This window comes from Musa acuminata, chromosome BXJ2-1, assembly GCF_036884655.1.
Source record: "Musa acuminata AAA Group cultivar baxijiao chromosome BXJ2-1, Cavendish_Baxijiao_AAA, whole genome shotgun sequence".
Classification (NCBI taxonomy): domain Eukaryota; kingdom Viridiplantae; phylum Streptophyta; class Magnoliopsida; order Zingiberales; family Musaceae; genus Musa; species Musa acuminata.
In genome coordinates, this window is record NC_088338.1 from 18,223,384 (window position 1) to 18,295,472 (window position 72,089).

The 72,089-nt window shown below is 37.3% G+C and overlaps 2 protein-coding genes across 9 annotated transcripts; one reads left to right on the forward strand and one right to left on the reverse strand.

Annotated features, from left to right (window-relative positions):
- The first annotated feature begins 23,229 nt into the window (after positions 1–23,229).
- On the forward strand, positions 23,230–26,218 carry LOC135599045 (uncharacterized). 3 transcript variants are annotated; one of them, XR_010481805.1, is made up of 5 exons: positions 23,230–23,482; positions 23,545–23,740; positions 23,846–23,932; positions 25,175–25,447; positions 25,894–26,218. XR_010481805.1 is itself a non-coding variant. In XM_065093713.1 (4 exons), exons 1-4 carry the CDS (start codon positions 23,265–23,267, stop codon positions 25,325–25,327), a joined length of 654 nt encoding a protein of 217 aa, XP_064949785.1. In that variant the 5' UTR covers positions 23,230–23,264; the 3' UTR covers positions 25,328–25,472. The 3 variants fall into 3 exon arrangements, 1 of the variants encoding a protein (XP_064949785.1); XR_010481806.1 differs by having other exon boundaries at positions 25,175–25,387; XM_065093713.1 differs by lacking the exon at positions 25,894–26,218 and having other exon boundaries at positions 25,175–25,472.
- A 130-nt stretch (positions 26,219–26,348) lies between these two features.
- Positions 26,349–29,468, reverse strand: LOC103999396 (transcription factor BC1-like). 6 transcript variants are annotated; one of them, XM_065093711.1, is made up of 9 exons: positions 29,205–29,468; positions 29,000–29,065; positions 27,731–28,135; positions 27,487–27,657; positions 27,347–27,412; positions 27,217–27,285; positions 27,020–27,091; positions 26,760–26,936; positions 26,349–26,683 (listed from the first exon to the last, which is right to left on the reverse strand). In XM_065093711.1, exons 3-9 carry the CDS (start codon positions 28,133–28,135, stop codon positions 26,648–26,650), a joined length of 996 nt encoding a protein of 331 aa, XP_064949783.1. In that variant the 5' UTR covers positions 29,000–29,065; positions 29,205–29,468; the 3' UTR covers positions 26,349–26,647. The 6 variants fall into 6 exon arrangements, with proteins under 6 accessions (XP_064949783.1, XP_064949782.1, XP_018678552.2 ...); XM_065093710.1 differs by having other exon boundaries at positions 28,850–29,065; XM_018823007.2 differs by adding an exon at positions 28,850–28,910 and having other exon boundaries at positions 29,000–29,468.
- Positions 29,469–72,089: the final 42,621 nt, after the last annotated feature.

A 72,089-nucleotide genomic window follows, 5' to 3' on the forward strand; every position in this document is an offset into this window, starting at 1 on the left:
TTGTTCCCCACTTGCAGGTCATTTCAAACTTAGTTCGAAACAATATCCTACAAGTGAGAAAGAAAAAGAAGAAATGTCCAGAGTGCCTTACTCATCTGCAGTAGGCAGTTTGATGTATGCTATGGTTTGTACTAGGCCAGATATAGCTCATGCAGTTGGAGTTGTCAACCGATTTCTCTCTAATCCTGGAAAGGAACATTGGGCAGCAGTGAAATGGATATTAAGATATCTAAGAGGTACTTCCAGGTTGTGTTTATGTTTTGGCAGTGATGAACCTGTGTTAGAAGGTTACACAAATGCAGACATGGCAGGTGATACTGATTCTAGGAAGTCTATTTCGGGATTCTTGATGACATTTGCAGGAGGAGCAGTCTCTTGGCAATCTAAGTTACAGAAGTGTGTTGCTCTATCAACCACAGAAGCAGAATACATAGTAGTTACTGAAGCCTGTAAGGAAACTTTATGGATGAAAAAGTTTCTACAGGAATTGGGCTTGAAACAGGAAGTATATACTGTTTACTGTGATAGTCAGAGCGCCATTCACCTCTCCAAGAATTCAACATACCATTCTAGATCCAAGCATATTGATGTGAAATATCACTGGATTCGTGATGTGCTTGAGTTGAAAGAATTACAGTTGGAAAAGGTGCATACCAATGATAATGGTTCAGATATGTTGACAAAGTCTTTGCCTAAGGAGAAGCTTGAAGCATGTAGGCGAAGAGCGGGCTTGGTACAACCCACCATATAAGCTGGAGGGGGAGAATTGTTGGGTCCAGCCCATATATGGGCTTAAACAATTAGGCCTATTGAGCCCAAATCAGCAAATAAAAGAAATTAAAAAGAGGAGAGAGAAGGTGAGGAATATAGGTGCCCAGTAAGATTGCAGCGTGCAGCGTGCAGAAGAAAGAGGAGAGAGAAATAGAGAGAGAAAGATTAGGTTTCTGAGTTTTCTGCTTGACGATCTATGGCCAAACGTTGTCAGTTTTGGCCCAAATTTTATGTGAAGAATCCTTGCAGCAAACTCTACAATCCTAACGGTGTTGATCTGCAATTTACCCTCTCTAAGGTATTTTCCTGTGATATTCACTTTGTGAGACCTAGAATTTTCTTTTGAGGAGATCCATCCTATATGATGAAAATATACTATTCTTGAGCCAAGATCTATGATCTTGATGTTATTCTGATCCTCTAGTTATTCTAGAGAAGACCTACTGTAAACCTGTTATCAGTATTATTGATAGTGGAAGTTTAAGGTGGACTACGGTCCCGTGGTTTTTCCCACATTAGGTTTTCCACGTTAAAAAGATTTGGTCTCACTATATGATTGATTTTTGTTCTATTGTTTATGTTGTGCTAGTTGATATTTTCATTTGGATATCAAGTTGGTATTTTGATGAGGAACCTATTTTGATACACAAAGAGGGAAAGAATTATTCCGCTTTAACAGGTTTCTTCCCAGTTTTGGCCCAAATTTTATGTGGAGAATCCTTGCAGCAAACTCTACAATCCTAACGGTGTTGATCTGCAGTTTACCCTCTCTAAGGTACTTTCCTGCGTTATCCACTTTGTGAGACCTAGAATTCTCTTTTGAGGAGATCCATCCTATATGATGAAGATATACTATTCTTGAGCCAAGATCTATGATCTTGATGTTATTCTGATCCTCTAGTTATTCTAGAGAAGACCTACTATAAACCTGTTATCAGTATTATTGATAGTGGAAGTTTAAGGTGGACTACGGTCCCGTGGTTTTTCCCACATTGGGTTTTCCACGTTAAAAAGATTTGGTCTCACTGTGTGATTGATTTTTGCTCTATTGTTTATGCTGTGCTGGTTGATATTTTCATTTGGATATCAAGTTGGTATTTTAATGAGGAACTTATTTTGATACACAAAGAGGGAAATAATTATTCCACTTTAACATGTTTCTTCCCAACAATTCTAAACATATTTAATTTGGTCTGCATGCATATCCCATCTACCACATATATCTAAGTCACCAGCTCTTATTGTTCCCTCAAATTAACTGTCAGTTTGGAAGTAAAAAATTATATTAAATTTTAATTGTGTATTGAAAGCTTTCTCTAAACTTCTCCAATCCCTAGATATAAACCTCGGATCCCTATCACAAATGATACTAACTGATGTTTTATGGTATTAGATTATCTCTTTAACATATAAGTCTATTGGTTTATTCAAAGAACAACTCTTGTTAACATGAAGAAAATTGATAGATTTAGTGAGTTAATTCATAATTATCCAAATTTCATTATTTCTCTTTAATCTGACATAATCTCATCATAAAAATATATGGTAACTTATTCTCATTTTTATTCAGGAATAAGTATCTTTTACAGTTTTTCTGTATGTGCTTAGTGCATTAACCTGCTGATAAACTAAACATTTGAAGATAAAACTCTACTAACCTTTCTTTATACTCAACCACCGATTACTCCTAATCGATTTATCAAAATAGAAGCAAGAAAAGAAAATACCACCTTGATGGAGGAGAAAGAACCTCTTTAACACAAGTAGTTCTATTATATGGCTAAGAGAGAACAAAAATAAACTGACAATTGCAGGCTAAAGATCCAACTGTAATAACATCTTGCAACTAAATGCAAACTAGTTCTAAAAGCAATCAACTAAACAATTTTCAAGAGAATATGAGAGAGATGAACTTTTCAGCATTATTGCTCTAAATATTTTATAGCAATTAGATAAGTATAAATGCTCATGAAGATTGTAAGGAATTGTAGGTGAGCTGCTTCGCCATTAGAACTCAAAAGGGTAATTAATGGTTGATAGTTCAGGAATGCTACATTAAATGAACTTGCTAACTGAGAAGCAAAATGAATCATTGGAAAATATGATAGAGATTGAGACACTGACATGGGGTTCGAGTCCAGTTCTTGGTGTATAGGAATGTGTGCACGGGTTGGCAGCATTACAGAAGGCTTGTCAAGACATAGTCGAAGAGAAGTGGAAGACGTGAGAAGGAGTTCGGGTTCGAGATCGTCGACCGCATCCAAGATATCTCCGTTGCCACTGGTAGGCCTCTCTCATCCCATCGATCTCAAAGAAGTGATGGAAAGGAAACTATTTCTTTTTTTTTTTTCTTACTCATAAAATTAAAATACACTATAAATATGCTTAGATCGTAAGAGCAACGATATAAACCTAACACAGATTAGATTCATAAAATATATTGACCTATAAGAAAATAAAATAAAAAAGTTGAAAGAAGTGAAGTCCGAAGGCATTTCTAGTTGGCAAATATTGAGAAAATGTCCCAAGATATAACCGGGATTCGTCCTCCTGCCCGTATGTGGAGGATTATAGAAACATTTCAGCTACATCTAAATCTAAGATAAAAATATAAAAAATGAATGAATGAATAATAGAAGGGCAAGAAGAAGAATAAATTAAAAATATTAAATCAAACCTATAACAAATCCAATTCATATGTTTGGATGATTTAGGCCCAATCATCCCTTCAACCAAATAACTTAATAGACTTAAAAGAAGACGATATTAATAAGGAGAACTACTGTTTGTGAGACTAAATGGAAGAAAAGTTGAAAGAAAAATATATAGAAGAATAAACGAAGAATGAAGAAGAATAAAATAAAAATATGAAATCAAACTTATATCAAATTCAATTCATATGTTTGGATGATTTAAGTCCGATCACCTCTTCTACTAAACATTTTAATTGACTTAAGAAAGATGATCTATGATCTAATAAGAAGGATTGTTTCCTTTAAGTACAATGTGAGATTAAAAGGGCGAAAAATTGAAAGAAGAATAAATAGAATAATGGACTGTTTTCCTTAAGGATAAGGACTGTTTAGAAAAATGGATTATTTCTTTTGCTTTCGATGTGAGATTTAAAGGTAAAAAATTGAAAGATGAATAGATAAAATGATTGACTGTTTTTCTTGAGGAGAATCATTGTTTAGAAAAATGGATTATTTCCTTTAGTGAGACTAAAAATTGAAAAGTTGAAAGATGAATATATAAAAACAAAAATAAGAAAAAGGAAGAAGAATAAAATAAAATAATTAAATTTAAACTTATATCAAACTAAATTGCTTAGATGATTTAGATCTAACCAATCTATAAAATTCAAAGGACTAATTTTAGATTAAAATAGCTATCTTTAATATTTTGATTCCGCTAACAAAAATATCACAGAAGGATTCTAGCAAATTATAAGAGGTAATCTATAACTAAACTAAATTTAACAATGATTATCTAAATAAAAAAAATAAAATTTCCTAGGATTAACAGTCTCAACAGTATTACAAAGGGAAAGAATAAATTTTGTGTTTTTCCACCCACCATAGATCCAATGATATTATCTTCGTTGCACCAGCAGCCGCTGCTGGGCACGGCCGCATCCCAAGTCACTGACGACTGCTGCGAGCTTTGACAACAAGCCATGGCTTCAACAAAAAAAGGCTCTTCCGTCCCCTCCATAGCATGCAACAATATCATCTTCGAGCTGCAGCCGGCCGCGGCTGCATCCCAACTCGGCCAAGAATGGTGGCTTGAACAACGAAAGGCTCTTCCACGCCGCCACACCGTGCAGGAATGTCCTCCTCACGACTTGCGTAGCTGCAGCTGGTCACGGGGGCCTCAGCAAGCGGGAACGACCATTGCGAGCTCCCCCAAGAAGTCGTCGTCATACCGACCAAGAACGAGCCGCCATCGTTGGTGCTCAAGATGCTGCAGTCAGCCTGCAAGCTCGGCCAAGAACTCATGGCGCCGCCACTCGTCACAAGTTGGCCAAAAGTGGGGACGACCATTGCGAGTTCCACCAAGAATGGTTCGCCCTCGTCTGTGCTCCAGCCTTATGCAGTCAGCTTATTTAGGTATTTACCATGTTTTAGATAGTTATATGCATATTATACATATTTTAAGAAGTAACATATGATCTAGGAGTTATAGGGTAGTTCCTACACCTAACTCAATCATGAGTGATATGGTGGAATGAGGTAGTTACCACTAGGTCCTATAAATAGGACCATAGTTCATGAAGCAAGATGGTGAGTGTGCACTTGGGAATATCTGGTAAATGTTTTATGTCTTTCCTCTTGTTTAAATACTACATCGATTTTATTGATCGAAAAGGTTTTTTTAATTACACGTAGTATTCTATTTTTATCGTTTTCTTGCTCATCCATCCCCAACATTTATGGTATTAAAGCTAAGTTTTAATCTAAACTAGGCATTATGACATTCAATGGCAATTTCATGTCTCAACCCCTTATTCCTATCTTCTCGAGCAAATGCTATAAATTTTGAAGTATCAAGATGAAGACTTTATTCAAGTCTCAAGATCTTTAGGACTTAATAAAGAATGTATATATAGATCCAGATGAAGAAATCAGGTTGAGGGAGAATAGAAAGAAGGACTCAACGACATTGTTCTTCATTCAACAAGCTATACATGAGACAATCTTCTCAAGAATTACAGTAGCAACAACATCAAAGAAAGCTTGGTTGATACTTCAAAATGAATTTCAAGGCTCATCAAGGGTGATTATGGTAAAACTTCAAACCTTTTGTCATGAGTTTAAAGTTTTGTTCATAAAAAGCAATGTATCGGTGTAAGATTTTCTTTCTCGAGTGACTGAAATTGTTAGTCAAATAAAAATCGTATGGTGAACATTTTCATAATCATATAATTGTTGCAAAAATTTTGAGAAGTTTAACTTCGAAATTTGATCATGTTGTTGCCGTAATTGAGGAGTTAAAAGATTTATATATATTTTCATTTGATGAACTAATGAGTTCCTTGCAAGCACATGAAGCAAGGTTGAACAGGTCACTTGAAAAAAATGAAGAAAAAATATTTCAGGTTAAGGGGGATCTTCTACTTCAAAAGAAGATAAAAAATCAATAAGAAGAGGATGTGATAGAGGAGGATTTCATGGTAAAGGAAATGGAAAACAAAGAGGAAGAGGACACTTTGATGGGCATGATGAATAAAGATAATCAAATTATGATTAAAAAAATTACAAGAGTAGAATTCAATGTCACTATTATAAAAAGTTTGGTCACATGAAGGCAGATTGTTGGAAAAGAGAAAAGCAAGCAAGCTATGTGGAGGAAAATGGGATGAACCAATGATATGCCAAACAATAAGGATTCCCTTGTAATCGATTATATCTAGTCAAGTTAGTTTAGAGTCTAATTGGTTTAGAATATAATTAAGCTAACTCAATTAGGGGCCAATTGGGCCCAAAATGAGGCTTTTTTGGGCCAAGAGAAAGGCCCATTCAGTGACCCAAAAGTTGGGTCAGGTGGTGGCACCGTCGATGGCTCAGTCTATGAGGCATAGTCTCTGAGACTATGTCAAGCGGTGGTATCACCAGACTGGATGGTGGTACCGTCCAGACACAGTCTCCTAAGCAGTGGTACTACCCAGTGTCAGTGCTGCAGGCGGTGGTACTGCCCAGCATAGGCGGTGGTACCGCTAGGACCCGAAAACCCGAGATGAGACCCTTTTTTTTACTTCAATTTTGAAGTCATTTGGGTCTATAAATACCCCATATATTCCTGCATGGAGTAGCAAGAATTAAGCATGAAATTAAGTTAAAAAAAGAGGAAACAAAAATTGGAAACTCTCTTAGGATTTAGAGTCCCTTCTTCCTAGTATTTAGAAAGTTATTCTAAAGAAAGAAGTGAGGTCTAAGAAAGAGAGGTTGTAAGGGTTGTTTCCTAAACCCATTGAAAAGGAAAAAAAGCGTAAAAGGGTAGTTGACCTTCGCCCATTGAAGGAAGATCATTAGTGGATGCTGATAGCCTCGACGGAAGAGGAATCAGTGGAGTGGATGTAGGTCACGACGATCGTACCACTATAAAAATCTATTTTGCACTTCTATTTGTGTAATTTACCTTACTACAAACTTCCTTACTTAATTTAATTTCTCATTACACTCTTACAAACGCTTTCAAAGTTTAATATCTTTCTGAAATGGGTTTGATCGAAATAAAGATTTTTGAACTGATAATATTTTTACCGCTGCACTAATTCACACCCTCCCCTCTTAGTACTGCTCTTGATCCTAACAGTTGGTATTAGAACCTCGTTATTTCTTATTTAGTTTAACACCCAAGAGAAATTACTCATTTTGGCTTTCAAGAGGGTCACTCTCTCGTTCGTCCTCCCATGTTCAATGGGATGGACTGCACATATTGGAAAACTTGAATGAGAGTTTTCTTGCTTTTGTTGAATGTTGATTTATGAAATATTATCGAAAGCGATTTTCAAAAGTCTTCTACTCCAATGAACGAATGGAATGATTTGGAGAAGAAAATTTTTTCTTTAAATGCTAGAGCTATGAATGCTCTATTTTATACCTTAGATAAAAATAAATTCAATTGGGTTTCTACTTGCGAAACAACTTTCGATATTTTGCACACTCTTAAAATCACACACGAAGGCACAAGTAGGGTTAAAGATTCTAAAGTTAATATTTTGATGTATGATTTTGAGTTATTTCGAATGGAACCAAGCGAGACTATTGGAGACATGTATATCCATTTTACGGATATCGTCAATAGTCTGAAAGCATTTAGTAAATATTTTTTAAATTTTGAACTCGTTAATAAAATATTGAGATCCCTTCCAAAGAGTTGGGACCCTAAAGTAATGGTCATTCAAGAGGTAAAGGATTTAAAAATTTTTCCTCTCGAAGAACTTATCAGGTCGTTGATGACCTACAAAATGAGTTGTATGGCTCATGAAGAGTTTGAGAACAATCTTCCAAATAACAGAAAGGATTTGACACTTAGAACAAATGGAGATCACTCGAGCGAAAGCTCAAGTGATGATGACTTTGAACTCTTGACTATAAAGCTTAAAAAATTCTTAAAACAAGAATCTAAGAACAAAAATAAACCTAAAAAAAAGAAGCTACAAAAGAAGAAGAAAACATTCAAAGATGGCTTGGGATGAATCAAATTTATCCGAAGATGAAGAACAATCCAATAAAGGTGACGTGACAAACTATGCCTTAACGGTGTTCGACGATGAGGTAACCAAAATCCCTTTACTTTATTTCAAAATTACATGATGCATTTCATGAGTAATTTTTAAATTTAAAAATAAATAAATAAAAATTTAAAATATATCATGCTTCTTTTTCTAGTTATTTAAAAAATTTAGCATGAAAATTACATGTTAAACTCCTAACACTAAGCATGAAAAACTAGATTTATTTAAAAAGAAAAAATGCTTTACAAACAAATTGATTTTGATTTTGACTGAAAATACTTTATGTTTAATAAAATCATATTTAATGATTTAATGATGCATAATGATATAAGACGTAATAAAAATGTTAAAAGTTTTGATGACATGTTTATTGATTTAATTATGCATGATGATTTGAAGTCTTGGTGATTTTTGTGATGAATCTTGTCTTTTGGTTTTAAACATTGATACATGTTTTTATTTGTCATAAATGAAAAAGGCATGTTTCTATGAAATAAATCACATAAAATAAGACACATAATATATATATATATATATATATATATATATATATTATCATTTGAATTAAAATGATAAATCAAATCTCTTGTTTAAAGAAGCCTTATGTTTAATGTGTTATATTTTTTGTCATGATAATTTTGATTGAAGATAATTTATATTTAATTAAATCATGTTTGATTTGAAATAATAATTTAAAATTATGCTTAATGAGTTTATATTTCAAAATTATGCATGATGATCTTTGTGATATATGGATTATTGATCTTGTCGTGATGAACTTTGATTTTAAACAATGATACATATTTTTGTTTGGCATAAAAACAAAGACATGCTTGTTGAAATCAAATTACTTAAATTGAAACAACTAAAGAGAGGAAAGTTTTTTTTCTTGAAAAATTCTTTTTCTCTAATCTTATTGATTTTTTGCTAAGAGATTGATAAAGTTATTTATGCCATTTTGAATCTCTTGAAAAGAATTTTGATGATTTGATGATTTTAATTTGAATGAGATTTATCCAAATCATGATCTTGATTTCTTGGAATTGCTTGAGATTTTTTTTAATCATGAACTCTTCTTTGTACTCATATAATTTTTTTCTTAGTATTTTATTTAAGGAGGAGATTTACTATATGAATAATGTCTTTTGGTATTCATATAATCTTATCTTTCATGATATGATATATATTTTTTCCTTGAATTCATGAAGTATATCTCATCATCAAATTTTTATTGATATCTTCCATGTGATGACTTGAATATTTACACCTTTGTTCTATTCTCCCATTTTTGCCTATAACAAAGGGGGAGAAAATAAATGACGAATGTTTGGTACCAACAATCATGAAGTGATAAATGCTTAAAAAATATTGATTTAATATTTGGTATCCTTTAGTATCATCCATGAGAGAAATGATGAATGTTTGGCATCATGATCAAAATATTGATTTAATGCATGAAGTGATAAATGCTTAAAAAAAATTTATGTCTTAGTATCATGTATGATATGCTCATAGTGATGATTAATTTATTTTTAGTATCATCCATGAAGCAAAGATGAAAAGTAATGGTTTGAAATTATACATGTTATATATTAAAAACTTGAAACCATGTTTTGGTATCATGCATACCCAAGTAATATTGATTTGAAAATTTATTGATTTAGTATCATGTCCAACGTGATAATAATGATGACTTGGCATGTCTTACAAGAACACTTTATGGTTAAGATTTATTTTCTTTATCCAAATCATGATCTTAATTTCTTAATATTTAATACATGAGATTTTTCTATGAATTAAGATCTTATTTTTGAACTCCCATATTTCTTTTTATTATTTACAAAAACGGAAAAGAATTACAATATTATATTCTTCCTTTCTATTTGACAATGGCATAGGGGGAGCAAATTTTGCTAGCTTACTAGCTAGCTTGCATACTTCAAGAAGAAGCAATAAGTTATTAGTTTGCACATCATAAAGAGAAGCAAAAAGCTTGTTCATCTCAAAAGAGAAGCAAAAGTACTATCTTGCCTATCTCAAGAAGCAAAACATGCTAACTTAAACATTTAGCAAATTTTACAAACTTGTGAAACTCAAAATTATTGCTAGCTTGCTTGATGATAAAACTTGAGATTATGTTTATAATACAATGATTTGAAACTTGCTAAATGCACTTCTCCTTGTTGATGACAAAGGGGGAGAAGATATGATGATAATGTATAATCATGCATGGGATGATATACTTGGATATTTTGATTATGCATGATTTTATGATGCATGCAATGATGTGATAAATTGGTTAATTCAATACTCATGTTGCATGCAATGTTGAAATACTATGATTTCAAATTTTCTATCACTATTGCATATTGATAGGGGGAGTTAAGGTTAACTCCGCCATTAATTAGTTGTCATCATAAAAAAGGGAGAGATTGTTGAATCTCGAATTTTGATGATAAAATCAATTGATGTGTTTGTCATCTAATGTGCATTTAAGTGACGTAGGACTAGCTTCGATCAGAAAAGGTAAATCAATTAAAGCAGGAGAAATCGAATGTTGAGCCAGAGCAAACATGTCAAAAGATTAGACGTCGGGCCGGAGGAATGGTCGACATATCGACAAAAGGCTTTGGGTCGTGAATTCGGGCATCGGGCCAAGAAGATTGGACATTACACTAAGAATATCGGATGTTGTGAGAAGACAATGTGCTGATTGGGCAATACATCGAAGGAGAGAACGATGCACCGAAGGATCAGATGAAGCACCGGATGAACCAATGACATGCCAAACAACAAGGATTTGCTTGTAATCGATTATGTCTAGATCGAGTTAGTTTAGTGTCTAATTGAGTCGGCTTAGAATGTAATTAAGCTAACTCAATTAGGGGCTGATTGGGCCCAAACTGGAACTATTTTAGGCTAAGAGAAAAGGCCCATTTAGTGACCCAAAAGTTGGATCAGGTGGTGGCACTACCAATCCAGGCGGTGGCATCGTCGGTGGCTCAATCTATGAGGCACAATCTCCAAGACTATGTTAGACAGTGGTACCGCCTAGTATCAAGTAGTGGTACCGCTAGTCTGGGTGGTGGTACTGTTTAGACATAGTCTCCTAGGTGGTGGTACCACCTAGTGTAAGTGTTGTAGGCGGTGGTACCGCCAAGACTTGGGAAACCCAGGATGAGACCTTTTTTTACTCTAATTTTGAAGTCATTTGGGATCTATAAATACCCCAGCTATTCCTATATGGAGTAGCAAGAATTAAGCATGAAATTGAGTTGAAAAAGGGGGAAAGAAAAATTAGAAACTCTCTTAGGATTTAGAGTCCCTTCTTCCTAGTATTTAGAAAGTTCTTCTAAAGAGAGAAGTGAGGTCTAAGAAAGAGAGGTTATAAGGGTTATCTCCTAAACCCATGAAAAGGAAAAAGAGTGTAAAAGGATAGTTGATCTTTGCCTATTGAAGGAAGATCATTAGTAGATGCCGGTGGCCTCGACGGAAGAGGAATCAGCGGAGTGGATATAGGTCATGACGATCGAACCATTATAAAAATCAGGTTTGTATTTCTATTTGTGCAATTTACCTTATTGCAAACTTCCTTACTTGCTTTACTTTCTCATACACTCTTACAAATGCTTTCAAAGTTTAATATCTCTTCGAAACGGGTTTGATCGAAACAAAGATTTTTGAACCGACGACGTTTTTACCGCTGCACTAATTCACCCCACCCCCCACCCCCCCTCCTCTTAGTGCCGCTCTTGATCCTAACACATCCAACTACCCAAGCCTCTTAGATTAGTGGATCTTTATCCAGTAATCTCTCATTGACTCTTATTGGATCTCATCCACAGGATCCAATAATTCAAGGGCTTTTTGGATATCTAATAAAATAGGAGCTTCGACAGATATCTCATATTCAAACCTCTACTCATCGCAACGCCTACCATATGTGTGTGACCCTCTAGGCCCAATATCGAGTTGGCCATGAGTCATACCTATCAGAACTCCTTCTGGCTCGGTGAATTATTATCTCTATAATAATTCACTCGACTCATCGACTGTGGATGTACTAGAACACTATGTCGTAGTCCCCAAACGATACAGGTGAATCCAATCTATTAGACCTGTCTATCCTTAGTTACCATGTACCTATAGTCCCTCATCCATATAATATCCTAGAGATTGTATACCGAGCATGGTGCTATTAGACCCATACGATTTTTACTCGAGTCTCGCTCTAATCGGATTCCTCCGGAAAACACTTTCTCTCTCAATCCGAATGACCATAACTAAGGATTTATTTGAGCAAAAACATATAAGATATTCCTCTCATGACACTGAGAGTAGATGATCCTCTATCGACACTCAATAGTCCTCGTAAGGTTGTCTACCACTCCCGATAACCAGTTGTGCTAGATCTGAAATCTCCAGACCTATAAGTCTGGTATCAAAGAATCGAGTACTCATACAGGACATCCTTGGTGTCTCAAGTCTAAGGACCAGATACACCATTGGGAATACAAAATCGTTGTCTGATAATAAGGCATCATCAACCATCTAGCATTCCGTAAGCGGATCAATCAATGAACTCATTCTCCAATAAGCACCTATACTGTATCCTTAGTGTCCCCACACGAGCAGCTATGAGACTAGCTGAATCTATCATATAGATGGGTATACAGCACACCAATCTATCTGATTATCTCGATGTCCCTCTCGAGTAACCTATGATCGGGATTATTTAGGATCTATATTTAAAAGCGAATCGGTCTCGTTATCATGATCTCATCATGATCCGATTCTTATTGCACAGATCTATGGACATCACAATATATTCAAGCAACAAGCAATATAAAGTGATAAAATATAAAAAATATAATAATAAATAAAAAGACCGTGAGTCAAGTTACATATGTCATCACTCGCGTGATTAGCTTGTAGGGCACCTATGACTTCAAATATAAGATATCCGTTGGAGCCCCTATCTTATTGGATATCTAATAAGCCCCTGAATTATTGAATCCCATGAATGAGATCTAATAAGAGCTAATAAGATATTATTAGGTAAAGACCCACTAATCTAAGAGGCTTGGGTAATTGGATAGAATCTAGTATCCAATAGGGCAGGATCCATTATGATTAATTGTGACCCTCTATTAATAGGAGGGAACTAAATACTCATAGGCTGGGGCTTCTTGGTGGTCACCTCTTATTCTCCTCTCCCCTTCTCTCATCAGATAATAGGCGTAGAGATTTGAGGAGTCTCGTCGCAACCCTGCTATATGGATCACTGCTAGAGAGGAGGACGCTTGACCTCCTTCATCCTCTCCAACAAATCTACAAGGATTCATGGATATATGATCTCCCTAGGCAATATAACTATCTCACATGTGATTTTCTGTGTTGCGGGTTTTACGCACCAATCTTTGCAAAACGATGAACACCTTTTGAGAAATTTAAGATTTTTGTTTTCTATTATTCCGCTATGCATGTTATGTCACCCCTAGATTTTCCAACACTTTTGACATAAGATTATCGAACTCTGCTATGTAGTCCTCCATACTAAGATCATTTTGCTTGAAATTATAGATTTTGAGAAAGATCTCTTTTCTATAGTTGTCAGATAAGTATTTTTTCTTCAACTCCCTTTTCATTTTCTCACATATCACGATCTTAGTCTTTCCCTTATGTTCTCTTTGCTTCTTCAAGTTTTCTCATCAAAAAGATGCATTCTTTCTTAGTTTGAGTGCCACAAGCTTTACCTTATTTTGTTATGGTGGTTCATGAAACTCAAACATTCTTTCCACCACATTAAGTCAATCAATAAAGTCATCAATATTGATTTTACTTTCAAACTTTAAAATATCCAACTTTGGGTTATATTTCTTTTGCCACTCGTATTGGTCTTTATACTTTGCTTGATATCTTCCAACTCCCTTTGTTGAGGAGGTGTATCATCATCAGAACTAAACTTTTGCACATCATTTTTGTTAGGATCGGGGTCGGCACTAAGAGGGGGGGTGAATTAGTGTAGCGATGAAATCACGTCAACTTTAAAAAAAAACTTCCGTACGATAAAACTGTTTACGTTGAAAACTGATTTTGGAAACTTAATTTGAAAGCGTACGTAAACGTATTAAAGGCAGTAAGCTATTAAAGAGGTTTATAGTATGTAAATGGCAGGAAGTAAATGCAAACAAGAGTTTTAGAGTGGTTCGGTCAACGTGACCTACATCCACTTTTGGCTTCCTCCTCTGACGAGGTCACCGACGTCCACTAGAGACCTTCCTTCAATAGGCGAAGGCCAATCACCTTTTACACCCCTCTTCTCCGTTTATCGGGTTTAGGAGACAACCCTTACAAGCGCTCACTTACTCCTCTCTCAAACTAGTCTAACACTTAGAAGAGGGAGAGGAGATCACATAAGATTTTAGCAGCGTTTCTTTCTTTTTAAACTCTTTATGCTTGTGTGCTTTAACCAAGGATGAGAGGGGTATTCATAGGCTTTAAGTTGATTCAAACTTGGAGCCTAAAACTTTCCCATCCCAGGTTCCCCAACCACGGGTAGTACCACCGCCCAGTGTCAATGTAATTGTTTGATAAAATGCTTATGTATGTCCGTGTCTTTTGGTATGTTTATGCTTTGTACAACATGTAGAGGGACGACCGAAGGCTTAATAGTCCCATTTTAGTTTGGTTGGTGGCCGCTTCAGGCTTGTAAATAAAGGTTGTGTCATGTGGACATGTGTGAGAGATTTTTGGTCTGACCATTTTACCCTTTGTTGTGCAACTGTTCAGAGCTTGTAAAGTATGTTTGTAATTTGCATTGTCTATGAAGTGTTTTCGGAGATGTTTGCTTATGGATCCCGAATGATGTGTTTTCTCTAACCCGTTCTCTCTTTTGTGGGTCCTAAGGGACAAGGGAGGCTTCGGGGATGCTGACCTTTGCGGACGAACATGCAAGGGTGACGCACGCCTTAGGTAAAACCAGCTAAGTCCGTGACATATGGTATCAGAGTGGGACAAGCACTCATAGAAACACTTAGCATGCAAACGTGAGGGACCTAGCGGGGCTGCGTTGAGGTCAGTCAGCACATGCACGACCGTTTAGGAAAAAATGGGCATGGAGATGTAGGGAAAAGGAGTCGCTCGGAGGAGCAGGCATCTGACATTGGCATTCAGAGGAATGGCCAACCCTTCACGCAAGAGGCACCACGAGAACAGGCAAGCTTGGAAGAATGTGGAGCGCACAAAGGGTGGGATGGCTGAGTTTGAGCTACGGCTCAACGTTGACAACCATACTTGATGGTGCTCAAGGCAGGCGAGGCGCCTGGTAAAGGATGAGACCATGCAAGTTGGAATGAGTTGCTCAACGACCAAAAGAGTTATGCAAAGCTCGCAGAGGTGAGGGGAATTGCTAGCTCGAAGAAGTTGGTACTCATGCATGGGCTTGTATTCGGACGATGGAATGTTCGTGGCCATCCCAAGGCGACCGAAAATCGGTGCCATGGAGCATTGAAACTTTCTCTTTGGCATGTGAAAGATACGTTCGTAGGAAGCTGAAGTGTGCAACGAGTTCAGTATGTTGCTAGGCCTTGAGTGGTGCAGCGGGGGCTGTATTGACGTAGAGTCACAATCTAGCAAGTGCGTTTGCAAGAGGCAGAACAATGCACAGTTTGTTCAGCAGATCGGAGTAGTCCAAGGGGATGGTGGTCTCCGAAACAAAAAGATATGTTGCTCCAATGGGACAGTTATCTAGGAGGGATAAGTCCTGGCTCTCTAGAGGGATAATCATATGGGACGGACCTCACAAGTTGAGGAGGAGTACCTCAACAAACAATAACTCCACGAAGCTCAATGGACCGAGCAAGCGGGGAGGAGTCATCGCATGATCTCGCTCGAGAGAATGCATTGGTGGATGCATTGCTAGATCAAGTGGGGGAGCGACCCGAAGCAACACAAATGAAGGCACACTTGGAGTCGATATGGAGATCAGACTCAAGGGAGGGCTGACCCGTGGAATGGTGGGCGCGAGGGCCACCATCGACTCAATGCAAAAAACGAGGAGCGGAGCAACTTGAGTGTAACTTGGCGAAGTACCCAAGCCGCATGAAGGGAGCCAGCATAGAAGTTGGAACATGGAGCAGAGGCACAGTGCTTTCCTTAGACAGAGGTCAAGGACATGAACTCTTACAGAGGCATGTTGTTCCATGGGTCCTTCATTCTGACAGAGCGGACTCATCTTGCATGGTGCCAAAGACGAAGGGAGCTTCTGGGCATATGCACCTTATCTCGGAAAAGCATTTGATAGAGGAACTAAGGTGACTCAATTTACGGAGGCGAAGTTGGGTTCAGAAGGCCTTAGCACGGGGCAAGAGGACGTAGAGGCGGGTACTCTTGAAGAATATGCCATAGTGTTGCAAATCAAGTTGCTAAATAGGAAACAGTGCGCAGCGGAGATTGTGTTAATAGGGGCAGAGGCCCAGGATCCAGACAATGGGGTACTAATTGCAACGAAGTCGGGGGACCTCGGGAGCTACTAGGCGATGGACTATCCTAGAGCGGTGCTTCATCTAGGTGTGACCCAAGAGTGGGTGGATGAAGGTCGATTGCCAAAGGAGCGAATAAAATCGAAGGTGGAAGAGACTCTGCGATGTACTAGCAGAGGCCACACATGAAGGGTTCACAATTCGAGTTCATCCCACAAGGATCAGAATGCAATAGAGATGTCACCAGGAGGCGACATGGTATAGCGGATCGTGGTGGAATAGTTCGTGGCAATGCGATACACACGACATAGTCCCGCGAGGGACTAGATCATACGGAGGTATAATCGGGAGCTACTGGAAGCTCCACTTCGGTGAACAACACGACGGTAAGAAGGGCTATGGATTCAAGGAGTGAAGGCCATGGTACTGCAGAGGCGGGTCTTCCGTGCGTGCATCGAATTTTGCATCGGATGAAAACCTTGGTCATCAGCATATGGGGGTTGGGTTCCACCAAAGGAAAAGTTCAAATGCAAGTACTAGTGAGTCCCATGGGAGGGACTTGATCATACAGAGGTATGATTGAAGCAGTTGGAGAGTTGGATTGCTCCAGAGCTCATATTCGCTTAAGGGAGCCCAGCAAGTCAGAGGACAAGGTCGAGTAAGCGAACGTTGCTACCAAGGAAGCTAAGGAGAACAGAATCGGTGCAAACCCTATAATGCGATGGTAGAGGCCATGCATGGGAGTTGCAGTCTGTCTTTCCATCGACCAAGAGGGAGCTGCTTGGAGAACACAGAGGTGTTGAAGCAGGGGGTCGAAAGGGGCGAAGAAGCGATGACGAGTCCAAAGGGACTTAGCTACCCAAAATCAAGCATCGTTAGAATGGAGGTGGACTCAGAGGAGTGCCACAGAGACATATCTACTGATCATGAAGAAAAGGGATGCAGATGCGAGGCGACGGATAGTAGGGCCATGGGCATGCAGCGCCATGGTACCGTAGAGGTGGGACTTCCGTGAAAGTCATTGATCCCTTGCTCTCATGGAGGGAGAGCGCTTGGTCGTGAAAGGGGCCGAGGAGGTGGAACATGCAGAAGTAATCTCCAAGTATTGAGACAAGGCTGAAGGGCAGAGGCCGAGGAACTTCGTAAGACCGGTGTCAATGAGCTTCTCATCAAGATAGCCGAAAGTGAAGGACTTCGGGTCATGCAAGAGTGCATAACCAAGGAACAAAGCAGGCAGTACATGGTTCTGTACCTTTGCTACTCAGTGGAGTAGGTGGCAGGGTTGATGGAGAAGGCGGTACAATCCCAGAGGCGACCAAACCTATGAGAGAATTACTCCAAGTTGGGGTGAAAACTTCTTGCATTCCAGAAGTTCGATGGCATTGAGAAGGTGAATCACAGTAACTAACTCAACACAAGGAGTGCAAACACTTCAAGTGCTTCAGAAGTGTGAGCAAAGAGTAGGTGAAGGCTAGTAACCAGCTCGATGCACGGAGTACAACCTCGAGGAGGCGGGCGAAGTCAAGTAACCTTTGCCTTCTCAACCCTTAAGAGAATGGGCGAAACCGAGTACTCCAATTCTCTTATCTATCCAGCAGAGGAGCTCTGCACAAGTTCAAAGACCCTTCAAAGATAATAGAAGATAATAGTTGTCAAATCCTCACCAACGGTGATCAGTGCTACTGAGAGTAGATTGTCCGCTTCATTTCCCAACGAAATGCCAATCGAAAGCGGAAGTGATGCGAACCTACTTGGATGTGACAACTAAGTAAAAGAAGAGTCAATGAACAAATTTTGTGGAGGAAGGACCCAAAACTTCAGAAGTTTACGAGACGATGCTCGTTAAAGCTCCAACAAGCATCCACCCAGTTCAAGCAACATGAGGCATTTGAGATACTAGCGCAGTAAGGATGGTCTTTTTCTTTATTTGGAGGATCCATAGGAATCAACAAGGATCAACACAACTCAGCCAACCCCACACCAGAGTCAGAGTCATTGGTGAGTTGAAGCAGCATGGCGGATCAAAGGTTCGACTACTCAAAAACAGTAACGGAGAGCAGTTGGGAGCCAAGAGGCGCATTGTAGCTGGAGTAGAAGATTGAAGACTCAGCAAAGGCGAGGAGTTGTAGTGTCGGCAAAGGCTTCAATGAGGTCGTCGAAGGAAGAAGTGGGGGAGAATGTCATGGACAAACTTCTAAACAAAATGTTTGATGAAATGCTTATGTATGTCCGTGTCTTTTGGTATGTTTATGCTTTGTACAGCATATAGAAGGACGACCGAAGGCTTAATAGTCCCATTTTAGTTGGGTTGTGGCCGCTTCAGGCTTGTAAATAAAGGTTGTGTCATGTGGACACATGTGAGAGATTTTTGGTCTATAATGGATCATTTTACCCTTTGTTGTGCAACTGTTCAGTGCTTGTAAAGTCTGTTTGTAATTTGCATTATCTTTGAAGTGTTTTCGGAGATGTTTGCTTGCGGATCCCGAATGAGACGTTTTCTCTAACTCGTTCTCTCTTTTGTGGGTCCTAAGGGACAAGGGAGGCTTCGGGGAGGCTGACCTTTGCGGACGGACAAGCAAGGGTGCTGCACGACTTAGGCAAAACCAGCTAAGTCTGTGACAGATTACTAGATCATAGTTCGTGGTGGAATAGTTCGTGGCAATGTGATACACACGACATAGTCCCGCGAGGGACTAAATCATACGGATGTATAATCAGGAGCTATTGGAAGCTCCACTTCGGTGAACAACACGACGGTAAGAAGGGCTATGGATTCAAGGAGTGAAGGCCATGGTACTGTAGAGGCGGGTCTTCCGTGCGTGCATCGAATTTTGCATCGGATGAAAACCTTGGTCATAAGCATATGGGGGCTGGGTTCCACCAAGGGAAAAGTTCGAACGTAAGTACTAGTGAGTCCCATGGGAGATCTTCAGTCACGTGTGAGAGATTTTCGGTCTATACTGGACCATTTTACTCTTTGTTGTGCAACTGTTCAGAGCTTGTAAAGTTTGTTTGTAATTTGCATTGTCTATGAAGTGTTTTCAGAGATGTTTGCTTGTGGATCCCGAATGAGGCATTTTCTCTAACCCGTTCTCTCTTTTGTGGGTCCTAAGGGACAAGAGAGGCTTCGGGGAGGCTGACCTTTGCGGACGGACATGCAAGGGTGCCGCGCGACTTAGGCAAAACCAACTAAGTTCGTGACATAGTGTTAGTGTAACTGACACTACCCTAGGTGGTACCATCGCCCAGGCTGGCGGTACCACCACTTGGGGGGTAGTGCTAGGCAGTACCACCGCCCAAACTGACTGTACAATCGCCTAGACTAGCGGTACCATCGCTTGACATAGTCTCGAAGACTATGTCATGATGGTGAGACTTCTTGGGGCACTATTTGGGCCTTTTATTGGGCCCAACACAGTTCTTACATGGGCCTAGTTGGCCTCTAATTGGGTTGGCCCAAATCCAAACCCAATTATGTGCTAACTACGATTCCTAAGACATAATATAAGCTAAACAATTCCGTAATTCTATTCTTCAAATGAGCTTCCGGTGAAATTCCGGTGAACTCCTAGACTGCACAATGATCTTCTTGGCGTGTTCCGACAAGCTTCTCTAGCAAGCTCCGAGACTTCTCGGCTGGTTCCTCCAGAACTTTCGACAAACATCCGGACTTCCGACGAACTCTCGAACTCCCAACGTAATCGCGTCCTTAACTCCGAGACTTCATTTTGCTTCATGCCTTGCTATCGTAGTTAATCCTTCATATATAAAATATACTTCGATATAGACAATTAATACTAAGTATTAATTAAGTTGTCCGGCATGTCATTGGTCCCTCGATGCTTCGTCCGATTCTTCGGCGTATCATCCTCTCTTGTGGCCTATTGCCCAATCGGCCAGTTGACTTCGCAACTCCGATATCCTTGGCGCAATATTCGCTCTTCTTGGCCCGATGCCCAAATCCACGGCCTGAAGCCTTCTGTCGATACGTCGACCGTTCCTCTGGCCCGACGTCCAATCTTCTGACATATTTTCCTCTGGCACAACATGATTTTTCCTACTTTAATTGTCTCATCCTGATCGAAGCATCCTGCGTCACTCAAAACGCAGATTAAAATATAAACACAATTATCAATTGGTTTCATCGTCAAAATACGAGATTCAATAATTTTCATGTTGGCTATTTCTTCTCTGAAGTTCTTAAGTGGTTTCATCCTTTTCTTATAAACTATACAACAATCTTTGTAGCTGTAACCTCAAGGACTCGACGTCATCTTCATGGCCAATACCTCTACTAATTGCATCTTTTCCATTTTGCCTTGCAATAATCTCTAGTCTTTCGCTCTGATGCTAAACTATGTTAGGATAATGAGGAATGAAATTTGAAAGGTTGATAGTTGTATTTGCTAGAAACACTTTTGAAATGGAGATAACTAGATTCACTAAGTTTAAAATTATAAAAGGATACATAAACTCACCATCCTAAGGATAATTAAACATGGATACAGAACTTTAAAAAAAGACTCATCACTGAAGAAAATATCCAAGAGATATAAAGACTAAACCCACTACTCTATGGTAAACCAAAAAGATATAGAGTTAAAAGAAAGAACTTAAAGAGTTTCTGCAAAAACAATCAGATCCTAAACTATTTCTAGTTCTAAAATATTAAAATAAATAATAACGCATGAAATAACAAAATTTATTACTTGTAGCTAATAACTAATCTTGTTAATACATTCCTTGGTCATGAAGATAAGTTGAATTAACTTTCCCTTTGAATCTACTCATCGGACCATCTATTAATGAAACAGTTGGAAAGTTAAGAGGCTGAGCTTTTTCAACTTATAAAGGTAAGCCTCTGAACTCTTTAGCAATCAATTCAGGCTATCCAATCAAGTTGGGTCATCTACAAGTTTGAAAAATGGGCTTGCAACTTATTTGGCTTATAGGCTTATACTTTTAAGAGGTCTAGATTAAAGGCTATGAGATAAGCATTATGGGTTATAGAGAATACTATATGATCAATAAGATTTACATGAGTTGATTGTAGTAAATTAGACACTTTCGTGTCAGTAACTAGAGTATAACACGAGTGTAACTAAAGAAAGTTTCACTAGACCTATCTAAACTTCTTTATAACTATCTAAAATCATTATAATATTTTAGTATCATTTTTTATTTTTAATTATTGACGATTTCAGGAATTAAAACTTTTAAATAGGGTATTATAGTTCTAGGTGGTACCATCACTTGTTTGAGTAGTACCATCACTAGTGCTCGATAAACCATTGGATATAGACAGTACCACTACCATTGGACAATATTGCACTGTGATCGAGTATAACTTAAGTGTAATACTACTTGGGGAGAAGATGACGAGGACCTCATGCCTCATTGGTGACGTTGACTATAACCACTAAGGCTGAGTGGAAAAGGCAAGGATGACCTCATATCTCAATAGCAGTGATTATGACTATTAACACTCATTGGGGTGACAATGACAACCTCCTTTCCCATCAGCAAAAACTATCGTGTGACCATTAAGGTCCAATGGGAAGGCGACGACTACAACTCCTTCGATTGCTAGGTTGGGCAACATCACTCCTATTGTCGATGATCATGACCAATGACAAGAAAGTCAGCAACAACAAATGGGGTTTAACAATGTAATTGGGGAGAAATACAAGGACCAATCTAAACCTAAATTTAACAAATCAAATAATTGGTTTATTTTGAACCATTCTGATTCATTTTATATCAAATAAACAATATTTTGACCAAAAATCCCAAGTCAAATAACATCAACAAATATTATCTATCATTATTTGATTTTATAAAGGATATTTTGATCTAACTATGAAAAAATCTGTGTCCCTAGTAAAAAAATAAACATGAGGGGCACCATCCGATAAAACCTTCTCGGAGGGATATTTTTTGATAAAATACCTAACTTTTTTTAAAAAATTACTCAATTAAAATAATCTCAAATTCAATTAAAGAGTATGAAAACTTGATTTAAACAAACTCGAAAAAGCCTCAACATTTTAAAAATTCTAGTGTCACTTCTTTGAAAAATTTTAAAATAGCATCCCTAGTGGTATAAAGAAAAAAAACCCTTCTTTTGCCATACCCGTTATCACTTCTGTCATCTTGTTATCGCCCTTCGCTCTCGTGTGAGGGCCTATCATCGCTTGCAGCCCCCTTCTACCGTGCAGGGTCATCCCCATCTATATATAAGTCTTATGCAAGGATTGATCACCCCTCCTAACATGTGCCAAGTTACCCCCTCCACTTGTAGCCCTTGCGCAAGGGTTAGTTGTCTCCCTTTGTTATTCATGAGGCCAACCCTCCTCCGCTTGTAGCCTTGCATGAGGGCTAGTCACCTCCCTCCATCTATAATCTTGCATGAGGGTTGACTACCCTTCTCCGTTATGGATCAGATCGTTCTCTTCACCCCCAACGGGGCTAATCGTCCCCCTTCATCATGTATAGGACAGCCCTTCCTCGGTTTCCGATGAGCATCGTTATCGTAGGTTTCTAGGTTTCAATAAACGTATGATCTTCTACGAGCTAGATTGAGAGAGACGGGATGAACCGGCAGCATGATTATTTTAAAAAAAATTATTCGAAATTCTTTAAAATACATGCGCTACATGAAAATTTAGAGAAGATATTTTTTCGGAATTCGTCTGTTAAACAAGGTAAATATATATTATTTATAAAGTTGGGACGGGCACGGCCAAGCCGCAGGAAACCCCACCGCCACAATGGAGTTCTCGACCCGCGACGTCGGTGCGTGGAGTGAGTCGCTCTCTGCCTACGATGGCCGCCTCGCCCTCCTCCGGAAGCCTGACCTCCTCCCCCTCGATGCCTTCTACCGGGCAGAGCTCCCCGTCCTCCTCCGCCGCAGGGAACCCCGCCCCTTCCTCACCAAGCCGGAACTCCGCCGCCTCATGCAGTGGAAGCTCTCCCGAGGCAAATGGAGGTTCTACTACCATTCCTGTCTTTCTTATCCTCCTATTGCTCATTGATGCCCTCGAATTTTAGGCCTCGGTTGCTGGATTACGTGTCGTCGCTGGACGAAGCGTCGGTGGACTCCGCCTCGCGGAGGGCGTTCGCGGCGCTCCCGGACCTCTCTAAGGCCGTCTCGGAGCTTACGGTGCTGAAGGGAGTCGGGCCGGCGACGGCGTCCGCTGTTTTAGCTGCCTACGCGCCGGATGTCGCGCCTTTCATGTCCGATGAGGTGGGATTAAGGATAGGTTAGAAGAGCAAAAGGCTAATGTCTTTTGCTCTGTGCTTGTTGCTATCAGTGATAATTAGATCTGATGCAATCTTTGTTGATAAAAAGGCTATGATGGCCGCGATGGGGAACGTGAAAGAGTATACTTTGAAGCAGTATCTTGCATTTGCCGAGAAGCTACAGACGAAGGCAAAGGTCTATCTCACATACACTGCCCTTAACGTAGTTGGCAAACATGCTGTGAACATTATGCCTTTTTTCGCTAGATATAAAGAATAAATGGCATTTAAGCAAGATGTTAAGGTTAGTTTTGACCCCATAAAGCGTGCAATTTCTATTCATTTTGGGAAAGATGACTTGACTCCTATGTCAAAACCTTCAAACGGCGATCAAACATATTATTCTGAATTTGCTAACTGGGACGGGAGACCAGTGTTGATGTATGTGATACCACAATCATTTCACTATACTCAGTACCCTTAGGCTAGGATGTATTGTAAAAATCCTATTGATAATATAAAATCACCTCCTAAGACACTTTTAAAATTTTTGGCACTAAACAATGGGCATGAAATGACAAGTGATTTTTATTATGTAAGCGCCAGCATTTTAATTTTGGTCTTCCCATCCTTTGCCTTAGACTTCTTAATCTTCTCTTGCTCGTGTCACCTATCTTCTCAGCAATTTGATGCATTGCAGTTTTTCTCTTTGTCTAGCATTTCCCCTAGGATTCACCATAATGTTTCTTATGGAATTTACTCAATTCACGAAACAACATGGTGTATTGTCAGTGTTAGCTTTTTTGCCAACATAAGGCTCTGTGATGTTCACCTTATTGCTAGCGTATTATTTTTAACAAAAAATTGATTCATTTTGACATTAACTGGGGTACTTCATCTTAATTATTATTATGTATATAAATTCTTGGTAGGTCTCAGACAATCCATATGTATTGATGATATTTCACTTTCATCAACTAAGATTGTCTCATTTTTATATGTAGCTTCAGGAAGGCCTATATATATTTTTTTTAAATTTTAAGTTGGGGATTACTTGAATGACCACATAACCATCTGTAGAGCAAAATATATCACAGACAAAAGCTTGGACTTGCATAATTTAATCTGACTAGGTAAGTACAGCCCACAGTGTAGGTCTATGCTGTTCACTTTATCTGGAGCTACTAAAGCATTTCCGTTCCTCAAAATTATCAGACAGCTATTTAGGTAAAAGGGAAAGAGAAATTCTATATTTTTTATTTGTCTTCCCATACTTTTCAAGCTTATGCAGTATAACGCAGGAAATTTCACAAGAGTTGAGATAAAATCCTCTTCAAATAAATTGTTTGTTTTTGCCTGAACATATATATTTTAGCTGCTGCTTTCTTTGAGAAAGTCTTTGCAAAACTGGTGCTGATAGGACCTCTTATACTTGAAGGATTTAAGTGCTGAAGGGATTATTTTCACTCCTTCTGATGTCGAGAGAGCTTTGTGGAGCTCGGCAGTAGGTTCCAAGTTGCTGAAGTCTCCACCAAAAGATGATTTAGAGGCTGGTGCCAGGAAAAGCATTAAGAGGAAAAGAAAATTTTGACTCGAGCTAAAGTATCTTTCACTTGCTGTGGAGCAACTAGACATAACTTCCAGTACACTTGTAAGCTGTAATATATTGACATCACCAACTTCGTCTCTTAGCTTTCAATGTGATGCTTGGGTGAGATCATCTGATCCTTTATCTATATATAGTCTTGAGGGTTTTGTGCTGTTCAAGGGATTAGGTGGATACTATTTTTTAGATTACACACTCGATCATTCTACTATATATGTGTGCATGCTTGCGTGCATTTGTTCGTAAGTAATATTTGAAAGTCAAAGAATGGTGAAAGTGGGTCAACCAAAGAATGTGATTTGATGGTCCTGTTTCTACTCCAAGGATCAATCTACATGAGACCTAGCTTTTAGTGCTATAGTTTCATAGGTCAGTAACATAATCAATTTGATGGTCATACTGTTCCTAATTGAATCTAGGCGACACAAAATCAAGTCATAACATGATGTGATATAAGCATTAGCTGCATATCCACTTGCAAGTTTAATTGGTAGTAGATTTGAGCACAAGCACCTAGTAACACCTTGTTTCCATGCTATTGTTTGTGGCAGGGTTAATGAGATGGAATTTTCCCTGGACTTCAAATGGTTCCAGGATTTGGCAATTGCTACCTGTTAACCATGTCAGCTAGTTGGCTGTGAAGCCTTTGACTCCTTTTGGTGATTAGAAGTGGATATATATACCTTGCGCCTGTTTATGAGTGTGAAACAGAGACAGGAAAGCATTCCAGCTGAACTGTTGGCTTGAGATTACACTTGTAATCATCTCATGTTGTTTTATTGATTTAGGTATAGATCAATTTTATAGTTAATGAAGGAAATGTAAACCTCTATTTTGGATAACTAAGAAATCAGAAACCTTGTTTTCAAGTCCTTTATATGCTAAAAACCTTCTTGTAGGTATTGTATTTTAAACTAAAAAGGCCACATTTCACTCATCCACTTCTTTTTCTCTTAGAACAATAAAAAAGTTCCATGTCAATTCTTACGTATAACTCATCTGTTTTGATGCCAACAAAAAAATGGGAGACCTTCATGGATGAACCAGAAACAAGCTGCTGATCATGCCCTCAGCCTTCATATACCATGTGATGAATTCATCCAAAAAAAAAGGAAGACAAAGGTTAGAAATGTGATGCTATACATCCGACATTATTCATGATTCAAAAGCCCATGAAATCTTTGAACAGATTCTTGAAGGATTCTGTACCGCCAGACAAACTTTCATGAGCTGAACCTAAAAGTTCAGAGTGATCTAAGGCCACCTACCAATGAATTAGTAAAATTCAGCTCTGTGGAAGTTTCGTCAGGAATGGAACTCATCATGCCATGCACCTCCTAACTGTTGTCAAAAGTCCAATCAGTGGAGAATATGAAGACAACCATGCGAGTCCTGCAAAGAAATGGCTTCTTCTTACCTGAGAAATATTGGTCTGTGAGAGGAAGGCTTGCAGCAAGTCCCCTGGACTGGGAGCAGTGCAGAACATTTCAGGTTGAGTGACTCTTTGTGATGTTGATTCATACAAATGAGGCTGGAAGCTACTCATTCCTGGACCAAATGCAAGAACAGCTGAACCTCCATAGCATGAATGGACCTAAATGACAGAAGGTAAAAGAAGAAAGATTTTTCAGGTACATCAGAAGAATAGTGAGCTTTCATTAATCATTTTTATCTTACATCTCCAGAAAGAGTTTGATCAAGATCAAAGTTCAGTTCTGGATCTACAGTCGCAAGCTTCATTGAGAGGAACTGTGAATTCAAGAACAGCAACAGCAGATGCTGAACTCAGAGAACAGATGCTGAGGGATGCCTCTTAAGGTCAGGATGAAACCTTTCTTACTGTTACAGTGGCATTAACAGGTCTCAGGAACTACCTCAACTTGGCGTTGCAATGACTGCACATAATTGATGATCTCCTCAAGCATCAATGCCTTGCCGTTAATCTGCAGCATCAGAAGATGTTTGTAGCAACAATTTTGGAGCCAATAAGAAAGCATTAGTTACCTTGCTGCACCCTGGAACAAGATCCTGGAGAAGTCTCATCCTTTCACTGATCTTTTCCCTTCTAATCTGCATACTTAGCAATCTGGACTTAGAGAAACTGAGAGCAATGATGCAGAAGGATGCTTCAGATAGAAACCTACTCTTTCTGCAAGGCTGTGACTGTTGGTTGCCTGACCTCGCTTAGCCCTGACATGAGTGCAATCATTCTTGTGATTGTTGCCACCTCGTTTGACTTCATTCTTCTGTTCCTTCCCATCTTTCCCTGTCGCAGCTTTGCCAGACTCAAATGAAACATCATGCTGTTCTTCAGCCTTGAAAAGATAGAAATTGGTTGACTTCATAAGTTTGTTAGTATAACGAGAAGAGACAGAGAACTCATCTTACTTGAACTCTTTCCTCTAGAGACTGGGATGTTGAAGCACCACACTCGGCTTGACTCTTCCTCTTGTTTCCTTTGATGTTTGTCTCAGTGATACGCTTGCTACTTGCAGGGACATGTGGATGGCAGGGAGCAAAAGAACTCTTGTCTTCCTGAGATCTTCCATTGTCACAGGATGAGAGACCACCATCAGCAACCAAATCACCTGTTTCTTGGTCTAGGGGTAATCTAATGTGGTAAGAAGATATCATATGTGCCTCGTTAGAATCCATCCGTCGGACCACTGCAGCCAGGGGATCCCAGGTGTTTCCTGAGCTCTCTTGGGCAACTCTTGCAGCAGCACAGGGAGCCATCAAAGTGGATGTTGTTGATGTTCCAACAACATTCTGGGATTGTTGAGTGGAATACATCTGAAAGAGAAACTAGTTCATTCAAGGCATCAACAATAGCTACCCAAGGAAGAAAGCTGAAGCTCAAAATGGAGATTTAAAAGTTGAAATAATCTACTGTGGGAGGCAGAAGTAACTTTTTTTTATTTAGCTAAAGAGATGGATGAATGCTGACTGTTAATTTCTTGCAGGACTAAACATGGAACAACCACCCTTGGCAGCTTTATATCAAGAGGTGAAAAAGCAAGAGCAGTTCCCAAGCAAGAATCCTATACACAACAAACTGGTAAGAGATGCACATGTAATGTTCATAAAATGACATATATACAGAAAGCTAACCTTTCATCATAACATGCAAAAAAAAAAAAAAAAATCTGCTCATTAAGTAATTTTATATGCTAGTTGCTATCTACCCCTGTTCTTTTTTTTCTCTCTCCTGAAGGTCTTAAATTAGGAATTCCAGAGGAATTGAAAGGCCATTTTTAACTAGAGAGAAGAATAGAAAAAATCACAAGGGAAAAACATTCCAATGGCATTCAAGTAGGTTTCTCACAGCATACATTTTTGCATGAACCTTGGCAGAAATTTGAACACTTCTGAATACCCCTTTTTTCTTTCTTTTATTTTCTGAGAAAACAGAGCTGAATAACTAAATTAGATTTGTGATAGGGACAACAACAAATAACTTTTGAAACCTTGTGCAACTAGAAAGGGACAGGAGGGGAAGTCTTTGACCTATTTCCAGCTAAGGGATCTTTGTGGAAACAGCCATCAGAGACTCAATTCTGCAGAGTTCCTAAAGAAACTACTGTTACTATATAGGTATCTGAAAAACTGCAAATAAAGAGTGAACATGGCTAGAGACAGGAGCTCTTACAAAATTACCTAAGTATCAGAGTAAATGTCTTCAAGCTCCAGCTCCACTTCAGAAAGAAATGGAAGTTGTGGTCTCTGCTAAATCCAACGAAAAGTAACATGAAAACCCGAACACAAAAATCCTATCTCCATGGATATCCTAACCAGTTTAATTCATGAAGAAGAAAGATTGTCAAGCAGCATAAAACAAGATCCCAAGACAGCAACAGATTACCAACAAGCAGCAACAAGTCGAAAAGAAAAAGGAGTGGTGTTTGCTTCACTCCAGAGAGGTGCTACTTTTGTTGAAGTGGGGGAGCTTAACCACTGCCAACTGCTCTCAGCAATCTATTCTTTTCAAAAGCCAAACTTAAACTAATCTAAACTGAGGCATGCAAGATCTTGTGGCATGTATTAGGTGGCTCAAAAGTGAGACTGTGGGAGAACTTATCCTACTGTTGTATCCCATTGTTGTTCTACTGCTTTTTAGGGGGTAAGGTGCTTCTCTTCCACACAAAGGTTTCAAGCTCGTTTCTCCAAATGCCAGCCAACATAACCCTTTTCCTCTCTCTCTCTCTCTCTCTCTCTCTCTGAAACATGTGGAATCTTAAGAGATTTTTACCTTCTTGTCCTTTACGCATCTAAAGCGGAGTTTGCTTGGAATTGGATGCTGGAACATCGTCAAAGGAAAGACATGAGAGAGTTAACCAGATAACCATCTCAAACCATGGGTTTTGTTCATGTGTCAGCAGTCATGGAACTATGGATGACACAGATTTGGAATTTGAATGATGGCTCAAATCAAAACACAGGATCAAGGATCAATCAGATGGTTTGGGATGTACCAAGGGAGTTTTCAGGAAATATCATAATTAGCATTCATTACATACAAGGTTAATATCTCTCATTGTTTTGTTGAAACTAAGCATTAAAATTTGGAAGACACGAATGAATTCCATATATGAAAGATGTACTTCCAACTCCAGATTTAACACAGACATATCTAACTAATATATCTCGATCCAGCAAATCCATTTCTGCCTGCTTGCGGTAAACATTCGCAAAGAACGGAACGTACATCTGCTTGCCATGTTCCTGTCCGAGGCATGCAGCAAGTGTTCGACCAATTGCCTCCTCAACTCAAAGACAGGTATTTTACAACGCAGCATCCCGCAAGCAGCCGACACGGATCTGCTGCCGGCAGTAAAAGATGCGGTCCACGGCCACAATGATGGAACCAAAGAACAAAGCACGCACCAGCAAAGAATTGCATGCCTTCTCGCCTGTGGATGGAGGGCATTGGGATGCATCATGGCCTTGCGATGACCTTTTCCTGTGCCCCACAAGCTTTTCGGTGCGTTGCAGTTGAATCCCCATGGGCAAGCATGCATCCACAGAAAGTTGCCACCTTTCTCGGATTTGGCACTGCACTCAAAACACTGCCTCTTCACGGTGCAAATCGTATCATCAGTTCAGAAACGAACTGATGTGGTGAGGTCTGCCGCCGACGAGGTTGAAGAAGGAAGAATCATTCACCCACGTAAAACTTTTATATACACGCGAGAAGATACTAATGCTTATAAATGTATTGGATCGTTTTCTAATAGCTTAAACTCATAAGATTACTCATCCAGAATACGTTTAATTCATAGAAACTCTACAAACACTCTCTACCTGAATAATTTTCTTTCATAATTCTTTTCTTGGACTATTATTTCTTTCTTCGTTTAAACGAAAGTATTTTAATTTGAACATTGGAAGAAGATCTCGTCAACCACACTCCACTTCTTGTAGGATTTTCCTAGAAAGCATCTCCAGACTACACCGAAAGCTCGAGTCTACCTCGGCTTATTTTGTTATATTATTACTTTGATATATTATTTGCCATAACAAAAGAAAAACATAATATCTAAAGGATATATGTTTTATCTAACTTCTCTTCATTCTCAACTCCTGTTATGACGGCCCTATCATCACCATGAACACAGAAGCCAAATGACGAGCAGAAGCAATTTAACTGCAACAGATAACCTATCACAGGGTGTTGTTTGTGTCAACTTCACTCCATTCCAGCAAATGGAATAACAAAAGCAAATAACTCCGATCATGAACAGTCTACTTGTCTTCAAGAAGAACAACAGCTGTTTGCTTGTGCTAAAGATAATAACCTGTTGTTCATGTAGAAAACTTGAATCGGGCCAAAATCCTCATTATTGTTTGACGAATGGGCTTATTCCGACCATTCCCAACTTTTCTTCTAGAGCTGGTCTAGGGCTCTATCTCACAGAGAAAAGGATCCTTTTCACATATTGAAAGTTTATAGATATGCATAAATCTTAATATAGTATATGGATCTCTCAAAAATATTTAAATCCTTCACATGTGTAGTCTTGTTAGCATCAATCTAATTAAGTTTTGATTTAAGTTAAAAATAATAATTCTAAATACCTAAAATTTCCTACTAGAATTGAGATCACTAAGACATTAAATAAATATTCTAAACTAATTCTCTACTTCAAAAAGGAAAAAAAAATTGAGTTGGGAATAAGTTTAATCTGATTAATTCTTTACTTTAATTTATGGGAGTCTTTTATTTAGGCCAGAAATGCATATGTAACACTTTGGTAATTAATTATTGTGCACAACAAAAATCCGTAATTGAATTTAATTTATTGAAAACAAATTTGGTAGGTAGGGAGTAACCTATAATTGGAACCATTCAAACTAGATTTACATACAATATATTTTTCTCCTAACATGAAAACAAAGTGCATCACAATTTCTTTCTTGTAGCACATGATTTTTCTCCTAACAAAATTAGGAAATTATATAATATATTTTAAAGTCAAAATTTTCGTTAATAATTGTTAGGAAAAGAGTCAGCACTAGGAGGAGGGGGGGAGGGGGTGAATTAATGCAGCGATAAAAATTACGTCGGTTTCGAAAATTTTGTTTCGTACGATAAAATCGATTTCATAAATATATTTAAAATTAAAAGCATACGAAAGAGTATAGCAAGTAATGAGAAGGCAGTTTGCAGTTTAAAGTAAATTGCAAGAAGTAAATGCAAACCGAGTTATAGAGGTTCGGTCATCGTGACCTACATCCACTCCACCGATTCCTCTTCCGTCGAGACTACTAGCATCTATTATTGATCTTCCTTTAATAAGCAAAGATTAACCTCCTTCTTACACCCCTCTTCTCCTTTTCACAGGTTTAGGAGACAATCTTTATAAGTACACACTCCTCTCTAAACAGAATTCTAAGTTTAAACTAGAGGAGAGGATTTCTCAAGAGATTTCTACAGCGTTTTCTCACTTTTAAACTCTTCTGTGCTTGTGTAGTTTAACTAGGGATGATAGGAGTATTTATAGGCCTCAAATTGATTTAAACTTGGAACTTAAAAATATCTCATCCCAGGTCTCCCGGGTATGGGCGGTACCACCGCCTATGTTGGGTGGTACCACCACTAGTGTCAGTCTGACATTGGGCGGTACCACCGCTTGACAGGGGTGGTACCACCGCTTGACAGGGGTGGTACCACCGCTGGTAGTATTTACTGCCGGCGGTATCACCGCCTATAATTCCTAGGGTGCTATTCCCTAGGCGATGCCACCGCCGACCAAGTTTTCAACATCCTGGTTGGGCCTTGAATCCGGCCCAAACCAGCCCAACTTTGAGCCCAATTGGCCCCTAACAGAGTTGATGAGATTACCTCCTAATTCCAACTCCAATTATGTGCTAACTATGATTCCTAAGATATATTCTAAGTAAAATAAGTTCGGTTTCTTCCGGTGATCTTTCGACGAACTTCCAACGATCTCTTGGCAATATTCCGACGGACTCCCAACAAGCTCCTGGACTTCATAACGATCTTCTTGTTGAGTTCCGATGAGCTTCTTTGGCAAGCTCCAAGACTTCTTAGTCAATTCCGATAGAACTTCCGACAAACGTCCAAACTTCCGACGAACTTTCGAACTCCCAACGAAATCATGTTCTTGACTCCGGGACTTCATTTTGCTTTATGCCTTGCTATCGTAGTTAATCCCGCATATATAAAACACACTTCGATCTAGATAATTATTACTAATCATGAATCATGTTGTCCAGCATGTCATTGGTCCATCGACGCTTCATCCGATTCTTCGGCTCATCGTTCTCTCTTACGACCTATTGCCTAATCGGCCAGTTGACTTTCACAACTCCGATATCCTTAGCGCAATATCCGCTCTTCTTGGCCTAATGCTCGAATCCATGGTTCGAAGCCTTTTGTCGATACATCGATCGATCCTCCAACTCGACGTCCAATCTTCTGACATGTTTTCCTCCGGCCTAACATTATTCTTCATACTTTGATTGTCTCATCCTGATCAAAGCATCCTACGTCACTCAAAACATATATCAAATAATAAACACTTATCAATTGGTTTCATTATCAAAATCTAAGATTCAACAATAATTTTATCCCATAAACATATTTCAATCGGGATGTTTGCAACAACAATCACTTTGTTTAGCTTAATCAACAGGTAATTGTGTGTTCAAGTGTTGATGCATTTATGAGATTTGTATGTAAAATTTTCAAGTCTAGTTTATTAAAATTGGAGGGGAAAAAGAAGAAAAATAATATAGCACTTCTGTGTCATTCATATGCTTGTTGAATGTTGTATTTGGCTTTTTTATATGCTAATGAGTTAGAATGGCTTCATAGTAAGCTTCGATCATTGCACAGATCCCAAATATAAGGACACGTGGTAATCTCACTCATCTTTCATATACTTCTTGCATTCCTTCAATTAAACTATTTTAATTCATTGACCTTGGGAAAGAGAAATTGAGTGTCTCAAATTAAGAACAAAAGGATGCTGATTAGAGTAATAAAGAAGATGATGTGATAGATTTATTTCCTTAGTTTTCTTAAGGGTAATTTATAATAAAAAAAGCTCTTAACAATAAACTTTTATTGGATGACATCATTATATTTATTTTTTATTAAAGGGCATCCTTTTTTTTTTTAATCTCGATGATATTCTTGAAAGCTTGATTTATTTGTGGGCTAATTCAGTTTGAATTTGATCAATTTGGATCGAATCTTTTATGTTCAAGTTATACTTAGATCACAATCTAGTTATACTCATTCACAAAATCTATTATAATATATTAATTTATATATAAATATATTCTAAATTTATTATAAAATAAAAACTAATAAAATTTTTGTTAGAATTAAATTATAATAGAATTCTCAAAGTTCTAATAATTAATTATCATAAAAATTAAAAATATTAATATTAATATTAAAATAAATTAGGTAATCAAATTTAACTTATTTCAAATTCAGGTATAACTAAGTCAATATAAGAAATAGAAAATTGAAACTATAAGATTTTATAATTAGTTTTGTAATGAATTTAGGATAATTTTATATAAAAAATAATATATATATATTTTAGAATAGGTGTAACTCGAGTATAATATTGCTTTGATAATTTAAGATAATTTTATATAAAAATTAATATATTATTATGAATAACTTGAGTTTTTTAGTTTTATGATGAATTTAAGATATTTTTATATAGAAACTAATATATTTTTTAATATGTTATGTGAATGGGTGTAACATAAGTATAACTTGAGCTTAATGATTATTCTAGATAATTTAAAATATTTTTTAGGATAACTCAAGTTTTTTAAGAGTAGGAGATGAAAAAAGAGGAGAGGAGAGAGAGAGGGAGTAGCATAGGAGTAGAAAGAAAAAGTGGAGAATGGGGAAGAGGGGTGAGGGAGGTGTTGGGTCCAGCCTATAGGTGGATGGGTTGATTTAATTGAGCCCAAATTTAATTTATTTAAAAAAAAAAAAGTGAAGACATTCTTAAGAGAGAGGTACTAGTCAAAGGTATCCTGCAAGCCAATCACGTGAGTTATAGTACGTGTGACATGATACATATTCTTTTTATTTATTATATTTTAATATTTTATTACTTTATATTACTTGGTGTATATATGTATATATATTGTGATGTCTATGGATCTGTGTAATGGAAATCAGATCATGAGGAGATCACGATAATGAGATCGATTCACCTTTAAACACAAACCATAAATAATCATGATCATAAGTTACTCGAAAGGGACATCGAAATAACTGGACAGATTGGTGTACTGTATACCTATCCATATGATAGAGGCAACTGATCTCATAGTTGCTCATGTAGGGACATTAGGGCTACAGTGCAGGTACTCATTGGAGAATGAGTTCACTGATTAATCCGCTCATAGAATCTAGATGGTTAATGATACCTCACTGTCAAACAATGATTTCGTTATCCCAATGGTGTACTTGGTCCTTAGACTTGAGACACCAAGGATGTTTTGTATGAGTACTCCACTCTTTGATATCAGATTTATAGGCATCGAAGTTTCAGATCTAGCACAATCGATCATTGGGAGTGACAACCAACCTTATAATGACTATTGAGTGTGGATAGAGGATTATCCACTCTCGGTGTCATGAGAGAAATATCACATATATTCTTGCTCAGACAAATCCATGACCAAGGTCATTCGGATTGAGAGAGAAAGAGTTCTCCGGGAGAATCTGATTAGAACGAGACTCGAGTAGAAATCGTATGGGTCTGACAGCACCATGCCCGGGATATGATCTTTGGGATATTAGATAGATGAGGGACTATAGGTATACAGTAACTAAAGACAGATAGGTCCAGAGGATTGGATTCCTCTATATCGTTTGGGGACTGTGGCGTAATGGCATAGTACGTCCGTAGTCGATGAGTCAAGTGAATTATTATAAAGATAATAATTTATTGAGCCAGAAGGAGTTTTGACAGGTTTGACTTACGTCCAGCTCGATATTGGGTCTAGAGGGTCACACACATATGGTAGACATTAGGATAAGTAGAGGTTCGGATTTGAGATATCTATCGTAGCCCTTATCTTAGTAGATATCCAATAAGCCCATAAATTATTAGATCCTATGGATGAGATACAATAAGAGCTAATGAGAGATTATTGGATAGAGATCCACTAATCTAAGAGGCTTGGGTAGTTGGATAGAGATCCAATACCCAATAGGGTAGGATCCATTAGGGTTAAGTTGATAGGGGCCTCTATAAATAGGAAGGAACCAAACACCCATAGATTAGAGGTTTTTAGGTGCCACCTCCAATTCTCCTCTCCCTTTCTACTCCTTAGATAGCAGGTGTGGAGTTTTGGGTAGCAATTTGAGAAGCGTCGTCGTAACCCTATTGTGCGGATTGCCACTAGAGATGAGGACGTTTGGCCTTATTCATCCTCTCTTACAGATCTATAGGGAGTCATGGATATATGATCTCCCTAGATAAAACATAATCTTTCATATACACAGTTTTTGGTTTTGTAAATTTTGAGCACCAATCTTCACATGACGACGAACACTATTTTGGGAAATCTGATAATTTTGTTTTCAGTTCTTCCGCTGTATATGTGATGTCACCCCTAGATTTCCCTATAATGGTATCAGAGCTAGGTTGTTCATGTGAAAGATTGATTTTAAAGTACATGTGTTGTGTTTTAGAAAAGCTTTGGACGTCAAGATTATTGATGGAATGCAAGAAAGGGCAGTAACTATTATTGCCCTTGCAAATGGTAGCACTGTCATCTACATGCAGGCGCTTGCTGCCTACTTGTAGTAGGCTTGTGGTCGGTGGTCGATAGCCTACGAGCGCTGCCTACGGGCACACCACCCACAATAGCAGCGCCCGTAGTGGCGGCGCCGACCATGGGTAACTTGCCCATAAGGGCAAGCCACCTACGGGGTGACGCTTGCTTGCGGGTGACTAGCCTGTTGGGGCACCCATCTATAGTGGCGACCAGCCTGCATCAGCCCGCAAGGGCGCTCGCCTGCGGGCTCTAGTCGTTCGTGAGCACGGGCAGCACCCCCTCCCCACTTAGTGGCTACTGTCGGTGGTGTGGCGGCAGCCACAATGCAACAGTAGGGAAAGAGGGTTAGGGTTTTTTGGGGAAAAGATAGTTTTGCCCTTTAGAATTTTAAAAATTTCGAGTTTTGTTCTTTCTATCCAAGTTACCAAAATACCTCTCATAATTCAAAAAATTCCCTACATGTCTCGAATTTCAAAAATTTTAATTAATTAAAAAAATTTAATTAATTAAAAAATTAATTAATTAAAAAATTTTAATTAATTAAAAATTTTAATTAATTAATCATTATTATAATTTAATAGTCCTACATGATGATGATGTGTACATGTGATGTTTGATGTGGACGGATGATCATGGATCGTGTGATGTGTGTACTTGTGATGTGATTATTATTATTATTATTATTGATGCCTGTGAGTCTCTATTTTTCTCATTTATTGTCGGCCCTACATGTCTATGATTAAATTGTAATCACACAAAGAGGTACAATGGGAGCGTGGAAGAAAATAATAGGACCCACGAGATGAATGATCGCGATACGTGGAGATGCATCGAGATGCCGATAGAACCGATAAGGACGAGAAGGATAATAAAAAATACATCACTGCACACATAGATCTTGATGTGAATGATTAGGCCCACTAGCTTGGGCCTGATCACATTAGGCTGTGATCCATGATCATCTAGTGTGATTGCTCATGTGATGTATGATTGCTTGTACACCTGCTAAATATGTATATATATTTACATGCGATGTAGATATATATTAAATATATACGATGTGACATATCATATTAGGAGACCAAATCAAAATCCTCTCTCTTGATAATATTAAGTTGGTAAACGTAATACAATTAGATTGACCCACATGACCTTCCATCGTTATAGGTCCCTACCAATTCTCGACATAGGTTGAGTTGATCGAGTATATCGAGGCTCACCTATATTGTGATTTGTTATCTTGTCTATGACATAGAGATGTCACTGGTGACCTGAGGACATGGTATGCTTGGTCGAGTCCCTTGAGAGTATATCATTGAATCATACTCATCTTGTAACAATAGTGTTGACTTAATTGAATATCTTGGTTGGTTGAGTCCCTCGAGACCATGGTGGTTCGGAGGCCAAATAGGACAGGAATCATAAGGATTTATGATGGACAAGAGTTGCCTACCTTTTGGGCTTAGTGTGATTGGTTGAGTCTCTCGAGATTATGTTAAGATGCCAATTGGATCCTGATCCCCACTAGAGACCGCCGGGGATCTTTGATTCACATACTAGAGGGAGTTATGTGTTTCATGAGAAAATAGTACGAGTATATTAAGATAGAAGTCCATATCTTATGTATTTATTTTTCTAAAAAATCTACATATTATTTATTTCTATTACATCTTTATTTTCAGAAAATATTGCTTTCAAATCTCTTACATAATATACTTGATGTTAACCACCTCATTGGTTCAAATTATATAGATTGGCTTCACAACTTAAGAATTGGTCTCACGGTGGAGAAAATCGTATATGTCCTTGATATAATAATGCTTACGCGTGAAGAAGGGGCAAGCGAGGGTGAGATCACTTGCTATGTGAAGTACATAGATGACTCCACTCTTGCTCAGTGTTACATGTTGGGCTCCATGACTCTTGAGTTACAAAGACAACATGAAAAAATGGATGCTAGATCCATTTTCCTACATGTCTGTAAACTATTTAAGGAATAGGGAAGGACTCAGTGATATGAGATATCCAAGAGCCTCTTCTACGCTAGGATTACTGAGGGTAAATTGATTCAGAACCATATCCTAAAGATGATTGAGTGGATAGAAAAACTCACAAGTCTGGGAATGGTCCTAGAGCATTACTTGTGTATAGATCTTGTGTTTCAGTCCCTACCATATTCCTTTTCATAGTTTATAATAAATTTTAATATGAAAAGCTTAAGGTACTCTCTCTGGGCTCCTCAATATGTTGAGGGAGGCAAAGAGCACTATCAAGCAAGAGAAGCCAGTTCTCTATACTGGTGAGACTAGAAAAAAAGGAAGGCAGAAAAAGTCCCTTAAGAATGGCAAGGGCAAGGGTAGATTGGATAAAGCAAAGGTTGCTAAAAAGTTCATAGCAAAGAACAAAGACTAGTGCTTCCACTATGACAAATATGGGCACTGGTAGAGGAAATACAAAGAGTACCTTACAGAGAGGGCAAAACAGAAGCTTGGAGAAGCTTCAGATACATTCATGATTAGTCTCCATTTTTCATACTCTTATGATAACATATGGGTATTGGATATCGATAGTGCCTATTGTTGAATCTCGTATTTTGATGATGAAACCACTTGATATGTGTTTAAGATTTAATCTGTGTTTTTGAGTGACATAGGATGCTTCGATCAAGATGAGATAATTAAAGTAGAAAAATCATGTTGTGCCGGAGGAACATGTCAGAAGATTGGACGTCAGGCCGATGGATCGGTCAACGTATCGATAGAAGGCTTCGGGCCGTGGATTCGGGCATCGGGCCAAGAAGAGCAGAGATTGTGCCAAGGACATCGGAGTTGCGGAGTCAACTGGCCGATTGGGCAATAGGCTACAAGAGAGGACTATGTGCCGAAGAAGCGGACGAAGCATCGAGGGATCAATGACATGCTGGACAACTTGATTAATTGCTTAGGATTAAATGTCTCGATCGAAGTTTTGTTTTAAGTGTGCAGGATTAACTATGATAGCTTGAAGACATAAAGCAAGTCTACCGGAGTCAAGTTCGATGGATGTTCGAGAGTCCGTCGAGAGTCCGAAGATTCGTCAGAAGTGCTGCCGGAACCAACCGAGAAGAAATCGGGGACTTGCCGAAGTTTTCAGAAGTCCGCCAGAGAGATCGTTGGAGGTTCGTGGAGATAACCAAGAAGGTTCAGCTACTTGCCAAAGACTCGCTGAACTTGCCACAAGACCGGGAGCCTATTGGGAGTCCGCTAGAAGAAATCCGAGGGTGTATCAGAAGTCTGCCGAAAGATCGTCGGAAAGCTCGCCGGAAGGAAACTCGACATTGCCGGTTAAAAACTTGCTTAGGACTATGTCTTAATTTTGTAGTTTGTATATAATTAGGGTTAAGATTAAGGGTTAATCCTATAACCCGGTTAGGGGCCAATTGAGCCCAAGTTCGGACTGGTTTGGGCCAAGTTTGGAGCCCAACCAGTGAGATGAAATAGTCTAGGCGGTGGCACCACCAGACTAGGTGTGGCACCGCCCAGAGTCCGAAGGATCAGGCTGTGGTACCGCCGGACTGGGCAGTGGCACCGCCTAGAGCCCGAAGGAGTAGGCAGTGGTACCGTCGGACTGGGCGGTGGCACCACCCAGCACCCGAAAGATTGGGCGGTGGCACCGTCCAGAACCCAAGAGGTCTAGCAGTGGCACCACCAGTACACTATCAGTGTCAAACACTGACAGGCGGTGGCACCACCACTGACAAGCGATGGTACCACCAGCACCGGGAAACCCAAAAGCAATTCAAATTTGGAGCCCAAATTTGAATCCTCTTGGGGCTTATAAATACCCCTCAATTCTCAACAGAGAATACAACCTTTGAAAAGTTAGAGATTGAGAAAAAGTCTTAGCAAAGTCTTTAGCAAGTCTTGTTTTCAATTGCTTGAGTGTTCACCTCCCTCTTTCTCTTTGAAAATCTGTAAGAGTGTGAACCACTTGTAAAAGGTTGTAAGAGGGGTATTTGTCATTTCCCTTCAAAGTGATTTGTTAGTGGAAGTTGGGAGCCTCATCGAAGAAGGCTTTGCAAGTGGATGTAGGTCATTTTGACCGAACCACTTTAAATTGGTGTGTTCCTTGAATATATGAGTGTTTACCTTTCTTAAACTGTTATTTACATAGCAGCAAGCTTTCGGTTTTTATCTTCTCACTTTACTCGAGCTACTTTCACCAAGTCATTCATTATTGAATCAAAATCTCTATGCATTTACGAAATCGTTTTTAAACTTATGAGTTTTAATCCGCTGCATTAATTCATCCCCCCCCTCTTAGTGCCACTCCGATCCTAACACCTATCATATTTGTAACTCGTTGTTGGTTCTAGCAAGACCTAGAAGATTGGCGAGAGGCAAGATGGACCTTAAGATGGGCAATGAAGTAAAAGTTGTTGCAGTAGTTGTTAGCGAAGTCACCCTACATCTGCCTGGTGGAGCTATTATTGCATTAGATGCATTCTATTTTATTCCTTTTATTATCAAAAATATTATTTTTATTTTATGTTTGATATTTAGTAGATATAAATTAATTTTTTAGAATAATAGTTATTTAATATTATTAGAAAATGAGATCATCACGATAGAAATATTACATAATAGTTTGTTTATGCTAGATACTGCTCCACATATCATGAATGTAAGTATGTCCAAGAGGAAACGAGATGAGAGGTGAACAGTGCATACCTGTGGTATTGTAGTTTAGGTCACATCCATGAGGGAAGGATTCAAAAGTTGCTAAAGGATGGATTTCTTGATCCATTCGACTATGAGTCATATGCAACTTATGAGCCTTGCCTTCGTGAAAAACTAACCAACTCTCCTTTTAGTGGAATTAGAGAGAGAGCCACTGAGCTGTTGGAACTCATACATAGTGATGTATGTGGACCCATGTCAACTTATGCTATAAGTGGTTACTCCTAATTTATTATTTTTCCTTATGATTTCTCAAGGTATGGACATGTGCACTTGATGATGTACAAGTCTGAGGCCTTGAGAAATTCAGAGAGTATAAAAATGAAGTGTAGAACTAGACTGGAAAGAGTATCAAGACTTTTTGATCAGATCAAGGAGGTGAGTATTTGAGAACAGAGTTCACATAGTTCCTCATGAACTATGGGATTCTATTATAATGGACACCTCCTTATATACCTCAACTCAATGGTATATCTAAAAGGAGGAATTGTATACTATTTGACATAGTGTGGTCCATGATGAGTTTCGCAAACCTACCCATCTCATTTTGGGGATACGCCGTAGAGACTGCAGCTTAGCTTCTGAACAGAGTTCCAACTAAGTCGGTAGTATTTACACCATATGAGATATGGAAAGGGAAGAAGCCTGATCTTAAGGTTGTTAAGATTTTGGGCTGCCCTGCCCATGTTAAAAGACATAACCCCGATAAGTTGAAATCGAGGATAGAGTGGTGCAAGTTCTTGGGATACCCCAAGGAAACTTGTAGGTATTATCTCTATCATCCCGAGGACCAAAAGGTCTTTGTAGCCAAGAGAGCAGTGTTTCTTAAGAAGAAACACATTTTTTGATGGAGACAATAGGAGCATGATAGAGTTGAGCGAGGTTGGAGAACCGAGCTCAAGCATCACTCCATAGCCCGAGTATGTTCAGGTACTTATCACACAAGTTCTAACTTTACGTAGTTCTAGTAGAGTATCCTATTCTCTTGAGAGATATGTGGGACATATTAAATGAGAGGATGTTGAGGATATTGATCCTTAGACATACGAGGAGGCTATTATAAATATAGACTCTAGGAAGTGGCAAAAAATCATGAATTCTAAGATGGATTCCATGTACTCCAACAAGATTTGGAATATAGTTGATACACCCGAGGGTATTGTATCCACCGATTATAAGTGAATCTTCAAGAAGAATATCGAAATAGATGGAAAGATAAAGACCTATAAAGTAAGGCTAGTAGCAAAGAGGGATCGTCAAAGGCAATGTGTTGACTATGACGAAGCTTTCTCACCCGTAGCCTTGCTAAAATCCATTCGAATTCTATTGGCTATTACAGCACACTATGATTATCAGATTTGACAGATGGATGTGAAAATCACGTTCCTCAATAGCAACCTCGAGGAGAAGGTGTATATGTTAGGATCAGAGCGGCACTAAGAGGGGGGGTGAATTAGTGCAGCGGATTAAAACTCGTAAGTTTGAAAACGTTTTCGTAAATGCATATAGATTTCAATTCGATAGTAACTTGAGCAGATAAAAACCCAAAGCTAGCAGTAGTGTAAATAACAATATCAGGAAAGTAAGAACTCATACATTCAAGGACCACACCAATTTAAAGTGGTTCGGTCAAAATGACCTACATCCACTTGCGAAGCCTTCTTCGATGAGGCTCCCAACTTCCACTAGCAAATCACTTTGAAGGGGAAGGACAAATACCCCTCTTACAACCTTTTATAAGTGGTTCACACTCTTACAGATTTTCAAAGAGAAAGAGGGAGGTGAACACTCAAGCAATTGAAAACAAGACTTGCTAAAGACTTTGCTAAGGCTTTATCTCAATCTCCAACTTTTCAAAGGTTGTATTCTCTACTGAGAATTAAGGGGTATTTATAGACCCCAAGAGGATTCAAATTTGGGCTCCAAATTTTGAATTCTCTTGGGTTCCCGATGTTGGCGGTGCCGCTGCTTGTTAGTGTCTGACACTGACAGTGTACTAGCGGTGCCACTGCTTAGTCCGGCGGTACCACCGCTCTATCCTCAGGTTCTGGGCGGTGCCACCACTCAGTCTGACGGTTCCACCGCCCGATCCTACGGGTCACTAGATGGGCTTCAAATCTGGCTCAAACTAGTTAATATCGGGCCTAGTTGGCCCCTAACCAGGATATAGGATTATCCCTTAATCCTAACCCTAATTACATGCAAACTATGTTGGGCTGACAGCCCACAAATTCAGCCCATAGTGGGCTTGGGCAGCCCACAGCTCACCCACTCTTAACCTAACCCTAATTAACATTAGGGGGTGTGTGGTGGCTGTGTTTTGGAGGTAGAAAAAGGCATAAATAGGGCAGCAACGTGGGAGAAGAAAACAACCATAGGATTCCAAAGAAAAGGAGGAAAACAAGGCAGAAAAGGAAGAGAAAGAAAGGGAAGAAGATAAGGACAACGCAGAGAGGTTGTTCTCAATCATCTAGTAGTGTTCTCATCTCAAGTTAGATTAAATCTACAGTAGACTCTTGCTGTGATTACTTGGGGAGGTTTTAGATATTGTAGGCAGTGACATGATCCTTGTATCCCAGTTATTCTCTTGTGATTGTTGCTAGGGTTTAGGGCAAGAGATTGAGATTTGTATATTCATTATTCTTATAGTGGATTATCTCTAGTTTGCCCCGTGGTTTTTACCCTTCACATTGAATGAGTTTTCCACGTATATCTTGGTGTTCTATTTGATTGTGGTTCTATTTAATTCCACTATGTATTATGGTCTTCTAGTATTTGTTCATATACAAAGGTTATTCCTGTTTATATATCCCCATCAACTGGTATCAGAGCAAGGGTTTTGGTGATTTAAATTTTGTATTTGAACATGGAGGCCAGTAATGTCTCTCGCATGATTAGTTTAAATGGAAACAATTGGATGATATGGAAACCAAGAATGAAAAATCTCTTGTATTGCAAAGATTTGTATGGACCTTTGCATGGGTATAGTGCAAAACCCATAACTATGATAGATGATGAGTGAAAGAGGTTAGATCGAAAAACAATTGGATTTATTCGATAGTGGCTTGATGATAGTGTCTTTCACCATGTTTCTACTAAAATTTCTACATATTCTCTTTGGAAAAAGTTGGAAAGTCTCTATGAAAGAAAAATAGCTAGCAACAAAGCTTTTTTGATCAGAAAACTTGTGAACCTAAAATATAGAGAGGGTGCTTCTATTGCTGAACATTTGAATGAAATGCAAAGTATTACTAACCAATTATCCTCTATAAAAATGTCTCTTGTTGATGAGTTGCAGGCATTGTTACTTCTCAGTTCATTACCAGAAAGTTGGGAGACACTAGTGGTTTCCCTTAGTAATTCTACGCCAGATGGTGTTGTCACTATGAGTCAAGTAACAAGCAGTTTGTTGAATGAGGAGTTGAGAAGAAAGAGTTCGGCAACATCTCAAAATGATTCATAGGCACGTATCTCAGAGAACAGAGGAAGGTCAAAGTCTAGAAGCAGTTCACGCATGGGTAGAAGCAAGTCAAGATCAAGAAAAGATATTATTTGCTATAATTGTGGTGAGAAAGGATATTACAAGAACCAATGTAAGTAACCTAAGAAGAGCAAGAAAAAGGGAAAAGAAGTGGAGTCTATAGAGTCAAAAGATAATATCACAGCTACAATGCAGGGTGGTGATTATTTGATTTTGTCTCATTCTGATGATATTTTTTCTTGTGTGTGTCAAGATCTTGAGTGGGTGATTGACACAGGTGCTTCTTATCATGCTACACCACGGAGTGAGTTTTTTGCTACATACAGGTCTGGAAATTTTGGTGTTGTCAAGATGGGCAACTATGGCACAGCAGACATCATAGGCATGGGTGATATCCATTTAAAGACCAACCTTGGCTGCAAGTTGGTGCTTAAGGATGTGAGGCATGTGGTTGACTTGAGGCTGAATTTAATTTCAGTTGGAATGCTAGATGATGAAGACTATGATAGCAGATTTCACAAAGGGCAATGGAAGCTCAGTAAGGGTTCTCTTGTTATAGCTAATGGAAAGAAATGTCATACTTTGTACAGGTTGCAGGCTAAAGCTTATGGTGAGCAGTTAAATGCTACAGAAAAAAACTTCAGCATGGAGTTGTGGCATAGGCGACTGGGACATATGAGCGAGAAGGGGCAATCCTAGATTTCTATAGAAAAATTAGTCTCTTATTGTCATGTAATGATTGGTGTGCAAAAACCCGTAAAACCAAAAAATTGTATGTATAAGAAAATTGTGTTATCTAGGGAGATCGTATATCCCTGAATTCTTATAAATATATAGGAGAGGATGAAGTAGGTCAACTATCCTCCTCTCTAGAGATAATTTATATGGCAAGGGCTGCAAAGACGCTTCTCAAATTGTTGCACAATCCTTGTCACTACATGCATCACACAATCAAGAAGGGGTGGCCCTTCTTGTTGTACACATGGCCCCAAATAGGGGATGCAGCTTGAGGAGGAGAGGGGGAGAGGAGAATAGAAGGTGGCAACCAAAAGGGCTTAGCTTATGGCCCTTTGATTCCCTCCTATTTATAGAGACCTCCTATTTATAGAGACCCCCTATCAACTTAACCCTACTAGATCCAGCCCTACTAGGTACTAGATCTCCATCTAACAACCCTAAGCCTTTTAGATTAGTAGATCTCTACCTAATAATCTCTTATTGGCTCTTATTGGTATTAGGAATGAGTCGGCACTAGGGGAGGGGGGGGGGGGTGAATTAGTGCAGTGGTAAAATTACGTCGATTCCAAATCTCTCGTTCGATTAAAGTCTCGTTCGATTAAAGTCGATTTCAAAAAGATACTTAAAATTGAAAACGTACGGAAGAGCATAGTGGATATAAAGCAAGTAAGTTTGCAGTAAAGATAAATTGCACAAATATAAATGCAAACCGAGTTTATAGTGGTTTGGTCGTCGCGACCTATATCCACTTCGCTGATTCCTCTTCCGTCAAGGCCGCTGGCATCCACTATCGATCTTCCTTCAATAGGCGAAGACCAACCACCTTTTACAGTTTTTTCTCCTTTTATTGGGTTTATGAGATAACCCTTACACCCCCACTTACTCCTCTCTCAAACTATTCTAACATTTAGATTTTTTAGAGGAGTTCACACAAGATTACAACAGCATTTCATTCTTTTTCACTCTCGATTCTTGTGTTAGTTAACCAAGGATGAGAGGGGTATTTATAGGCCTCAAGTTAATTCAAACTTGGAGCCTAAAAATATCTCATCTCGGGTTTCCTAGGTCCTAGCGGTACCACCGCCTGCAACACTGACACTAGGCAATACCACTGCCCAATTTGGTGGTGCCACCACCTAGAAGACTGTGTTTGGGTGGTATCACCACCCAGACTGGCGGTACCACTACCTGACACTAATAATGGGTGGTACCACTACTCAGTCTAGCAGTACCACCGCCTAACATAGTCTCGGAGACTGTGCCATGACGGTGCCACCTGTTGAGTCACTGTTTGGGTCTTTTATTGGGCCCAACACAATCCATACATGGGCCCAACTGGCCCCTAATTGGGTTGGCCTAATTCAAATCTCAATTATGTGCTAACTTCAAATTCTAAGGCATACTTAAGCAAATCCGGTCCGGTTAGTCTATGTTTCTTCCGGTGAGCTACCGGCGATCTTCCAACGAAATTCCGATGATCTTTTGGCAATGTTCCAGCGGACTCCCGGTAAGCTCCTGGACTTCACGATGATCTTCTTGATGAGTTCCGACGAGCTTCTTTGGCAAGCTCCTGGACTTCTCGGTCAATTCCGATAGAATTTTCGACGAACGTCCGAACTTTTGACGAACTCTCGAACTCCCAACGAAATCATGTTCTTGACTTCGGGACTTCATTTTGCTTTATGCCTTGCTATCGTAGTTAATCTTGCACATATAAAACCTACTTCAATCTAGATAATTATTACAAAGCAAATCAAGTGTTGTCCAGAATGTCATTGGTTTATCGGCGCTTCATCCGAATCTTCGGCACTTCATCCTCTCTTGCGGCCTATTGCCCAATCGACCAGTTGACCTCTACAACTCTGATTTACTTGGCACAATTTTTGCTCTTCTTGGCTCGATGCCTAAACCCATGGATCGAAGCTTTCTACCGATATGTCGATCGATCCTTTGGCTTGACGTTCAATCTTCTTACATGTTTTTCTCTGGCCCAATATGATTCTTTCTACTTTAATTGTCTCTCTCTGATCGAAGCTTTTTACGTCACTCAAAATATAGATCAAATCATAAACACTTATCAATTGGTTTCATCATCAAAATTCGAGATTCAACAATCTCCTCCTTTTTTATGATGACAACTAATTGATTGCGGAGTTTAAACAAACTCTCCCTATTAATATGGCACATTTGATAGAACTTTTGGATTCAAAAATCCAAGCAACATGTTATCATAAACCTTATGATAAAACTTCATCATACTTCTCTCCCTTTGTCATCAACAAAAAGGAGAAGTACAACTATCAAGTTTTTAAGACATACAAGTTCAAATCGTTGCATAATAAATATAATCTTCAGTTTTATCATAATGTAAGCTTACAAAAATTTGAAGTTTTGCAAGTTTGTAAATTTTGCTATATGTGCAAGTTTAACATATTTTGCTTCTTGAGATTGCAAGCTAGCAAGTCTTGATGATGTTCAAGATAGTAAGTTCTACATCATGCAAGCTAGCAAATTTTTACATCATTTTAAGAAATGTAAGCTAGCAATATTTGGGATATTCAAGAAAGCAACTTTTGCTTCTTGAAATATGCAAGTTAGCAATCTTTGCTTCTCCTTTGAGATGTGCACACTATTAACCTTAACTCCCCCTGTCTATATGCCATACTTGAGAAAAGACATTCTTGAATTCAAGGCCTTTGAATTCAAGCATTAAATCGATAAGTTATATTCATTTGAAACTTATCAACATGCACATCATGATACTTATCATGATTTACCGATTTCAAAATCTGATACCACATATTTAAAAATGATGTCGAAGCATGACATTCATTTTCAAGTTCAACATAGAAAGATGATAAACAATCATTATTTTTACATATGATAGATGTTTCAAATATGAAACTTTTCAAGATTCAAATTTCAAAAAATGACGATTCATCAATCCGAGGCATGATTCCAATACGAACTAAAGCATGGTAACTTTGATGTTTCATCATAATGATAGACATTCATCATTTTGATATGAAATCAAGCATGATACTAGGAATCAAATATTTATAAGTAATCATATCACATTACGGTACATTTCAAGCAACCATTTGATATTTTTTAAGTATTTGTATTTGATGATACCAATCATATTTCAAGCATTTATGATAAGATACAAACATATTTACGATAAGATACATTGCATTTATTTACAATGCTAATGCCAATTGGTCATCAATTTATCATATTTTGGTATCATTTCTCCCCCTTTGTCATCAACAAAAAGGAGAACAATTTCAACAATACAAGTGTGGTAAAAATTCAAGCAAGTTTCACACTAACTTATTCAATCGATATTGCATTGTTGCATGATAACATTCAAAAGTTCTTAACATCAAAACTTATCAACATTAAAGCGATCACAACAACATCAAAAGTTCTCAACATCAAAAGTTATCAACATCAAAAGTTATCAACATTAAGTAGATAGATTCTCCCCCTTATCATCAAAACTTTGCATGAAGAAGAGGAGGGTAGGGAGGGAATCCATTAAGAACCGAATTTGTGAAATAATTTGAATCAAAATATCATGTGAAATCAAATTGCCATTCTTGCAAGTAATCATCATACACTAAAATTCATCTTTTAAGGATCAAGATATAAAATTCATTTTTCATGAAAAGAGTAAGGAAGAATTCATGGGAAGAGAGCATCATATGAAAAAGAAATCCATGAATAAGACTTCATCAATCAAATCTGTTTCTCATTAAAAATTCACAAGGGTGAAATCCGTGAGAGATGTATTTGTCAATGAAATCCATGAAGTGATTAAGTGTATTAAAAATTATTAAGTGATAGAGGAAGGGTATGAAGTAAACTTGATACCAAGGAAGATAAAAACAAAATAAATTCATGAAAGCTCCATTCATGAAATACATTAAGAGAAAGATAAAAAGAAATACAACAAACTCATGAATTCGGACAATTTAACATTCCTAACTCCCTTCTAATGAAATCAAATTATTCTTCATTTAAAGGTTTTGTAAAGATATCAACCAATTGATGTTTTGTATCAATGAATTTTAAAATTACATCATGATTATTAACATAATATTGTATAAAGTGATGCCTAATATCAATATGTTTAATTCTAGAGTGTTGAATAGGATTTTTCGTTAAACATATTGCACTTGTATTATCACATTTTATGGGAATGTTCTTAAGGTGAATCTTATAATCTTCTAATATATTTTTCATCTATACAACTTGTGCACAACATGCACCTGCTGCTATGTACTCAACTTCGATTGTAGATAATGCAACCGAGTTTTGTTTCTTGGAAGACCAGGAGACAAGTGTGTATTCTAAAAATTGACATGTTTTGAACGTGTTTTTTCTATCTATTTGGTAGCTAGCAAAATCAGCATCGGCATAACCAAGCAATTCAAAATTTTTAGGTTTTGGATACCATAATCCTAGTTTAAGAGTTCCTTTTAGGTATATAAAAATCCTTTTAACAACTTTTAAATGAGATTGCTTGGGGTTAGATTGAAACCTAGCACAAAGTCCTATGCTAAACATAATGTCTGGTCTCGTTGCAATGAGATATAGTAAACTACCTATCACACTCATATAAGCTTTTTAATTAAAGCGTTCTCCACTTTTGTCAATATCTAACTTAGTGGAGGTACTCATATGAGTATTGATAACCTTTGAATTATCCATATTAAACCATTTCAACAAGTCTAATTCATATTTTGTTTGACTAAAAAAAATATCATTACTAAGTTGTTTGATTTGTAAGCCTAAAAAGAAAGTTAGTTCACCCATTAGACTCATTTCAAACTCTTGGCTCATACTTTTGGCAAATGATTCATATAAAAATTCATTCGTAAAACCAAAAATAATATCATCAACATAAATTTGAATAATAAAAAAATTATTTTTAAAATTTTTAATAAATAATGTGGTATCGACCTTGTCTTTAGAAAAATTATTTTGAATCAAAAAGGAGCTAAGTCTCTCATACCAAGCCCTTAGGGCTTGTTTCAATCCGTAGAGAGCTTTAGTCAATTTAAACATATGATTAGGAAAATTATCATTCTCAAATCCGGGAGGTTGTTCAACATATACTTCTTCAGAAAAAAAAAGCCATTAAGAAAAGCATTTTTAACATCCATTTGAAATAACTTAAAATTATTGTTACTATTATAGGCAAGGAGCATCCTTATGGCATCTAATCGTGCCATAGGAGTGAAGGTTTCTTTATAATTGATACCTTCTTCTTGGTTAAAATCCTTGACCACTAATCTAGCTTTGTTTCTAACCACGATACTAAATTCATTTTACTTGTTTCTAAAGACCCATTTAGTACTAATAACTAAATGATCATTTGGCCTTAGAATAAGTTTTCACACCTCATTTCTCTCAAATTGGTTTAACTCTTCTTGCATTGCGATAACTCAAGAATCATCTTTCAAGGCCTCGTCAATGTATTTAGGTTTAATTTGGGAGAGAAAAGCGGCGTTGACACAAAAATTCTTAGGAGAAGAACGAGTTTGAACCCCTTTTGATGTGTCTCCTATGATTAACTCCTTAGGATGAGCATCTACATACTTCCATTCCTTGGGTAAGGATGTTTCGGAAGAAGATGTATCCAAGTTGCTAGATGGAGAAAGGGTTTCATTTAAATTCAAAGCATCAAAATTAACATCATCATCAAAATCATTTTTCTTAACTTCGGAAACTTCATTAAAAACAATATGAATAGACTCTTCTATAACCAAAGTTCTTTTATTAAAAATACGAAAGACCTTAGAAATAGAGGAATAGCCAAGAAAAATCCCTTCATCGGATTTTGCATCAAATTTTCCCAAGGCATCTTTTTCATTCAAGTTAAAACATTTACACCTAAAAACTTTAAAATATGAAACAGGTTTTTTATTGTTCCATAACTCATAAGAAGTTTTGGAAAGTAATGGTCTTACTAGAACCCTATTCATGACATAGCATGTCGTATTTATAGCTTCGGCCAAAAATATTTAGATAGATTATATTCGTTGAACATGGTTCTTGCCATTTCTTTTAAGTTTCTATTTTTTCTTTCTACTACTACATTTTTTTGAGGATTTCTTGGAGTAGAGAAATTATGGTTGTATCCATTAGATTCACAAAAATCTTAAAAATCACGGTTTTGAAATTCACCACTATGATCACTTTGAATTGATGAAATCATAAAACCCTTTTCATTTTGAACAAGTTTAAAAATCTTAGAAAAATAATTAAAGCAATTAATTTTGTGTGCCAAGAAGTAAGTCCAAGTGTATCTACTATAATCATCCATGATGATAAAAGTATATTTGCTATCTCCTAGGCTTGATGTAGCAATTGGTCTGAACAAGTCCATATGGATCAATTACAATGGTCTAGAGGTGCTTATTTTGTTCTTTGGTTTGAAACTATCTTTTTTTTGTTTTCCTAGTTGACATGCATCACACACATTGTCTTTAACGAACTTAATATGAGGAATTCCTCTCACAAGTTCTTTAGATGAGATTTGAGAGATTAGTTTTATGCTAGCATGACCTAATCTCCTATGTCAAAGTTAAGCATCATAATTCAAAATCGAAAAACATATTTCATTACAAAGATCATCGATGTCGATAGTGTATACATTATTTTGTTTTAGGAGAATCATATATGTGTTTTTGTATGGTTTTTCAATAATGCAAGTATTGGATTCAAATCTAATAATGTATCCTTTATCACATAATTGACTAATACTTAAAAGGTTATGCTTTAAGCCATCAACCAATAACACATCTTCAATAAAGAAGTTAGATTTGTTACCTATGATTCCTTTACCAATGATTTTACCCTTGTTGTTATCTCCAAAGATGACATACTCTTCGTCTAGGCTAGTGAGCTTAGAGAATTAAGATGAATCTTCAGTCATGTGCCTTGAGCATCTACTATCAAGGTACCATCTCTTGCTCCTAGCTTGTGATGATAAATATTTCTACAAAAAGGGGTGATTTTTAGATACACATTTGACTTTGGGTGCCTCAAACATCAATTGACTTAACTTCTCATTTTGCATGGAGTTTTTTACAGTTCTTTTAGGAACCTAAATCAATTTGTGTGGACTATATCTCTTATGTGAATATTTATAGGCAACATGTCCAAGTTTGCAACAAAAGTTGTATTTAGTCTGGGGTGATACATGCAAGGTATGACCTTTAACAAAGGTGGTTTGATTTTGGTGAGAGATACTCACAAATCCAATTCCGCCTCTTCTATGAACTTGACCTTTATTGGCAAGGATCATATTCAAGGACTTGCTACCAACCTCAAACTTTTCTAAGATTTTTTTTTAGTAGCAAGTTTTTCTTTTTAAGTATTTCTAATTCATAGTATTTTGTACAATGAGCTAAACTACCATCATGCTCAATCTTTAGTCTATTAAAATCACTAACAAGAGAAGCATGCTCCTTTTTTAATAATTTATATTTTTTACTAACTAATTTACATTCATTAAATAAATTATGAAAAGCACTTAGTAATTCATCAAAAGATAAATTTACATCTAATGAACTACTTACCTCATCTCCAATAGTCATTAGCACTAAGCAACTTGCTCGGTGTTGGTTTGCTCCTCTTCTTTGGATGCACTTGAGTCGTCTCACGTTGCTTTAAGAGCCTTCTTCTTCTTTGATTGTTCCTTCTTTACTTGGGGACATTCACTTTTGAAATATCCTGGTTTTTTACATTTATAGCATATGACTTGTTCTTTCTTAAGTTCAAATTTATTTTTAGTATCATTTCTAATTTTATTCCTTTTTATGAATATTTTAAACTTTTTTGTCAAGAGTGCCAAGTCATATCATAGTCGTCATCACTTGAATTTCTTTCAAGTGGTCTTCTTGAGTTCTTAGTCACATATCCTTCCTATTCTTTGAAAGGTTGTTCTTAAGCTCTTCATGAGCATTAAAGTCATCTCATAGGTCATTAGTGACCTGATTAGTTCTTCGAGAGGAAAGTTATTTAAATCTTTGGCCTCTTGAATGACAGTTATTTTAAGGTCCTAACTCTTTGGAAGGGATCTTAAAATTTTATTAACAAGTTCAGAATCCGAGAAACTTTTACCAAGACCTTTGAGACCATTGACGACATCCGTAAATTGAGTATATATCCTTCATGTTCTTTGAAAAGTTGTTCTCAAGCTCTTTATGAGTATTACAAGTCATCTCATAGGTCATTAGTGACCTGATTAGTTCTTCGAGAGGAAAGTTATTTAAATCCTTGGCCTCTTGAATGACAGTTATTTTAAGGTCCTAACTCTTTGGAAGGGATCTTAAAATTTTATTAACAAGTTTAGAATCCGAGAAACTTTTAGCAAGTCCTTTTAGACCATTGATGACATCCGTAAATTGAGTATATATGTCTCTAATGGTCTCACTCGGTTTCATCCGAAACAACTCATAAGTATGGACTAAAAGATTAATGTTTGACTCATTTACTATACTAGTGCCTTCGTGAGTAACTTCGAGTATGTGCCAAATATCAAAAGTTGTTTCACAAATAGACACTCGATTGAACTCGTTTTTACCTAAAGCACAAAACAAGGCATTCATAGCCTTGGTGTTTAAAGCGAAAGTCTTCTTCTCTAACTCATTCCAATCGTTCATTGGAAGAGAAGACTTTTGAAAATCATTTTTGACAATATTCCATAGCTCAAAATCCATAGAAATCAGAAAAATCCTTATTCTAGTCTTCCAATATATGTAATTCATCCCATTAAATATGGGTGGACATGTGATTGAATGACCTTCTTGGTTGTCGGGGGGGGGGGGATTAGTGCAGCAAAAAAAAAATTGATTCCGAAGATTATTAGTTTCGATTCAATCCGTTTCGGAAGGAAATTGAACTTGAAAGCTTTCGTAAGAGTGCAAAGAGAAGGTTAAGGAAGTTTGTAGTAATGTAAATTGTACAAATAGAAAAGCAAACCATAATTTAGAGTGGTTTGGTCATTGTGACCTACATCCACTTCTGATTCCTCCTCCGTTGAGGTCACCGGTGTCCACTAATGGTCTTCCTTCAATAGGCGAAGACCAACCACCACTTTCAACGCTTTCTTCTTTTCAGAGTTTAGGAGATAACCCTTACAAGTCTCACACCTCTCTTTAATGATCTCAACACTTAGAAAGGGAAGAGGAGGACTCTAGCACTTTTTGTCACACCCCCTGAATTAAATCCTCATTCAGGAGGTGTGAACCTAATTCAAAATTTATAATATTATAATTCAACAAATAAACTAGGATCCAAAACATACATTTGAGGCCACTAAGAAAATACTCAAGTCAAAATTCACCTCTATAATCTATAATTTATAAAACCTGTGCAGTTTATAATCATACCAGCATATCACGTAATGATTCACCAAATCCAAAGCCAACTCAACTAAACCATAACCACATCATAAATCTATAAGCATTGGAATCTATGTAATCACAAAACCAACATGTACCATATGTTTATATCATTACACAATTTAAACTTAACATTCCTAAAATCCCGATATGAGGGGTACTTTTTAAATATTTATAAGATACAATAATCTAGATTTGTCGTTGATACACACAAAAGGAACTTATACAACATCAACCTGTCAAGTACGAAAGATTTGCCCCAAATCTTCTAGCTTTCTACTGCCTCAACCTAATTTACACATTTTAGCGAGCGATAAGCTATCTTAAAAAATTTATATAGCAACGGGATAAGCATATAAAGCTCAGCAAGTGACTAACATATCCATAGCAAAGAGGACAGTTTTCAAACAAATAATGAATCAAAATACAAAGAAGAAATACAAGATGAAACAAAAGCATATTTTGTTTGAATACAAAATTATAATGTCATTTTATTTGAAGCATGTTTTGTTCATACAATCGAGGAAAAGTAATTGGAGCATATCATTAGCATAATGAGTATATCCATGGCGTATGGTATATTTCAAGGCATAACAAAGACATGAACAGAAGCTCAAATGTCACATGACGTTGCATTTATTTCATTCTTATCCAAAGTATGTATAAAAATACAGCCAAAGCTTTGGATATCATATCAAACACATAAAAGGTGAAGTGGGATCATAACATAATATAGTCCATCCATTTATGAATGACCACCAAACATAAGTCTTCCACATTTGGGAGCTCCATCCACCCATGTTTGAGTGAAGTCATATAAGGCTGGTAGAGCATCGCGGGCTCTAAGCATAACTTGTTTTACCATTTCTAGCAAAGGTTCACATTTACCTCACAAACACCAGAGTACAAAAGATAGTGTGAACAATAAAATTAGGACATATCGGAAGCACATGCGGAACAATGGAATACAAGTGCCTATATGAGTTAATACGATGCAAACATACTCTTTCACAGATGCATTTAAATTTGAAAGGAACTAAAGGCAAGAGCATACAAGGATTTTGGTACATATCAGAAACACATGCGAAAAAAACAAAACATACATGTGCCCGTACGAAACAATGTGATATAGCATAAACTTTACATAATAGGATTCAAGAATATAAATAATATAAGGATAAGAGCATATAAAAAATTCAAAGCAGTAATATAAAGCTCAATTAAAGAAAGGATTTTAGCTGAAATCAACTTTCAAAGATATGAAACAAGAATAAGCGAAATCGACCAAAGCTTGATTTTGGTAAAATTTGAGAGATAAATTATATATATTATTTGGATAACCAATTATACTCAAATTTATACAAAATATATTTCTTTTGAAAGATGTATCAATATAGTTTTAGGTAAATTAAGTTTTGCATGAATTGGAGTTTACAATAGGGAGTTATAAATAATTTTGTAGCGAAAGGTCTGAAAACATCACCTCTGTTTTATTGAATCCACAAAGTCGATGAAAACAGATATTTATAGTTTGCATTTATACTCTAAAAATTTCAAATTAGGTAAGCATAGAAAGAGTTTTGAGTCTCATTTCTTATAAATCATACGTGCATGAATCTGAGTTCCCAACAGAAAGTTATAAGCAGTTTAGCAAGAAAAGGTTAGAAATTATAGTCCTTATTTTGTAAAATCTATAGGGTTAATTAAAACAAAAATCTTAGTTAGTATTTAAACTCCAAATCATTCAATCTAGGTATCAAAATAAAGATATTTGAGTCTACTTTCAAATGGATTAAGATTTGCCTAAATTAGAGTTTAGTGCTAAAAGTTAGGTCCGAAACAATGCATAGAGGTCTGATTACCAATAAATTATAAATTTATGGCTTTGTATCAAAACGAAAGAAATGTTTGGTTCTCAGTTGAAATCTTTCAAATTTTATAATACAGAGATTAGGATTACTATGACATGGGGTTAGAATACTTATCTTAGAAAAAATTTAATTTCCAAATGTGGAGAATTGATGCAAGACCTTAAACAAAGCTTCTTCTTCTTCTTCTTCTTCTTCTCCTCTCAAACCCACGCTAGCTACAGCTCTTAAGTTTTCCTTCTTTATTTAAGCTTTCCTTTAGTTTCTTCTCTAATTGCATTAGGTTTAACTAATACAAGACTTGCAAGGTGGCAAGCATGTATCAAGGAAGCCTATGTGTCATCCTTAGAGCAAACATAGGAGGCACCAACCTTAGGTTAGCTAGTGACACATGTCCACCATTTTTTTCTCTTTAACTTAAATATGAATCTTTCATAAATCATATCAATTTTTTAATATTTACTCTTAGGTCCCTAGCCATAAACTTTTAATATAATATTATTTAATATATAAAAAAATATTAAATAATCCTTATATTTACAAACAAGCATTTACTAAATTTTCATAAATGAGGGATGTTAGACTCTCCCCTCCTCAAAAGAAAAACTTAGTCCTCTAAATTTATCATACCACCTTCGACGAAAAGATAAGATTAAAATTTTATACCTAGATTGAGGCCATCAACATCATTGAGTCTTCTATGATGACTTCCCTTTTTAAATCCAAATGTCTTGACCCTCTTGTTATCACTTTCTGATTCATTTTCAATCATATTTTTATTATTTTCCACCAGTGCTCAACCTCTGCTTCTAATACAAGGGTAACAAAAGAAATCTTTTGATCGTCAGAATAATTTCTTGCATCAAATATCGCCCATTATTTTGCTCTCTAATGCAATCTGAAAAATATTTATCGTTCAACTCTTCTATGAATATCTTCCATATGATTGGCTCTTGTTTGATTTCAGAAATCCTTTTAATCATTCTCCACCAATAAATTATGTTTACCACACTTCCACTATGCCACTCTAATTTAATATTCTCGATCAACTCTTTCATCCCCCTTAATTAATCAAAAGCAGATGAAGTAGGAGGACTAAATGTCCTCGTCATCCTAGATTTCTAAAGGACATCAAAGAAATTTTTCATTGATCACTATAGTTTACTAGACCTCAATATATTGTGTATATCAAATATATTAAATATCTCAGTGATCCTCAAACCATGCTCTGATGCCATCTTTATCACGCCCCCTGAATTTAATCCTCATTCAGGAGGTGTGAAGCTAACTCAAAATTTATAATATTATAATTCAACAAATAATCCAGGATCCAAAACACACATTTAAGGCCACTAAGAAAATACTCAAGTCAAAATTCACCTCTATAATCCACAATTTATAAAACTTGTGTAGTTTATAATCATACCATCATATCACGTAATGATTCACAAAATCTAAAGCCAACTCAACTAAGCCATAACCACATCATAAATCCAGAAGTATGGGAATCTATACAATCACAAAACCAACATGTACCATATATTTATATCATTATACAATTTAAACTTAACATTCCCAAAATCCCAATATAAGGGGTACTTTTCAAATATTTACAAGATATAACAATCTAGATTTATCATTGATACACATAAAGGGAACTTATACAACATTAACCTATCAAGTACGAAAGATTTTCCCCAAAATCTTCTAGCTTTCTACTACCTTAACCCAATTTACATATTTTAGCGAGTGATAAGTTATCTTGAAAAATTTATATAGCAACGGAGTGAGCATATAAAGCTTAGCAAGCGACTAACATATCCAAAACAAAGAGGATAGTTTTCAAACAAATAAAATATCAAAATACAAAGCAGAAATATAAGATGAAATAAAAGCATGTTTTGTTTGAATGTAGAATTAAAATATCATTTCGTTCGAAGCATATTTTGTTCATACAATCGAGGAAAGGTAATTGGAGCATATCATTGGTGTAAGAAGCATATTCATGGCATATGGTATATTTCAAAGCATAACAAAGACATATAAACATTTTGTAATATATCAAAGAACAAAACATGAACAGAAGCTCAAATTTTACATGACATTGCATTTATTTCATTCTTATCTAAAGAATACATAGAAATGCAGCCAAAGATTTGGATATTATATCAAACACATAGAAGGTGAAGTGGGATCATAACATAATATGGTCCATCCAATTTTTGAATGACCACCAAACATAAGTCTCCCACGTTTGAGATCTCCATCCACCCACATCTGAATGAAGTCATAGGGGATCGGCAAAGCATCACGGGCTCTAAGTATAACTCCCTTTTCCATTTCCGACAAAGGTTCACATTTATCCCACAAACACCAGAGTACAAAGGATAGTGTGAACAATAAAATTAGGTCATATCGGAAGCACATGTAGAACAACGGAATGCAAGCACCTATATGAGTCAATACGATACAAACATACTCTTTCACAGATGCATTCAAATTTGAAAGGAAACAAAGGCAAGAGCATACAATGATTTTGGTACATATCGGAAACACATGCGAAAAAAATAAAACATACATGTGCCCGTACGAAACAATACGATACAGCATAAACTTTACTCAATAGATTTCAAGAATGCAAATAATTTAAGGATAAAAATATATCAAGAATTTAAAATAGTAATATAAAGCTTAATTAAAGAAAGGACTTTAGCTGAAGTCAACTTTCAAAGAGATGAAACAAGAATAAGCAAAATCGACCAAAGCTCGATTCTAGTAGAATTTGAGAGGTAATTTTTATGAATTATTTGGATCACCAATTATACTCTAATTTATACAAAATAGGTGTCTTCGAAAGATGTGTCAATATAGTTTTAGGTAAATCAAGTTTTGCATAAATTGAAATTTACAACAGGGAGTTATAAATAATTTTGTAGCGAAAGGTCTGAAAACATCAACTCTTTTTTACTGAATCGATAGGGTCAATAAAAATAGATATTTATAATTTGCATTTGTATTCCAAAAATTTCAAATCAGATAAGCACAGAAAGAGTTTTGAGTATAGTTTCTAATAAATCATACTTTGCATGAATCTGAGTTCCCAATAGAAAGTTATAAGCAGTTTAGCAAGAAAAGGTCAGAAATTATAGTCCTTATTTTACAAAATCTATAGGGTTAATTGAAACAGAAGTCTTAGTAGGTATTTAAACTCCAAATCATTCAATCTAGATATCAAAATAAAAGATATTTGAGTCTACTTTTAGATGAATTAGGTTTTACCTAAAAAAGAGTTTAATACTAAAAGTTAAGTCCAAAAAAATGCATAGAGGTCAGATTATCAAAAAATTATAAATTCATGGTTTTTTTATCAAAACGAAAGAAATGTCTAGTTCTCAGTTGAAATATTTTAAATTTTATAGAATTAAAATAAAAATAGAGATTTTGATTACTATAGGATGGGGTTAGAATACTTGCCTTAGAAAAAATTTGATTACTGGCTGCAGCTCTTAAGTTTTCCTCCTTTAGTTAAGCTTTTATTTAGTTTCTTATCTATTGCATTAGGTTTAGCTAATACAAGGCTTGCAAGGTGGCAAGCATACATGAAAGAAGCCTATGTATCATCCTTAGATCAAACATAGGTGGCACCAACCTTAGGTTAGCTAGTGACACATGTCCATCTTTTCTTTTTCTTTAACTTAAATCTAAATCTTTCATAGATCATATTAAATTTTTAATATTTACTCTTAGGTCGCTAGCCATAAATTTTTAATATAATATCATTTAATATAAAAAAAATTAAATAATTCTTATATTTATAAATAAAAATTTACTAAATTTTAAAAAATGAGGGATGTTACACTTTTACAACACTTTAATACTTCAAAGATTTAAGATTATACCAACATTTTCGTGCCCTTTCATGCAAAAAATGTGGGGTATTTATAGGCCCCAACGGCTTCAAAATTAGAGCAAAAAATTATCATATCCCTGGATTTTGGGGTAATGGCGGTACCACTGCCATTACTGGGCGATACTACCGCTTGCAGTCTGACACTGGGTGGTACCACTGCCTAGTCTGGGCGGTATGACCGCCTGACAGAGCTCGAAGACTGAGCTCTGGCGGTATCACTGCCTGACAAGGGCGGTACCACCGTTGGCAGCATTAACTACCGGCGGTACCACCGCCCAAACCACCTGAGAGACTGGGTCACCAAGCAGTGCCACTGCCAGCCCTAGTGGTGCCACCACTGGACGTGGTTTCAAGTGCTGAATGGGCTATTCAATCCGGCCCAATTCAGTCCTGTTAAGGGCCCAATTGACCCCTAAATGAGTTAGTGGGATTACCTCCCAATCCTAACTCAACTTAAGTTCTAACTATAATAATTAAGACATTTTAACAAAGCATTCTTGTTCCGGTACGTCAATTGTTCTTCCGGCGAGCTTCCGGCGAACTTCCGACGATCTCTTGGTAATGTTCTGATGGACTCTCGGTAAGCTCCTGGACTTTACGATGATCTTTTTGGCGAGTTCCGATGAGCTTCTTTGGCAAGCTCTTGGACTTCTTGGTCAATTCCGGTAGAACTTCCAATGAACGTCTGAACTTCCGATGAACTCTCGAACTCCCAACGAAGTCTCGATCTTGACTCCGGCTCATCATCTGCTTCATATCTTACTATTATCGTAGTTAATCCTGCATACTTTTCTTAATATATAGATTAGATCACACAATTTACTAATTGATTTCATCATCAAAATCTAAAATTCAACATAGCATAGTGGCCTAATACGTTTATAGTCGATGAGTCGAGTGAATTATTATAAGGGATAACAATTCATTAAGATAAAATGAGTTTTGATAGGTATGACTCACAGCCAGCTCAATATTGGGCCTAGAGGGTCACACATATATGGTAGGTGTTGTGACGTGTAGAGGTTCGAATATGAGATATCTGCAAGAGCCCTATCTTAATAGATATCCAGTAAGCCCTTGAATTATTGGATCTTGTAGATAAGATCCAATAAGAGCTAATGAGAGATTATTGGATAGAGATCCACTAATTCAAAAGGCTTAGATAGTTGGATGGAGATCTAGTACCCAATAAGGTAGGATCCATTATGGTTAAGCTAATAGGGACCTCTATAAATAGGAGGGAACCAAAGGGGCATAGACTAAACCCTTTTTAGCTGCCACCTTCTATTCTTCTCCTCCTCTCTCCTTCTTAATAAGCAGTCCTAGTTTGGGGCATATGGATAGTAAGAAGGGTCGGCCCCTTCTTGATCACATAGTGTGTGTGGAGAGGAAGATTATGTAGTAATTTATTGGGCGTCTTCATTGCATCTGCCACGGGGATCACTACTAGAGAGGAGGACATCTGATCTCCTTCATTCTCTCCTATAGATCTAGAAATTTTCAAGAATATATGATCTCCCTAGGTAACACATCTTTTATATAAGCATAGTTTTTAGTTTTATAGGTTTTCACGCACCAATCTTCATACGATGACGAGAGCCTTTTTCTTGTAGAAAATCTAGGATTTTATTTTCTATTTTTCCATTGCACATGTAATACTACCCAAGGTTTCCCAATAGTTCTTTCTTAAGCAAATCTCTAGCCAAGGTCAATTGGATTAAGAGAATCCGATAAGAGCGAAACTCGGATTAAGAGAGAAGGAGTTCTCTGGGAGAATCTAATAAGAGTGAGACTCGAATGGATTTCATATGGACCTAACAGTACTATGCTTGGTATATAATTTTTGAGATATTAGATGGATGAGGGATTATAGATACATAATAACTAATGATGGACAAGTCTAATGAATTATATCCCCCTATACCGTTCAGGGACTATAGCATTGTAGCATAATATGTCCATAATCAATGAGTTGAGTCAATTATTATGGAGATAATAATTCACTGAATTAGAAGAAGTTCTAACAGGTGCAACTCATGACCAGCTCGGTATTGGGCCAAGAGGGCCACTCACATATGGTGGAGAACGCGACGAATAGAGGATTGGATATAAGATATCCAATAAAACTTAGAGTGGTTATTAGATAGAGATCTCTATAAATAGAAGTTATTAGATAGAGATCCAATATCCATTAAGCTAATGGTTATTAGATGGGGATCCAACACCCATTAAGGCAAATTCTTTAGAGTTAGCAGTAAGAGCTCTTTATAAATAGAAGTTGAGGCTTCATGAGTCATAGGCTAGACCCTATAGTCGTTGGCCTCCTATCTCCTCCTCCCCATCTTTCTCTTAGCCATGAGCCCCTCCCTAATATGAGAGGACAACAAGAGGGCTAGTCCCATTCTTGATTGTTGCTGCATGGTGGTGCAAGATCATGAGGAGCGAACTCGTTGTGCGAGAAGGTGCATCGTCACTGCATCCGCTATTTGGATCACCACTATAGAGGAGTTTACAAAAGCTCCTTCATCCCACGGGCTAAGATCTACAATTTAAAAGATATACGATCTCTTCTAAGTGAGAATATCTCAACCACTCGATATCGTTTGTATTGTTTTGAGTTTTATTCTCCCAATTATTACACGATAATCCGATGTCTTTGTTTTAGGAACCAATTTTGTTTTTAATTTTTATTGTGTATGTAATGCTCACTAAGGTTTCCAACAGATAATTTTAAAAAGATAAATAATAATTTAAGATTTAATTAATTTAAATTAAATAGTTAGGACTTAGTTAAATCAGTCTAGTATGATTCATCTAAAAAAATAATTTAATCCTAAAAAATCGAGTCAAACCTAATAAAAAAATAATCACTATCTTTTTTATAATTTTATCGAGGGTATCTTGGTTAAAGTCCAAAAATAATTTATAAAAATCAAATAAGATGGTACTATCTCGTTCATTACTAAGTTTTTTTTTTTTTTTTTTGCATAAGTGATATCTTTCTTAATGCATATCGAAGGATGACAATTTGAATTCTTTCTCGGAAAGTGTGAAATAACAATGGCATCATCCTTTAGTTCCCAATCTCACTCGCAAGACTTCTCTTTTGTTGTCTTCTTGGCCTCATCATCAACACATGATGTGTGCACATTTGATGATGCTTCCTATGAATTTTCTTTTCCGTTTCAGTCAAATGATTCCACTTGTTTGGGATTCCAATGGTTTCCGGAAAGAGTGGCAAGATTTGATGACCACTAGGTTATTAGTGGGGAGAGCCTATATATAACAAACAAATTATGGTAATTAAAGGTTTCTACTCAATAAGCTTCCATGTAGCTATCCCTAGTTTCACTAAAATATGATCTATATCATGAATTGTAGCTACCCTAATTTCGCTAAAATATGATCTATATCATGTTGGTTTTTAGGTACTCTTACTTTTCTAATGGTTCCAAGAAGGTTGTCAAAGCGCACAAAGATGATAGGTGTCAAAACTTCAATCCACTTTCAGCTAGAAAATGAATTTGCCAAGATCAAATGTCCCCCTTTATTTTCATCATTATCAACAAAACAAAGGCAAGAAAAATCTCATTGATCCAATGTTCAAGTGCATGTTGCCATTCATCCTAGTGTCAAGGATGTATAGTTATTAATTAACTTGGGTTAAAAACCAAGAGACTAACATGGTTATGGTAACTAAATATATTTTATTGTTGTTTAAGTTAATTCCATTCTATGTGCATATGAATTATGACATCAGCTGTTTAAATCTTAAATTACAATTGCCATGACAACTAATGCATTTAATTTATGATATCAGCATGGATTGACATCAACCACTTGTGCTGTTTTCTCTTTAGTTACAATGAGTAGAGGATAGGTTACCTAAAAAATGATAATAGTTCAAATCCTTGTGCTAAGAGCAAGTTTGTGTTAGGACTCGAGAGTCCTAATTGAGAGGGACATTCATGTAAAATCTACCTAATTCGATCCCTATTAAAGAGGTGAAGAGGTCGGCTAGGGTTAGGAGATTGTTTCTTAGAAAAGAATTATGAGTTGTAAAGGAATATGAGTCTTGCGTATGAGTCCTATTAGGAGTTGGTTAGAAATAGGAGTCATATTAAGAGTTAGGGTTTAGAAGCCCTATAAATAGTTATGTATTTCTCCTCTTTTGATAAGCAATAGATGAATCTTTTCTGTAGCCTTTGAGCAGCAACTTGGAGGGAGGAACCCCTATAGAGTTCCAAGGAGGTCGATCCCCTAAAGAGATCAACTCTAAGTTTAGAATCTGCAAGGGTTCTAACACTTGGTATCAGAGTAGCATTCTTGGCATCTCGCTGCGCTTCCACAGCCATCCATCAACCTTCCATAACTGCTCAAAGCAATTCCCACAATTGCTTAAAAGGTCGTCACCAAATTCTATCGTCATCTCCACCACCACGGATCATCCTTTGATCTCCTCGTGAATTGCAATAGGTTCTGGTTTTCTACCTTACTACTGCTGCAATTTAGTTACCCTTATTTGAAAATCCCAAAAAAATTATTCCTATATTGCTGCATAAATTTTTCGTCATAAAGTTTTCATCTCTACGACGAAAGATATATTGCAGAATTCCAATCGTATAGCACCGTCTATTTGATCTTGCTACTGTGTTTTTTCTATCCAAATCTCTATGAAATTTTTATGACATCTTTGACATTTTCTAACAGCAGATTTCCTTTGGTTTTATCAAAAAATTCTCAATATAAACCATTGATATTTTACGTCTAATCTGCTATGCTTGAAAATCTACACTGTAAAATTTCAGTCGTATAGCACTGTTTGTTTGATCTTGATACTACGTTGTTTCTATCCAAATATCTATGAAATTTTTATGATAGCTTTGACACTTCCTAACAGTAGATTTTTCTTTAGTTTCATCAAAAAATTCTCAATATAAACTACTGATCTTTTACGTCCAATCTGCTATACTTAAAAATCTGTGCTACAGAAAATTTCAGCCGCATATTGTTGCCTTAACTCATCTATTTGTAATTTTTTTTGAGTGAAATTTCTTATACACTTCATAGATCATCTTGACTTCCATCTAAGATTGATCTATTAAGGAATTCATCTCTAAAAATGATTTTGTGTTGCTGCAAATTTTCGTCGTAAGCCGCTGAAATTTTTCGACGAGAATTCTGCAATCGTAACTTACACCAATTTCCTTGCTGTTATACTGCCGAAATTTTCTTGATTAAATTAGACATCCTTGCTGTCATATAAACTGTGATTTTGCTATCAATTTCTTTCTCAATTCTCTCAAGTTTTTGGTGGAAATTATGTCGAGAAATTATTGTTTCTTCGACGACAATTCTACTCTTACAAGACAGCACATACTTGCTGCAACTTCCACTAATTTCTATCAAACCTTTGCTACCATCTACCACAGATCCAAAACTTTCATCCATAGCCCTTAAACTTCACCAAACCACACCCTCAAACTGCACCCAAAATAGCCACAAAACAAGCCTAAACCGTAGCCTACATCCACGAATCCACCAATCCTTTTGACCATCAGCTCTCTCAACCAATACATGCCTTTAACCCGACAACAAAAGAGAGATCTTAACATCACAGATTTGGCGGCATATACTATTGCATCTGAGGAGGTAATCAATGCTAAATTCGAAGCCTTCGAGGTGTGAATGGAGGATAAGATTCAAACGCTCTTTACCAAACTCAGATTGGGCTGACCACTGAGCCCGAAGAAATCACATCAAGGAGAGAGATTTGCCCAATCGCACCAAGCCTGAAGATATGACTTTCAAGAGAGGGGAAGCTCTATGACCGACCCCAACTATCCATGCATAAGAGTGGACTTCCCTAGATGGGAAGAAGGAGACCCAATTGGTTGGATCTCGCGCGCGGAGCGATATTTTCGGTACCACAAAACCGCGGATACATCTATGGTGAAAATTATAGCTATACATCTTGAAGGGGATCCTATACAGTGGTTTGACTAGTTTGAACATACTTATAGAGTCCTTTCATGGCGACAATTCAAAGAAGGACTACTGATCCGCTTCAGACCAACCGATTACGAGAATATTGACGGACAACTAGCAAAGATCCGACAAACCTCCACCATTCAGGAGTACCAAATCAGGTTTGAAAGGTTATCTAATCAAACTCATGATTGGTCTCAAAAACAGCTATTGAGGACCTTCATTGAGGGCTTGAAGTCGGAGATCCGAGGAGAAGTTAAAGCGCGACAACCGTATACGCTTATGGCAGCATCTCTTTCGCACGATATCAAGAGGAGCAATTGAACCATGAAGCTCGGAGGACTAGGGTCGCTCCTCAACTAGTAATATTGAAGCCCTCAACCCCCCTACTATCGACCAAGTCCCTACAACAAAGAGGTTAACAAGAGAAGAGCTTCAGGAGCGATATGCAAAGGGGTTATGTTGGCATTGTGACGAGCCGTGGAGCCGTGAGCATCGCTGTAGTAAAGGGAGACTTCTTATGATTAAACCAATAGAAGAAGAGATCATTGAATACCTAGAAGAGAGCCTTGAATATAAAGAAGAAGATGTAGAAGAAGAGCCACAACCGACCGAAGTTACAGTACATGCATTAGCCGGCTACTCAAACCCGCAAACGATGAAAGTTGGAGGCCTTCTCAAACAACAACCGATCACTGTTCTCATCGACACGGGCAGTACTAATAACTTTCTAAATAGTAAGGTTACTATCCAAATGGCCTTACCTATCGAGAATTACAGCAGGTTTGACGTTAAGGTTGCCGATGGATGGATTTTGAAGTATGATCGTAGGCGCCCGCAAGTAAAACTGTTACTGATCATGAGGCCTTACCAAGAGATAATTGCATATTTCTTTCTTCTCCCTCTTGATGATCATGAGGCCATGCTCAGAATTAAATGGTTGACGACATTAGGTGATATTTCTTGGAATTTTATGCAACTAATTATGAAATTTTACAGTAAGGAGAAACAGGTGATACTGCACGGAAAACATGGGGGCGACGTAACGAAGATTTGCACACAACAAATGGAGAAGGTTTTGCATAAAGCATGCAGTGGCTTTTTGGCACAACTTGAGCAGCAAACTAAGGGATAGCCAATAGAATTTGAAGATCCAAATCTACTTCCTTTGCTTGCTGAATTTTCAGATATATTTGATGAACCGCGTAACCTATCTCTTACCCGTCGGCATGATCATTATATAACGATTTTTCTAGGCAAATCTCTAGCAAATACTCAGCCATATCAGTATCTACATCTCCAAAAGGATGAAATAGAAAGGATTATAAAAGAGATGCTCGAAACAGGAGTTATTCGACAAAGTTGCAGCCCCTACTCTTCACTGGTGCTCCTCGTACGAAAGAAGGACGAAACATGACGATTGTATATTGATTATCGAGCTCTCAATGGCATAACCATCAAGGATAAATATGTTACGATCGGAGCGGCACTAAGAGGGGGGGTGAATTAGTGTAGCGGATTAAAACAAGGGTTTTAGACAAATCTTTCGTACAATAAGAAATCGTAATGGGGAAATGCTTGACAGTAAGAAGGAAATGCTTAAGAAATCGTATTCGCAAGATTGTGCAGTAAATGTAATGAGAAAATAAAGCAGTAAAAGGGAAATGCTTAACTTAAAAGCGTATTTGCAAAGTTGTGCAGTAAATGTAATGAGAAACTAAAGTGCAAACCAGAGATTACGCCGATTTTAGAGTGGTTCGGTCAAATGACCTACTCCACTTGCGAGGCCCCTCTTCGATGAGGCTCCCACCTTCCACTAGCAAATCCCTTGAAATGAAAGGGTAAATACCCCTCTTACAACCTTTTACAAGCAGCTCAACCTCTTACAAATTTTCAATGAGAAAGAAGGAGGAGAACTCTCTAGCAAATTGAAAATAAGACTTGCTAAGACTTTCTAAGACTTTTCTCTCAATCAAATGCTTCTCAAAAGTTGTCATCTCAGCTGAGATTTGAGGGGTATTTATAGGCCTCAAGAGGATTCAAATTTAGGCTCCAAATTTGGGCTCTAAAATTTGAATTCTCTTTAAGTTCCCGGTGCTGGAGGTGCCACCGCCCAGCCAGGCGGTGCCACCGCCCAGCGCTCGGGTGCTGGACGGTGCAACCGCCCAGCCAAGGAGGTGTCACCGCCCAGCTCTCGGGTGCTGGGCGGTGCCACCGCCTGGCTCTCCAATTTTACTGGTTTGGCTTAATTTTAGCCTAAACCAAATCTGATTTTGGGCCCAGTTGGCCCCTAACCAGGATATAGGATTATCTCTTAATCCTAATCCTAATTACAAGTGAACTACATAACAAAAAACACATCCTAAGCAAGCTTTCAACCGCGAACGTCGAGTCTTGTTTCGGCGAGCTTTCCGACAAACTTCTTCCGACGGACTTCCAATATGCCCTCGGTTTTCTTCTGGCGGACTCTCAGCAAGCTCCCGATCTTGTGATGACTTTAACGAGTAGCCGAGCCTTCTCGGAGATCTCCGCGAACTTCCGACGATCTCTTCGGCGAACTTCCGACAAGTTCCCGATTTCTTCTCGATTGGTTCCGGCAGCATCTCCGACGATTCTTCGGACTCTTAAACGTCCATCGAACTTGACTCCGGTATCCTTGCTTTATGTTTTCTGGTTATCGTAGTTAATCCTGCACACTTAACTCAATAATATGGATTAGATCAATTAACTCACCAATTGATTGTTATCATCAAAATCCGAGATTCAACAATCTCCCCCTTTTTGATGATGACAATCAATTGATGATGGAGTCAAACATAACTCCCCCTATCTATATGCCATATTATGAGAAGATAAAAAACACTTGAATTCCAATCCTTTGGATTCAAGCATAAACCGATAAGTTCTAACCGTAGAACTTATCGTTATTCTCATTAAGCAATGATAAGTACAAAACTTCGATGAAAGTCATAAGTTAAATGATAAGACATAAATTTCATAGATGTAAGGCATGATCAATTAATCTTGTGATATTCTCAAGGATAAGACATATAAGACATTCATATCACATAAGCTTTTGTAATTCATGCTATCGATGCGCATAAGATATTTTCATTGAGTCATGCTATCGAAATGATATAAGTCATCACTTCTCCCCCTTTGTCATCAACAAAAAGGGAATGAGACTTGAAGCATCAGAAATTCAGCATGGTATATACAAAAAGAAATCATCCTCCAAAATTAAGTATGCTGAAATATTTACACAGAGTTCATCTTTAAAGGAAAATTCAGCATTCATCCATTTTATCAAATCTCTTCTAACAAACATTGTAGGTGCACAAGGAAGAGATTGTGATTTAAACAAGAATTTCAAGAAATAACTCCAATAAGTCAAGATCATAAATCCATTCAAATTCAATTCGTCAAAACTTGAAACTCATAATCAAACCATCAAAATCAATTTCGAGATTCACAAAATATCATAAAATCATTAACCTTGAACAGATAGAAGTGGTGTTTGACTCAAGAACGTAATTTAATATGTCATTTAGAATAGAAGGAGAAGGATTAGATTCACCGAGGAACGAAGAGAGAATGAAAAACTTTACGGAAAATCCACTCAAACATATTTATTCTTTGGGACAATTTAACATACCTAATTCCCTTCTAATGAATTCAAATTGATCTTCGTTCAAAGCTTTTGTAAATATATCTGCTAATTGATGCTTTGTGTCAATGAATTCTAGAACAACATCATTGTTAAGAACATGATCGCGTATGAAATGATGCATAACGTCGATGTGCTTAGTTCTAGAGTGCTGAATTGGATTTTTAGTAAGACATATGGCACTAGTATTATCACATTTTATGGGAATGTTTTTAAAGTGAATTCCATAGTCTTCTAATGTATTTTTCATCCAAATAACTTGTGCACAACATGCACTTGCAGTAATGTATTCGGCTTCCGCCGTAGATAGTGCAACTGAATTTTATTTCTTGGAAGTCCAAGAAACAAGTGCATGTCCTAGAAATTGGCATGTTCCGGATGTACTTTTTCTATCTATCCTGCATCCGCCAAAATCGGCATCTGCATAAGCTATTAGATCGAATTTTTCAGATTTTGGATACCACAATCCTAAATTTGGAGTACCTTTAAGATACCTAAATATTCTTTTAACACTCTTAAGATGAGATAATTTAGGATTAGATTGAAACCTAGCGCAAAGTCCTACACTAAACATAATATCCGGTCTAGTCGCGGTGAGGTAGAGTAGACTACCTATCATTCCCCTATATGTTTTTTGATCGAAATTTTCACTATTTTCATCCATATCTAACTCAGTCGCAGTACTCATAGGGGTGTTTATTGCTTTTGAATTATTCATGTTAAATTGTTTTAACAATTCTAGTGTATATTTAGATTGGTTAAGAAATATACCATCACTAAGTTGTTTGATTTGTAATCCCAAAAAGAAAGTTAATTCACCCATTAAGCTCATTTCAAATTCAAGACTCATACATTTGGCAAATGATTCACATAGTGATTCATCCGAAGAGCCAAAAATAATATCGTCAACATAAATTTGCACAATAAGAAAATTATTTTCAAAATGTTTAATAAACAGTGTAGTATCAACCTTGCCTTTAGTAAAATTATTTAAAATAAGAAAGGAACTAAGCCTTTCATACCAAGCTCTAGGAGCTTGTTTCAAGCCATAGAGGGCCTTAGTCAATTTGAATACATGATTAGGAAGAAGAGAATTTTCAAATCCGGGAGGTTGTTCGACATATACTTCTTCGGAAATAAAACCATTCAAGAAAGCACTTTTGACATCCATTTGAAATAGTTTAAAATTATTACTACTAGCATAGGCAAGGAGCATCCTTATGGCTTCTAATCGAGCCACGGGAGCGAAGGTTTCTTCGTAATCGATACCTTCTTCTTGGTTGAAACCTTTGGCCACTAATCTAGCCTTGTTTCTAACCACGATACCATTTTCGTCTTGCTTGTTTCTAAAGACCCATTTAGTACCAATGACTAAATGGTCACTAGGTCTAGGAACAAGCTTCCATACCTTATTCCTCTCAAATTGATTCAATTCCTCTTGCATTGCAATAACCCAAAAATCATCTTTTATGGCTTCGTCAATGCATTTAGGTTCAATTTGAGAAAGGAAGGCGGCATTAGCACAAAAATTCTTGAAAGAGGAACGAGTTTGAACCCCTTTTGATGTATCTCCTATAATTAGCTCCTTTGGATGAGCATCTATATACTTCCATTCCTTGGGTAAGGAAATTTCGGAAGAAGGTGCATCCAAGTTGCTATTTTGAGGAGGAGG

Coding starts and splice junctions, on each gene's coding strand:
- LOC135599045 (XM_065093713.1), top strand. CDS start 23,265: ATGGAGTTCTCGACCCGCGACGTCGGTGCGTGGAGTGAGTCGCTCTCT. Junction 23,483..23,544: donor CTCTCCCGAGGCAAATGGAG/GTTCTACTACCA, acceptor CTCGAATTTTAG/GCCTCGGTTGCTGGATTACG. Junction 23,741..23,845: donor CGCCTTTCATGTCCGATGAG/GTGGGATTAAGG, acceptor GTTGATAAAAAG/GCTATGATGGCCGCGATGGG.
- LOC103999396 (XM_065093711.1), bottom strand. CDS start 28,135: ATGTATTCCACTCAACAATCCCAGAATGTTGTTGGAACATCAACAACA. Junction 27,658..27,730: donor CTCTAGAGGAAAGAGTTCAA/GTAAGATGAGTT, acceptor TATCTTTTCAAG/GCTGAAGAACAGCATGATGT. Junction 27,413..27,486: donor GTCACAGCCTTGCAGAAAGA/GTAGGTTTCTAT, acceptor CTAAGTATGCAG/ATTAGAAGGGAAAAGATCAG.